The sequence below is a fragment of the Barbatula barbatula genome (assembly GCF_947034865.1).
Source record: "Barbatula barbatula genome assembly, chromosome: 7".
Taxonomy (NCBI): Eukaryota; Metazoa; Chordata; class Actinopteri; order Cypriniformes; family Nemacheilidae; genus Barbatula; species Barbatula barbatula.
Window position 1 is genome coordinate 3611380 of NC_136770.1, and position 60948 is coordinate 3672327.

Sequence of the window (60948 nt, forward strand, 5' to 3'; positions counted from 1 at the left end):
TCTGAGTCATAAACACGTTAATAATAAAAATGAGCAACCCATGCTAGAAACAATAAGACTTCTAAGCCATGAACCAACCTACCAGCTATGTGATATTTCACAACATTGAAATATTACAAACAGCACCTTTAAATATTGCAGAGGATTGATAGAAATGCACAACAATGTGTTCAGAGGTGTATAAAGACCTCATATAATGAAGCGTTATGTTTTTATTATCTTAGAATGAGCTATTTCTGTCTACACACACCGCCGGGTCCCCTTATGTAATTCACCATGTTAGCTCTAATGTCAAACTGCTCTTAAGGGTGCGTTTTGTTAATACGTTATCTCCTTCGGCAAAGAAGCGAAAACGTGACAACATATTTGTTCTGTGTCAGCCACCATAGTGCTTTGAAAGGGAGGGTGAGCCTTTGGTTGCGCCGTTCACAACCTCATCGCTAGATGCTGCTAAAATCTCCACACTGCTCCTTTAAATGTATGCTAAATATTATGTGTAAATACATTTTTAAAAGGAATTATTGTTCATTTAAGCGAGACTCGGTTATGTCATCTTTAATGCTTTCTGATATTGGGAGGTTTGATGCTCTAACTCTCCTTTGCCTTCATTTGCATGGTAACAGCAGCTTTTAGATTATGGGTAGTGGTAAAGTTCTTCCGGATGTTCAGCGAATATGATTTCTTAACAATGTTAAACCTAATCTTGATTTATATTAATAAGATAATAAATGAGTTAAACTGTCAATTATTTTCATGTGAATTGTTTGAGTCAATCTGAATGGGATTTTTAAACCTGTTGGTTAACAATAAAAGCAAATGCAGGTTTCAGAATTAACACGGGAAAACCCAAGAGATTTAATGCATCGGTGCAGGCACGCACGCACACACTCAGATAACACAGACCTGTCACTCACCCGTGATGCAGATATGGAGATATCAGCGGTCACTGGTGGAGATGGGAAAGGCCAGAGGCGTGACCAGAAGCAAGATTGTTTGATGAAATCATGAAAGGGATTCAAAGAGAAGCAGGAACCTTCTTCATTTTGATCCCATAACGTTTGAAACATGAAGATAAACGCAGCCATCCTATAGCACATTTATTATAAATTTTGCTCCATTTTATTCAATAATGTAAACAAGATATTAATATCATTTTATGCTGTTCACGATTACTTGAAAATACAGATTTTCCCAGATATCGTAAAACAGCAAATGTGCATTCACCTTGAAATAATTCATTTGACATTCGTTTTTGAGGGGGACAGATATCATGCCTTGAATGAGCACTTGCTTTTTTCAATGGACAATCTGGATTCAAATTATTTTTATAGACGTGACAATGGAGGGCACATCCATAAAGTAAAGATACACAATGACAATTGCGTCTCCTCCCACAGGGATTGCATTTTTATGCATGTGATCATCTTCAGCATCGGCCCTCTTGCTCTGCTCATCTCACTGTGCATTTGGGGCAGCTGAGGGTCCAGACGGCACGCGACTGAGAGCCGTCCGCGTGTCTATGTCTCATCCTACTGGACTGAGACTGGACGTCTAGACGACATTAGTGTCCTGCATCGCCAGGGGTGATGGCTTTATGCAAATACAGTAGTGTCAGGAAAACACGCTCATCCAGGGCTCTGGTCATGTGACTCGCTGTCACGGTTAGGGACAATAAATGATTCCTTTCAGTGCTTTTGTGTCAGTCTGTTACCATGGGAAAAAGATGATGTGTATGTTTGTACGTACGTACGTATGTATGTATGAATGTGTGTGTGCGTACAGAGGGCAATTAAAAATAGATGACGAATTTTACATTTTAGATTCGTTTTTATATGTAATTTTTATCAATAAAAACATTTAATACACAAGATGACCTCATTGTTCATGGGGTTAAAGGGCAAAATCTTTGCCCTTTAACCCCAGAAGGCCTTCTGTTCTTATTGGGCAGGACGACTGACCGTTTGAGGTGTCTCAGAATGGAGCTCTTCATATCGAATATAATAGCGGCTGGTTTTATGACTATGGGGTTTTCTATTTTAATTTCCACTCCTTGTTCTCTTAGGCTTTGGTGTATAACACAAGAAGCACATGATGCTCTTGTCATGTGGCAGGATGTCCAGGAATGCACATATAACCTTTGACCTTTGGCATCTAAGAAAGCTTCCCTGGCTGGTGCCTGAAGGCAAAGTGAAAAAAAAAAATGAGAACGGTTCAATGGGTTCATTTTAAAATAGCCAAGGCTTGACCACGCTGTTCATATCTCTCTATAATAATCCTGTAACCATTCTGCATTATTAGTATGGTTCACATTGTTTTTATGGGGATGGTTCACACAAAAATACAAATTCATAATCTATTCACCATTGGGTCATTCAGAAGCTGTCTACATAAAAGAAGATATTTTGTGAAATGTTTGGGTGGTTTTGTGTCTACACAAAGAAAGTCAGTGGGGTCAATGTTGTTTCGTCACCACTGTTCTTCAAAATATCTTCTTTTGTGTTCTGCAGAAGAAAGACATTCATAGAGGAATGACATTAGAGTGACTAAATGAAAGACTTTTCATTTTTAAACCATCCCCAAAAAGTCTCTCAAATGTATTGTGTACCCATTAAAGCAACACTTTACCAACAACTATCTTCCTTATACAAAACATTCAACTCTGTCTGCTTGTATTGTAGCGCCGTCGGGTTTCTCACCTGCCGTACGACACTTCCCGTTTCTTTGTCCCATTTATATTTCTGAGGTCAAATATGCAAAATCTCTCCGATTTTCAACATCCAGCCTTGAATGCGAAACATCCGAGCGCGTCACCTTTCAGCCCTGTCAAGTGCGGCATTCTCTTATCGTGTTTACCTCCGGAGTTTAAAACAAAGAGAAAACCTTGCCCAAAATACGACGAGACCTATCGACCCTCCCTCTGCATTATAGTCTCAGCTCGCATTTAGCGTCATTGTAAACACGGCGGATCGGCTGGGGTTGAGGGGCATTAGAATTGTTAGCCCTCTTCTATAGCCCCTGTTTATATACAACACGTTTTCTACGGTGAAACAGAATCGGTCGCGACCCTCCAGGTGTCCTATCTTGAAATGCGTTTCTCCCAGATCCTTGTGTCCCACTTCAGGCTCTCTAGCGGTGACCGCTCGTGACCCCTCGCCGCCTGCTGAATGAGTGGAAATGGTCGTACCAATAAAGACCTCGGGCACTAATAGGCTAACCTCTGCTTTCTTTGTGGCACACCTACAAAACAGACCGCGGCCCGGCATACAAACCCGCACCTATTCAAATCTAATAGCAGCTTTTCAGAGCATTTTCTCAGCACTCTTCTTTCCTGCTCTCTCCTTCGCCTTGTAACCCAAAGTGCTGCACTAATACTGTCCAGCTGCTGTAATGCGTCTGAATTCAGATATCTTGCCAGGATTATTGGCAGGATCCATTTGCCTCGCTGTGAGTGCCACTCGAGACGCACACATCCATTTGGCCATTGTCCTTCCGTGTGAATGCTCTTCGGTGGCCGATAATTATTCCCGTGCTTTTGACATGGCGATCCGCAGGCAGTCCTTATTCACTGGATAATTTGCCTGTCCTTCTCGTTCATAGGGAAGGTACAAATTATCCCTCTTCCACAGACCCCGCTCCTTTCTCACCCTCTGGCACGCTGCCACCAGGGAGGCAGAGGAGGAACGAGATGAGGAAGAGCCAAATGGATCCACGCTCCTTTTCGGCCTGTTCTTCGTGCCGAAAAGGCCAGCATGCATGCTAGTGACACATCTATTTAAAGCTCATTTTTACATTCCGGGAGATTCAAAACAATGTCATAAGCTTTGCTTGAGCCCCAAACCAGCATAAACCACCATCTTTTCTTATATCGTCACTTTCATGTCCTCTGTTCTCTCTATATGCAAATATGTTTTCATGCACCGATTCGAATTTAATCCAATGGCTTCATTCTGTTCTGTTCACCGCGTCTAATGGAGGAGGGTCAGGTCGGTGCGGAAGATGTATGCAGATATGTGCCGGCCTCATATATATTGAGATATATTCTTCATACGTGGCACTAGCAAGGTAAGGGCACTCCTCCACCCACCGACAGCCCCATCCATCAGAGCGTCCTGCTCCGCTGCTTTGCATTCGCCACCGGGATTGATGGGATACCCTTCCCAGATTACCACCAAATTGCAGGAATATGGGAGGCGTGATATTATTTAAAACTACTGATTATAACTGTAGCCATTACACGTGGACACCTGATCACGCCGTCACCTCGTGACTTTCTGATGGAAAAGCAGAAACGGGCACATGTTAGATTTCATTTGGAAGATAAGAAAGAAATATCACAGATGAGTTCTCTTTAATGTGTCGTGGACATCAATAAGATTAAATGGAGAGCAAATAGAAACATTTGCTTTTGGTGTCTCAGATATTTCTCTCACGAGAATAAGCTAGAAATATCACAAATGTCTCCGGTAGAGTTTCAGAAGGATCTCGACAGTGTCTCAAACTGAGTTTAGATCTGTCAAGTCTCCAATCAAAAGTGAATATTATTGAAGATCTCAATATGATCTCAAACATTTCTCATCAAATATACCCAAATCTTTATGTATTTTAATAGTTGTCTCATTTGCTTTTAAATTTTTAAAAAAACGAGAACTCCATCATCTTCTGAGCTATAAAAGAGCAACAGCTGAGCGATAAAGAATTTCTGCGGGAAGACAGAACAAGCAAATATTAGTGATAAAATTTATTTTTGTCCCGTAGCCATCTGTGAAATTTGATTATAAAGTCAACTTCACCCAATACAACAAGTGAAGATAAAAAGATGTTAACCAATCTTGCCCTACTACTTTCCTTCTCGCATCTTAAACGTGGATAAAGTTATGTATTTGATCAATAACACCTTTAAGTGCATTAAAAGTTTGCATTCATTGAGAATCAAACCTACAGCTCTGGTGTTGCAAGAACCACGCTCTACCGGTCGAGCTACATGAACAGCTACTTCCTTTCCTTTGGTTAAGGTGGAAGAGCGACGATTCTCCAAATGTCAAGATCATCAGAGTCCTTGAGTCCCATATGGAATTAATCTCAGGTCAGGCAATCCTCAAACAGGCACGGAGAACACCGAAGTTCATTACCACAAGCCCCCAGGAACGACCTGATTTCAATCCACCCCTGCAAGTTCAATTGGCCTACATGGGTGCACTGCGATGGCACTTGATTATACTACTATGCTTAGTTTATTTAATGCCCAAAACAGAAGATAATTTAAAAAATCTAGGTCAACTAATCAAGGCATTTTACCCTCTCCCCACCTCCATCCACTTTTATTTGCCTTTCTGTATTATCTCTCTTATTTTACGCAGCTGTTGCCGTGAAGTGGTGCGTTTGACACACTTAGCACCGGTAAGTCAAAGAGGCGTTTTCAGTCTTTGATTAGCATAGCCGTGAGCGAGAAGTCCCTTTAGAAACAGACATCACGCGGCAGGCCACAGCTGTACCATCTTACGACCGCAGAGGAACCCTGAGGGCTTTACTGTAAATGCCCCAAAATTACAGTGCAGTGAGAGGGGAATTTAGATTAGCTTATATTCGGTTATGTATCTATCAGATGGGGTTACTGTGCATGGATGTGGTTCAACATCAACATAGATAAACCATAGTACGGTCACTGGTTTTATTTTTGTTAACATTTGTAAAGGAGAGCATTGATTATCGTACAGTATGTGCTATGCACATTACATACCACTGTCATTCCTCTTCGAAGCGAGGTATTTACAGGAATGACAACTGCATTTAACCACGTTAAAAGACGCTTTTATCCAAAGTGACACACGGTTCATTGAGGGTAAAAAAAATTCAGTGCGTGTATTGCCGGGGAATCGAATACCAAACTTTTTGCGATATCAAAACAATGCTCTTACCATGAACTGATTCCGAACAATTACATTGTTAATGTTGTTAAAGGAATTATTAGGTGAGAATGCAACATGTGTCGCTTACTGCCAAACCAGACCCAACATTACATTTTGTCTCATTGGGATACGGGTTCTACTTTTGCAGCTGAACACCAGGTAGCCCCGCCCACAATATAAACTTATTGGTCAGAAACCCCACTCCGCATGTACTACCGCGAAAGAAAATTAGAGACCATTCCAAATGTTCATTTAATTAGCATTTCCAGATTTCTTGGCGATGCCGGTCAAGTGTCTCAGCAATGTGTAAGACTGACAGCAAGAAAAGACACATGAAAACTGTCATTTTGTTATCACAATTCTTTACTACTATATGAGGTCTGAAACATCAGAGCATCTTTTCAGTTATTTTGACCCGTTTCTCCAGTTTCCTTTTTTGCAAATAAATGCAATTATTGTAGAAACAATATTTTTGATTTAAAATGTGGGAAAAATATTGCGTACATTCGATGGCAAAACAAAGCACATTAAATTCATCCACTGTTGCTTCATTCCAAATAATCAGCATCACTAATTCAATATACATCACTGAATCACAAGACTCACATTCAGCCTGTTTATTAATCCTCTTTAGAAAAGAACAGTGAAATACATCGAGACGTGTGTGTCTTGCAATAAGAACTGACCACCCCACCTCCATTAAATGTTTTTTACCAGCGAAGTTCAAAATTTGCCCTGGGTCATGTAGTCAGGAGCGCTGCGTGTCCTCTCACGAGGCTAAACAAAACCAAAGAGAGCATTTTAAAGTTTAATGACGACAGCGCTGTCTTCAACACCCCCCTCACAGCACTGAGCCCTTTGTTCCCTCAAACATTCTCCAATCAATAACGTAGGCCGTCGCAGACATCTTTATTCCACGCAAGCTTAGAGATAGCAAAAGCCCCCTTTCTTCTGCTCAGCATGTAGCGGAGCGCAGAAACGTTTTACTTTCTTCTGCAAATCTCGTCTCATTCACACAAGAGTCTGCCGAGGCTCTGACTCCCATAACGTGAAACTTTCTGTTTGGACATCAGATTACGAGACCGTCAGTGTCCTGTAACATCAAACTTTCTGAATAAGCAAGGTGTCAAAAATGATAACCTTACTGTCTAGTTAAGTCTTGGTGGTACGAAGGTTTAGTGTGTTAGATGAGAACACATAGTGATCCTTTATACAATAACTATATTTATACACACAAAATCTTATTTGCAGATGGCAATTGCTCATATGCTTGAGAATTAAACAATGAAACGAACAACCACCGGAAAATACATATGAGTAAGTGTCCTACACTGTAAAAAAATACATTTTCTGGGATTTTTATAGTGTATGGTGTGACAGCAAAATTGTAGAAAACAAACTTTTGTTTGTTTTATAAGATAAAATAGCATAAGAGATTTATCTTCCTCCCTTCTCATTTTATTCTGTCACATTTACTGTTTATTTGTCAACTACATTGACGACTACAAGGAACAGGCACCAAAAATGAACAAACATAAATATTTACAGGGTTTAACAAACTTTTACTACCTTTTTTGGGGGAGATCTCTTACACTTTTCAAAATGTTACAAAATATATAGATAAAATTTTTTTATGCTATATAAATAAGTACATTTCAGTATTTACATTGATTTTATTTTTAAAACCCAAAATTGCATTTGATAAGCTAATGCAACATGAACTAACATGGATTGACAATCAACAAATGTCTTTCCAGAACATCAACAAAAAAGCGAGTTAATAATAAACGCTTTAAACATGCATTTTAAATATACATTTAATAAATATGTTGCTCATTGTCGGTTCATGTTAGCTAATCCATAAACTAATGTGACCGAAGTTTATTGTAAAGTGCATTTGCTTTGTTTCTTCACTGTATGCTTTAAAAAGGAAAATGTGACGTGTCTATACAGTTCGGTGGATACATCTCTACCGACATGAAAACCAAACCAATGCCCTCGGTTACGATACACTTTTCAATATTAGACCCTGTGTATCAAAGTGGAGATTTGCAGCAGAGATGGCCTCATTGTGGATTCCTCCGGATGGGCTCCCACAGACGGGCCCTCTGTGTCTTTGTGTCTGGTTCGCTGGATGAATAGGGGCTTAGACATGGCCTGAAGCCCTGCACCTTTTCTCCGCATTGATGGGGAATACATTATTCATCTGCTTTAAGGGTCATCAGACGGGAGTAAGCTCCGACCATGCCGCGCTCTCCGGGCCACGGACACAATGGGCCCTCCATCTACCACGCCACTGGTTCATTCACTCATTCATGCACGGCCTTTCTCTCTTCACCCCATCGGCCTGGACGAGATGAAAGTGGACTTTCCCATTATTGATTATTCGATCGAGGTCTCCGGCCTTGGAATTATCCAAGTCCGAGTGAGCTTGCGGTTAATGAGAATTTAGTGAAGGGTTGCCAAACGATGGTTTTGAGTTTTGGTAGCAATTTCGAAAGCTCGGCTTCATTTTGGGTCACACAATGAATCTTTGATTTCTGATGATCAATAGCAGAATGCATTATAGTGAGAAGACATGATGTAAAATCAACTTTCCAAATAAATGGTTTGCATGATTCATATGTGCACATCATTCCAAAGACCAATATTCATAATCTTTCATCGAAACGTAATAATCTGGGAGACGGTTGTATTGTGTAATGTTGCTATTTTATAGCTCAGTTACCTTAATGGTCTTCTCTGTTATGATCAATTGATCCATCGACCCTTTTTCTATTTTCAGAAGAAATCCAGAAATTAGACCTACAAAAGTTGATTTTCAGATAAATTGTCTTATAAATGTTTGACTTTACTATAAAATCACATTAGTGCAGACGTTACTGTTTTGGCTGAACGCAATTCAGGGAATCTATGAGATCTCATCCGAAACTCTAGATGAGACACGTGGGATGTTTTTCTCCAGAGAATTTCTTAAAAAGTACTTAATACTTTCCATAATCTCATTGCTACCTGGAGGAAGAAATCGATATAAAGATCGCTTGGTGGTTTTATAATTCCTAATGTTGTGTTATCATTGACTATTATGGTTCAATCATAAATTCAATCTTAAATAAATAAATAATGCTATCCGTCAAATGAACCTTCGATTGAGTTATATATACAGTTTTGTATATTGTGAAACCCATACGTATGGTGCACCGACACAATATTGTCTGAAGGTTGAGCTCTGCATTGAAATTCCCTTCCCAACCTACTCATCCTTCAGTACATTTGCTCTATTTTTCTTCTTCATGACTAACGGGCAATCCTCAGAAGCTCTAAAAAAAGACGGCAAAATATGAATCTGTGTGGCAGCTGTAAGTGGCTGGTGGCAAAGTGAAAGATGAATCAGTACCTTTAGCTCAGGTGAGAGAAGAACTGAATTACATAATAGCGGCAGGATTACTCATTGTGCGGAAACCAAACTACTCCCTGAAAGCTTTTGAGATGTCAATGTGTAGCTCCTGAATCCCGAGGATGGCTTCTGATGGTCAAAACCTTGCCGTGCGCTGCATTACACATAAGCCATATACGTTGTAAACATCTACGACTCGAGCTTAACCCAAATGTGTGACATAGATTCTTTACATGATGTTGTGGTTTCCATGTGAACGTATTCGATTTGACTTCAGCATCTTCCTTGAATTTAAGAATGATGGGTATGATTTGTGTCTTTGTGTTTCACCCGACAGAGCAACAGAAGAAGAGAAACGTCTACAGTACGTGCTGAATTGATTTGTGCACTCACACCGTGTTCTCTCTTTATTAAAGCTCAAGATCAAAGGCTCTCATTAGCGTTAGCCCCTCTCAGCATTGTCAGCCTCCAAGGATAGCAACAAAGATCTGTTTCAGACTCGGGTTGGGCAGAAGAAAGATGTGGTTATTCCTGTGGTAAGTTAACATCAAACAATGGGGGGCTCGGGTGGAGAAAGATGAAAGAAATCGGTGCACATCACCCAAGACTATATCTGCACAACACACATCTGCACAGTACAAAACTCACAACAAGCTTCTATAAGCTACGCTAGAGATTTCTATTTATTTGTTCGAGCATTTCTGACAGTCTTTTAAATTAGACTTTTTGTTGTTTGCATGATTTAAAGGAGAAGTAAACCTGTAGGACTTTAATCTGCAGACCACAAAAGAAGATATTTGGACAAATGAACAGAACAGCACAGTTAACAACATTCTTCAAAATATCTTCTTTTGTGTTCCGTGGAATAAAGAAAGTCATACTGGTTTGAAATGACAAGAGGTGACATCCTTGAAAAGGAAATACTGGTTTGAAATGACAAGGGGATGACATCCTTGAAAAGGATGACAGAATTTTCATTTTGAGGGTGAACTACTCCTTTAAGTCTTTTTTTAGTCTGGCGACTGGTTGGACTAAAATTGTATTTGGAACTTTTCAAGGACTCTTGTTCTTTAATAAAAGATGGCGAAACGTTGTTAGAAACTTTAGCCAATTTGTAAATTAAATCAAAATACTAAAACCTCATTTGCTCAGTTTAATTAAAATTTAATTGAATTATGACTTTAATGATCATCACAGCTCAACGAGTCTAAAAGTGAATGACTTATTGTAAGAGTAATGTGTTTGACTCATTAAAGGGACAGGTTACTACAACAAGAAAATTCTGTCATCATTTACTCACCCCGAATTGTTACAAATCTGTATAAATGTCTTTGTTCTGCTGAACACAAAAGGAGATATTTTGAAAAATGTTTGAAAGCAAACCGTTTGGACTATTATTGTATGTTTGCCTATAGTCAATGGTGGCCAAGACCTGTTTGGTTACAAGCTTTCTTTCAAATATCAAAATATAAAGACATTTATACAACATTTGAAACAACTCGAGGGTAAATAAATGATGACAGATTTTGTTTTGGTGAACTGTTCCTTTAAGAGACAAATATGTTTGTGTCTGGCGACTCGTCGGACTGAAATGGTCTTTTGGAACTTCAGGGACTCGTATTCTGATGAAAATACTTTGTCTGAAACTTTAGCCAATTAGTAAATTAAATCAAAATTGTACCACTTTACTAAAATCTCATTTGCTCAATTAAATTACAATTTAATGGAATTATGTATTTAATTATCATCACAGCTCAACAAGTATAATATATAAGTGAATCCGTTATTATAACAGTATATGTTTTACTCAAAATATTTCTTTTGAAATGTGTGCTAGAAGAACTACATATCACATATGTCTACCAATAGATTATATAAATGAAAACTTATTATTATTTTTATTATTTCATGAAGAGATGAAAGTGTGTGATGGGATTTTATTGTATTTTTTTTATTGTATCAGCAAATACCGAAATAAGCTTGTCACCCTTTACCCGTTAAACCACCTTATTTCCTTTGCATATATCATCCACTTTCCTCTTCTTATGCATTATTGAGAGACAGACGCTTTCGATGAGCTGCAATAGATTTTCATAACATGGACATCAGTGTTAATACCATCTCAACCTACCATCTCAACCTCCATTTGGTGCTGGGGCGGCTAATTTGATTTGATATCATTTTAATAAAGTTTTACAGTGATTTGAGAGATTGTTTCAGGTGTAATTTCACAGGTTTTACAGGAATTTATAAGAGAGCTTTGATAGCAACGGATGGCTCTCCAAGTGTTCTGAATACATTAGCCAGAGAACAGAAGATCCATTTCACAAATTAAACTGCTAATATTGGCTTATTTTCATTTTATGAAGTAAAAGATCAAGTATATTTTAAAGTATACTTTATATAAGCACTATTTTATTCTCATTACATTACAAAGTGACTTAAAAAGAGAGCATATTTCAATACTTCTTGAGATCAAATTGGCCCATTTTTTAGTTAAGTCTTTATAAAATCACTGTTAACTTTCAGCACACATCTAGTTTAAAATATATTTTCTCTGAGAAGTGCATAAAGTATATTTGTAATGAGTACATAAAAAGAAGAATTATACTTTCAAAGTTTAGTATACTAAAAGGACTTTTAATTAAACTTTTTTTGCTGATCTTTATAGACAAGACATATATCAATTATATTGGCACAGATACAATAAATATATTGCGAGGTCAATGGCGGGCAAAACTGTTTGGTCGACCAATGGAAGAAAGTCAGACTTAAGCATTCCTTGGCTAAAAAATATATTTTTCCAGCTTGTAACATTAGCGATAAACTCTCATGCTAAAAAAGTCATAAAAATGTGTGACTGCATTGTTTAGCAAGTTGGTAATTATGCGCAGCGGTAATTAACAGGACATTAGCATTTGGGGAGCTGTGAGATCCAGCTGAGCCGAGTTGAGCTCTTACTATGAGCCTTGGTTTGTTTTTCATTAGTGTAAGACTGGACACGGCAGGGTTACGGAGTTGAAAAAACCCAGAATCCCTGCAGACACATCAATGGCGTGTTAGCTTCCTCTTCAAACTGTGGTGGACGGCCCCGGTGTCCTATTAAGAAAGTCAATACAGTGATTTCAACAACGGCAATCTGTTGTTTATTTTTTTTAATCTCAGATTAAACTACTATGTCAATTATTTCAGATTCAGCTTTCAAAGCCAGTAATTTAAAAAGAAAATGAAAATGCTGTCAACATTTACTCATCCTCTTGTCATTTCTTTGTTGTGCAGAACACAGAAGGAGATATTTTGAAGGATGCTGGTAACCGAACAAAAGGCGGTACCCATTGTTTTGTATAGACGCAGAATCAATGCAAGTCAATGGGTACCCCTGTGATGAAAGAATTGAACAATCACTTGAATGAAGCCAAAAGATTGCAGTAGGTCTTTTATATTGATAACTGTACAAAGATCATCTAGCCATATATACCACAAAACAATCTTTAAAAAGTTTGTGCACACATCTACAATGTGTACAAAAATCTACAGATCTACAGACTAGATTCAATGAACATCTACTCACATGTGTAGAGAAATTCCATCCTCCACTCATTGCTTCATATGACCTTTTCAATTTTTTGGATGAATGAATCCCTAAAGAAACGGAATCAACTGTTTAACCCATGTGTGGTGTTCATGTTGTTGTTATTCAGCCAATAGTGGACCCACAACAGTTTTTAAATCAATACAGCCATTAAAATATGTAAAAGCACTTTACAGCTGTACTTCACAATTACAAGGCACTTACCTGAAAGTGACATTATTAAAAATGTGCTAATATTTTTGATATAATTAGGAAAAACACATAAATAGGAATGTTTGAGATGGAAAAACATAAATAAAAAAAGTCCCACAGACCCAAGGGATAAAAGTGCAAAACAAGACACAGAATCGCCAAATTGTGTGTCAAAATTACTGTCTATTTAGTATATCCATATTCATTATCTGTTTAAAACAACAGTTCAACATTAACACATTTCCGCACATTACACGTTTGTTTACGTTTCTGAGCGATTGTGTGCACTAAATGAAGCTATTTTCTCGCCCATCTACGCTCTTCTTTGTTTTCTTAATCCACGTTTGAGGTCAAGAGTCACGATGTAGAACAATTACCTAGGTCACAGTTCGTCAGTTTACAAGAACTGAGTGAAAACAGAGCGGGGAATAATTATTCACGCTGTTGTTTTAGTAAAAGGCGACGCTTGGCAAATAAAGCACATGCTTTGTTTATTTTGAATTTTGAAGAACGAGTAGAACGGGGGAGGGAGTGCGTTCGGTTCATCGCTGTACTATCGATTAATTATGGAAATGGTGTGTGCATCGCTAATTTCTTGGAGATGCTGAGCAGAAGCCTGGCATGTCAAGAAGTCAAAGGTTTTCCAAGAGCATCAAGCAGGTCCACTGAGATGTCCCTCTGAGTTCAGATGTCCTGCAGGCACGAATCAATGACCAGATGAGCTTAAACTGTGATTATTAGAGCTTCCATGGGAGCACTTTGCCGAAAAAAATACATAGCAGAAATATTCAGATGAGCAGATGTATGAAGTTGCTTTTGTAAGCGGAATCTGAACGGCCGTGACACAGTTTGCTCCATCCATACAAGTATTATGTCACTCATCCAGCAAACACAAGTAGTTCAATCCCCTTAAATGGGTCCCTTGTGGGTAAAATGATCATTTGTGACTACATCCTCACTCTGCTTAAATTAATTGCAGTAGATAAAGCAATTTAGGAAACCCCAAGGAATCCCAAAGTGAACCATATTACTCTTAAAGAATATCATTATTGTCATTTTTTCAAAGTCCTGCATATATTGGGTACAACTAGAGCCATATAAAAGGAAAAAAATACTTATATTTTATCGATGATCTTTTATCTGTAAATCTATGAATTGGAATCTGGCACCGACCGTGCCGCTCAATTGGGAAAGCATTGTGTTGGCAACACAAAGGTCATGGGTTTGATTCCCAACACACATACTGATAAAAAATGTATATCGTGAATGCACTACAAGTCGCTGTGAGTAAAATCATCTGCCAAAATCCATAAATGTAAAACAACAGGAGGTGTTTGCGTGTAGCTACTGGAGATGATGTGTGTCAAGAGAACTGGAGGTTGGTGGGATATCAGGGTTATGTCAGTGGTGGATTATTGGGGGTTTACCTGTATAAACATTTTCTTGTTCTAATTCAACTTCTCCTTCTGATACCTCATAGACGGAGGGGAATGTAAGAAACGCATGTGCTTTAAGAGTCAGAATACGATGAACCACACCGTGCTTATTCTACAACGGGTCAAGATTGTTTTTCAGAGATTGGGGATTTAAACTGAGGTTCAAATCAGCAGTGACCCTACTTGCATTTCTAATGCATGTTTGTTGTCATATTGACATCATCATTTGGCCAAATGTTGCCGAGCCCAACTGCTGGGCTACAAATTAACCAATGGGTGGTTTTTAGAATAATGTTGGGTCAAATCTGATCATTTTCTCTGTAAATATAACCCAATGGTTGGGTTTGTCCCTTTTTTACCCACTGAGTTAAATATAGACCCAGTTTCTTTAGTGTTCACAAAGTTATCAGAGCGAAGTATACTTAAAGTTCATTTTTACTTAAGTAAAGTTCGGTATTCTTTATTATACTTTATGTAGTAAGTATACTAATATCAATGCACTAGAAGTATACTTGAAAGTGTACTATGTGAATACTGCTTGGGATTAAATTGGCCCACTTTTTAACAGTGGTACATTTTTGATTACAACAAATTAACAATTACGTTTTCATTTGTACTACAACTATATTACAAGTAAACTCATTGGTATACTGATAGTTTACTAGTTCAATACCTTTAGCTATAATGTACAAGTTTAGGCAAAATATAGGCTACTCAAGTAAACTTAAGAGTAAATTTTTATTTAAGTATATTTCTGAGAAGTACATTTCTAAGAAGTAAATAAGAAGTAGTCTGAAAGTAGTATACTAATAGCACACTTGAATAAAAAATTTTTGATAAGGGCTGTCGGCTGCAGAGAATCTTGAATCATTGATTTGGTTTGTTTTTAAGCAGTGCTCTGGATTGATTTCAATAGTTTTAAGATGATTTATTTTCAAGAAAAGAAAAGGAAGAACACAGAGCAACTGACAGCGCTAAACAGAAACTTATAGGAAACTCCATTGAATTCTACGCCAGAACAGGGGTCAGAGGTCAACGCATCCGCACACCATTGGATCATTAACAAAAACGTCTTAAAAAGGCTTCTTCTCCGGCTGAATTTAAGAAACAGAGCAGAAATAAATAATATCTGATGGAGGAAGAGGCAGACGGTATCAACTTCTGCCCGACTGTTTATTTGAACTCCCCAAGAGCACTGAACGCTTTTTTATTAAATGCAAAGCTATGCATGATTATTGCCTCGATATCACAGATTTCATAATGAAAATGTTCAGAGAGCAACATTTTCCAATGAAATCTGCAAAAAAGAAAAAGCTTCCAGGGTGTTTGTTCAAGGTTATGAAAGAACAAGTGCTTCTAATGGCACAGGGGGAAGGTGTCACCCCGTCACGAAGAACCAAATCCAAATTGAGTGTAACGTGGTGGCTGGCTAGGTGTAAACATTTTCACTCTAGTAAATATTTCTCAGGAACGGATCATTCTTGATATTTAATACAGTTTTGACATGAGTTCGACATTGTGGGATTTCGAGGAACCAGGATAAAGTTCATTCACATCTTTGTTTGGACAAAACCTGTGGTTGAGCTTAAGACGTAGTTCAGATCTAAAAAAAACTCGCCAAACACAAAGGCATTGCTGTATATCATCACTGAGTAAATAATGTTTTTCATATGTCTTTAAACTGAAAGCTGTCATTAGAAAGGAACCTTGGTTTGGTTGAGTTTGATTGAAGACGGTGTTTACAGTGCCAGACAGCATGTGCTCCTGTTCCAGATCTCTCCTCCTGAAGTTCAAATGTCGCCCACTTTGAAATCTGGTCGCTATTATTGAACATTCCCCCCAAATGTTCCGCTTTATTGCATTTAGGGAATAAAGTAAAGCACCCTGTTTATCCAAGACCATTTTCCACCCCTCTTTTGACCCTTTAGAATGAATCCAGCCTCATGTTGCACGTGAAACGATGTACATTTAACTTTTACCTAAAGCAAATTACAGTGCATTTGAGCAGTGGAGTTTATGGATATGTCGAGAATACTAGCTGCCGATTCTTGAAATTGGGCACATCGGGTCATGCTTGTTCTTGGTTTGCAGTGCACTTCACTTTTATTTTCAAGTGTAAAATCTCACAGTAAAACAAGCCAACTGTGAACGTCCAGAGTCTCCCTGATGTGTTTGTTTAGCCTGATGGCCTCTTCCTCTGGAGAGAAGTGGATCACTTCGCAGTCTACACTAACATCAATGATCCATTTAATCCTGTCTCACAGCTAAACCAACACACTTCTGGTTTACACTTCAGCAACCAACGCACAGATAGACATTTCACTTTGGGCATAAAGTTACATCAGAGCAGTTCCTATGAAGGACAAGAATCCGACAAGCAGGAGACTTTAAAAACAATGTATCTAAAATTAAAGCTCAACATTACTCACTGTCGTGTCGTTCCAAACTTGTATGACTTTGTTCTGTGAAAACACCAAAAATGACATTTGTAAGAATCTTTAAGTTGAACATCAGAATTGCCGTTCAGTTACAAACGTTACTGTTGGTTTATAGTATATAAATGACATACAATCAGAATCGAAATCAGCTTTATTGTCAGGCCACACTGTAACAAAAAAAAACAAAAGTTTTTTACACACATCTGTCGGCAAATTTGGCATTTTTACCATATTTAGAAACCACAAAAAATGTTTTAATTAAACAATACAACTTTATCAGTGAATAGTGAATGTACAGTTTGTCTTGGCGTACTGGTGCTTCGCAATGACGGTAAAAAAATTGAATAAAGAAAATGCATAAAACATTGTTAATAAAATATTAATAAAGCGATGCAAATTTTAGCATCAATATAAAAGAAAACTAGAAAAGATACAAAATAAAAGTCAAATATTTATTTGAATATTGCTATGATAGGGCTGAACACAAAATGTTTTTTTACACTTTGGTGTAAAATCATCTTTTACATGTACATTTTATAAAAGGTGTATCCAACCTAACTAAAAGTTGACCACTCCTGTCGAAAAGAAAGCCGAATTGTTCCAAAAAATAAAAAAGCTTAAACTACACATAATAACAAGAACATATGAAACCACACACATCAAATAAGAAGCCACAATTATTTACCTAAGCGGGTCCAGACCACTTCAGAGGTCTCGCTGCTCTCTATATCAACCAAAACTGGCTTTTGGCTCTAAAGAGTTTCCAGAAGCGCTGGCCTGCTCCTGTTGGCTGAGATCCAGCATGCTTTGCTCTGGGGAGGCCAGTGTAGATTACAGAGGAGTATCGAAGCGTGAACATGCGGACGACACGCATCTGTGCTTGCGTGTTTCGTGTGCATATGTACATAACTCACCATATGCAATTTTGCCGCGATGTCATTGGGCCGTGACTAGTGACAAATAATACATGTAGGGACACGTGGGGAAAATGAGACTATCTGAAGGTTAGATTGAAACAGCTGCGTGCATGACATATATATCATGTGTAATGGTGATGTAAATCTGCACATCATATATTTTTGCTTTTATAATATACCATAATGCGCTATGAAAGACAGGTGTGTGTGTGTGTGTCTTAGCAGCAAATTTTGAGATGTGGACATATCCAGAGTAAATGCAGACAGACATTATATTGAAGTCTCAAAGGATTGTCTGAGTGAGTGTGTGTTGGCCAAAGGACAGTTCTTGCAGGAAGACCTATCAACTTCTCAACACGTACTGTAAAACATCTAATATTTCTCATTTCCCAGAAGAACCCGGTGTTGTAAAATAGTCATAAAAGGGAGATGAAGCTATCACTGCACACACACAGACACGCTCTCTCTCTCTCTGTCTCTCTCTCTCTGTCTCTCTCTCTCTGTCTCTCTCTCTCTCTCTCTCTCTCTCTCTCTCTCTCTCTCTCACACACACACACACTTGGATAAGCAGTTTGTGATTGCGGCTGTCAGTGGACAAAGGTGTCAACAGCACTATCAATCATTTCCAGAAGTCTCTCTGGCCATGTAGCCTTTCTGTGCTCCGGTTATCTTTTTATTACTTGCCAATTATGTTTTATCAGTGTTGGTAAACCCTGTTTCTTTTCTTCTAATCTTTCACTCGGAGCTGACCACAATGTCTTCTGAGGGCAAGAGGAGAGGCAAGAAAAACCTTAACAACAAGCAAAGTAATCATGTTACCTGTTATTTTTCTTTAATATTGTTTTTGAAGGAAATACAGTGAAGTGAATGTGACCTATTTGAAAGCTTTTTCAGTCGACTTATGTTTCTGAAATGGAGCATGTTTTAAAAGACATTTGTGTTGCCTGTAAGCATTTTGTGACCATGGGCTGTAGAATTGGCCAAAACGCATCATATTAATAGATTTGAATCATGTGTCATGTGATACTGCAGCTCTATGAGAGAAACAGATCAAAACTAAAGTAAATGTGAAATTTATTATATTCTAAGTTACACTTAATGTTTTTTTGTGTCATAAATGTCATTCTGTTGGATGGTGGTTTTCTATTTTATATAAATTCATCCGAACAAGGTTACTTATGAAAGAAAAATCACAAGTGGGATCACTTTAACATCTCAAATATTTCTTATCGACATCAGTGAGATTAAATAAAGAGCAAATGGAAACTTTGCTCATCTTCGTCTCAGATATTTCTCAAAATTCATCAAAAGTCAATAATATTGAAGATCTCAATATGAAATCAAACCTTTCTCATCAAATGTACCCAAATCTTCATTCGTTTAACACTTCCATACACTGGATTTCAACAATTACAGTCTCAGTTGTGTCTATTTTTATTTCTCACAAGCACTTTCAGGAGAAACATCTGAGACTAAGGCGATGTTTAAAAACACGACGGAGAACTGAATCAAACGTATAAAATTGACACGTCAATTTTTTTACACGTCGCTATACATAGTTGATGGCAATGGAAGTACTGTTAATAGACACGCACACACTTAACACACAAAATCAATGACAGCCGCAGTTATTGAATTTGGCCACCACAGCCAGTGAAACCCCCATCGTATACCCGGTCCTTGCGGGTCAGAGAAGCAGGGATAGAGAAAGCGACTAAAACATTTGGTGCAAGGGGGTGGGGACAAAGACCTTGGCCTTGTGGCGTGACCCCGGTGTGGGGCCCCCCGTCTGGGTCCTTTGCCTCTGTCTGACACCTCCCCCTCCTGAGTGTCTGTGAAAGCTCGATCCCTCATTATAATCGGAGTGTCAATAGAGGCTGGGGGTGAGGGGTGCGGAAGACCTACCAAGACACGGCCCAAGTCCGACAGCTATTGATCAATGGCTCGACACACATGCAGAAATTTTAAATGGCTAGGTAAATGCGTGCGGGTGCCCTGGGGGAGGGAGACCCTTGATGCGCTCACACCGAGTGAAAGGAATTCTGGATCGATTGAGGTTGGTTTGTGTCCTGCTGGGCAGTTGAGAAAAGGTTGCTTTAAAAATAAAAATAAAATGTATGTAACAACGTATCACGGTAAAGTTTTCATCAGTTTTCCAGAACTGTAAAAATAGGTCACAAGCAATTGTGGGAGAGCGTGAATAAAACTGAAAGCCACAGCAGGAGGACGGGAAAAGGGCTGGTTCATAGTTCATGATCCCCGAGCGTTCACACACACTCTCTCACCCTTCCCCTCTGGCCCGTCTGGTCCCAAAGGTCACGGCATGTCTGGAAAAAGTGGAATTTTAATACTTAATTTTTTTAAAGGTCGCACTTCACAAACATACAAGTTCATCAGATGACCACATACAACTCTACAGGCAAACATTGCGATGGTGCAGCGAGCAAAATAAAAGATAAAATGTGTGTATCTGTGTAATGTGACAACAGGTGAGATACTCAGATGGATAAGAGTCAATGCACAGCACGCTATTTAAATATATATAACATTGCAAAGATTTTGTGAGATCACTATTAGACAGAGAGAAGTTTTATGCGCTTTAAACCTATTGACCCATTGATTTCACCATTGACAGAAGGGGGAGGTTGGGGTCTACCAGCTGGCCGTCTTGAAGGGTAACTACTGTCATACAACTAAACTACATTCACAATTTAACATTTGCATGTATACAAATTTTACTATTAAATAATTTAAGAACACCTTCATTCATTTATTTTGCATCATGTTTACGCAAAAACAATAACTTTTCGCATTATATAAACAAAACATTTAATGTGAACCCATTCAAAACCATCCCCTCAATGCTGGGATGTTGGGGATTGTTGCCAAGGCATTGCTACGTGGTTGTTTGCATGATATATCAAATATGTTGAAAGATTCATATTCATCTATTATCATCAGCCATTTATAAACTACAGCAAAATTCATGCTTGTTTAATAACAAGGCCACTAACAAGTGTACACACCACACAATTATCTCTCTAATCTCCTCTAGCGGTTAACACTACGTACTGCGGTATGGCTGGTGGTTTGTCCTCTATTTTATGTTTATTGTCAATCCTCTGCACGCTAATAAAAGTGTGTCTCCATCCCAACCACCAGCTGCCACAAAGATGGAACTGTACAAACAGCACAGACCCAGCTGAATCCCGCAGACCAATTAATCACCTGAAGCGTCCGGACCCTTTTGTTTACACGGGTGCATGCGTGTAAAGGACGTCTAAATGTGTGCATGTTTGGGCAAATGCGTGTGTGGGACCTAGCCACCCTGTGATTTGAGATGTTTGGGGTCTTATCGCCTTGCATCGCCCAAACGACTCTTTAAAAACCAAAACAGTTTCATTCTTTCAGCGATTGATCTCGCCTCCCCGACCGGGATTCTCCCAGATTAGATTAGACACAAATAGGAATAACCGTAAACCAGGACCCCTCAGACTGTGAAAGCTATCAAAGGCATATTTTCACTGTCTAATCCTTCTTTAGCCCCCTCGGCTCTCGCCCCACACACCCCTTTTTTTGTCTGTCCTATCAAACGGCTCCCGGTGCAGTCTGGGATTATTGGTGCTGTGATGAATTATGCATGAATGCCCGAATCGACTCTCACCCATTCACGACAAAGCTGTGTGTGTGTGCGGACGGGCTTGTGTATTTGGGGCGAGGGGGTCACGGAGAAAGAGGGTCAACCTAAACATGGGCCGGGCGAGACAAACAGAGGGTATCTGGTCTCAGGTGGAGTTCAAAAAAAGAAGCAGATAAGAAAAAAGGATGAACTTTGCCTCTGTTATGGATAGGGTTGTAAAGCTGGCGCCCTACAGTCTCACCAGAACTGTACATTGACACCAGAGCTAGTGGTCAATGATAAAATAGCCCCCTTTTTTTTACAAAGACAGATATCAAGACCTGCTTTTATGGTGTCTAAGATGAACGTAAGGTGACTTAGCTTTTGTTTTATTGTAATAGGTCCAGAGAAACTAATTCAAATTTACATGTTCAGGCAACTGTTGAATGTCCTTCGGTACGATTCGATAATCCATAAGACTTATCTATACGATTCGATAATCCATAAAAGTTTTCAATACAAATTGTGAGCAACATTGGTTTCGTAAGGTCATATAATTGTCAAAATGATATTGTCAAAATCACTGCACTTGGCAAACTTTGGGTATTTTTGGTCAGGAGTCTTTCCTGAATAAAAATAATGAATTCACCTAAAACATACAAGAAATCGCAGTGTTTACAGAATTTTTTTAAGACTCGACATAGTCTTATCAGAGAAGGAAACAAGTCTGTAGAGATATTGATACTTAAACTGAGTGCCGGTTAACAATCTTGTAGTGAGCGCACGGCTTCAGTCTTTATTTACCAAAAAGATAAGAGACGAGAATAAAAAAACTGAAGTTACGCGATATAAGAGAAGAGATGCAGAAGAAAGTTACGAGACAAATAAGAGAAGAGATGAAGAAGAGAAGATACGAGACAACTTGGAGGTGAGATGAAAAAGAGACGAGGCCAAAGGGGGAAGGGTACTGTTGAGGCCCTTCTCAGACAGTCATGAGGGCCTCCTGGATGTTTCCTTTCTGCTGGACGGCCTCAACAAAGGTGCTCAGTCATGTGAAACTTAATCTTGAGCCCCCCCCAAAAATCACCTTTGACCTTTCTCTGCCTTCACCCAAGGAGAAGGGGCCAGAATCGGAGGCATTGGGGAGAGGTCACGTCCCCTAAGACTCTCCCCGGGCACACGTGTGTGGACATATGTGTGTGTCTGGTGTTTGTGAGAGAGTAGGACTGCCGCTTTCAACAATTTTTTTTCCCGTCCAAGACAAAACACAGATCCCAGTCTAATCCAGCGGCCCTCGATCCGTGTCCACGGAAATCTAGAAGCCCCTCGGCCAAGCTATAATTGTGTGTGGAAAATGTCAAAAAAATGTTTTAGAAGGGTTAAAAAAATCTACTTTTAAAGGTATAGTTGTAAAAATAGTGTGTGTGACTTTTTTAACTTCTGTGAAACACAAAAGATGATATTTTGAGAAAATGGTTTTGTGGTTTTGCGTTCATATAATGAACGTCCATGGGGTTCAATGTTGTTTGATCATCAAAATATCTTCTTTTGTGTTCTGCAGAAGAAAGAAACTCAAACAGGTTTCGGATAAAAAAATGTAAATAAAAAATAAACTGCCCCATTGGGAATATTTAACTTAAAAGTTTCTTGGGGGGCTAAAAATGGTTGTTTGATGAAGCATCCTTGTCGTTGGCCTAAAATGTTTCCAAAATTAAGTATCTCAGCATAATTTAGCAGAATACCATTTGGACGAATAAGTAAAAGGATTACGTCTGAAAATGGACCCTTTATGCATTACAAAACTTGTCAGGTTTGTTGAAGGTGTCTCAAATGACAGCGATTCTTTTGTGAGGGAAATGGACAGATTCTGTCTGAAAGCATGAGAATATATTCTTTAGGGAGGGAGAGAGAGCGAGACGGAGAGCAGAGGTCAGGGTCTGCTATGGGAAAAGTATGCACACTCCACATGGTCTGTTTGGGCGCAGGATCCCTGTAACCCGCCATTGTTCACCCTTTGACATTGAACTTGGAAGAGGGGAACAGAAAGCAAACGCGGTTCTTAAGCCCCATAAACACACACACACAAACTAGCCACAATCTATCTAGTGCCCATCCCCGAGTCTTAAGGGCTTTTAGCTCAACTGTCAACAGTTTAAAAAGCTGGATCCTTTTTCTAAAGCTGGACTTTAATCTCCTCCAGGTCAGTAAACACACAGAGCTAAGGCAGAGAGAAAGAGAGAAAGAGAGAGAAAGAGAGAGAAAGAGAGACAGAGCAATTACTTTGTCACGTTGGTGTCAGTCTACAATGCAAAAATGAGAGAAGAAAAAGACTGTTAAAGTTATAACACAGACACCCAATGACCAGACAAAGCCCGAGACAACAGATAAAGCAACCAACTTCCGTCGTCTTTGTCTGGATTCTACAAAGCAAACACACCTGGTGTTAAACCTTTATGTGTACACATACAGACACACATGTGGCCAGCGGGAGAAACTTTTCAATGGTTTTCAGGGATTTTTCAATGTAAAACTAAACTCTGTTAAATGCAGTATGTGCTCTTTAAAGTACCAACAAACAACTGAGTTATGTAGTGTTTATTCAAACAATGTTTCGCTAGATCAGTGCTCAGAAATGATGGTCCATTTTTTTGACAAATTGAACATTATAACAAAAAAAGTTTGCTTAATTTGATAAAGGCTTTCATATGGTTTAATCCAATGAAATCAAAGTTAAACAGAAAGACGAAATATTAATATCAGTCTTTGCTTTGTGTACAATAGGTCATAAACATGAAGACTAAAACATGACTTTTTATTTATTTATTTGTTGCATTTCCTGCACTTATTTTGGAGAACAATTTGCAGAATTAATTTATGTTGTACAATTTCAACCTGATTATTGTTATTAATAATAATAATAATAGTAATGTCATTTGTAATAAAATATTGAACCTTCAGAAATATTATTATTGCGGATTATAATAATAATACGTTTTATTATTATTGTTATTGTTGTTATTATTATACTACTACTACTAAGGTAATCAGCTAAATTATTATATAGGGTTCCTATACTTTTACTGTAGTTAAACCATGGTTCATATTCCAAAAGCTAAACAAAGCAAAACAAGACAAACTCTGCAGGTGTATTTAAAAATGCATTTTAAATGTATTTATTGACTCTTGATTCATTGCATATGACATCCATTCTTTCAAAGACGACTGGAATGTTTCAGGTTGTGTTGGGGGGGGGTGACAGCTGAAACAGAGAGAAACCCACCAACTATGAAACGTTACTGCATATCCAAAGGCCAGACATCATAAAAGCACCTGTTTCTCATCACCGTGACAGGATCGCGACAACAGACCATTGTCTAGCCTTTTATCCTTGAAACCCCCACATAGCTTTTTCTTTAGAAACTCATTTTCAAGATCCATACATTAAAATGATTCACACTTTATTATCCTGCCAAACTAAGGAGAAAAAACCGGTGGCAGCATGTCAGGCTCAACTACAGGTATTTTCGTACCTTTAAAGTGAACAGTCTGGAATTCTAGCCTCTATATAAATACTATCTGGACAACGTTTGATGAACAATTCAATCCGGATTCTCTCTAAACACTGACGTGGGAAACTAAAGCGTGTCACGATAGCTTTTCGTGTCAGCCCAATAAAATGTCTAATGTATTTCTACAATCTCATCATAATGCGTCTTGAACACGTGTTTATGGCAAGAAGGAAAATAAAACAATAAATTCACATAACATTCAGTATTTACATAGTACATTGTAATCCACCAAGAAATTAAGGTGAGTAAAAAAAGAACTTTAAATAAATTTTCTGTTAAAAACACCAAAGTATTACAAAAAGAAGCCCAAAACTGTGAATTATTAACTCTTTAAGAAAAGAAAGTACTAATAAACCTCATGGCTGTTTAAGAAGCGAGTTTGGAGTATTTTCACTGAGAAATAAACATCACGTCTCGATTTAAAATCTAGCTCCTAAATGAACAGTCTTAATGTTAGTATTATTTTTATTTCATTTTTTTCAGATCAAAAATTCTAATCTAACTCTATTTACGTGTTGACACCTCAGCAAGCTGGTAAAATGAGACGTTCCTCTTGTAAACCGACAAAAATCGAACAGTGCATGTTATTTTTTGTGTGCCGTTGGAGAGCAGTTTAGTTTTATACTCAACCACCTGCCCGTAGATTAGCAGGACAGATACAGAGTTTTAGGCTGAGTGTCAAGTGCTATTCAAAAACTACACTATGGGGCAACGTAGAGAATAAAAAGTCTGAATGTCAACTCGACGGGCACAAAATGTGTGAACGTGGCTAAGTGCTTTACTAACAGACAGGGGTATATACAGTACACAGCTTTAGAAACTGAAGAGCGGTGTGTAAAAGGACGAGTCGTGGACATGAACCACATTTTTCAAGCAAGTTAACGGTAAAGTGTTCAGACTCTTATTCAAGAATGTGTGAATGTCCTGAAATCCAATCCTCCATCAAAACTGGCCTCGCTAAACTATTTCTATTTCTAGCTTCATATGAAATTCAAAGGATTTTCAATCCTGATAACTCTTTAAAAGCTTATTCAGGGACTATAAGATTTGTTAGACGTTTGTGAATGACCCTGTCAAGAAATAGACATATTTACACAATTAATACGCTTTTAGTTCCATGCACCAAATAGAAAATGTATCAGTATATCAGTTTACAATATATTGGTTTTTATCTACCGAGTAAAACGCGATTTTAGGGATACTTTCTAAAAACCTTCATAGAAAACCCATAGAAACGTTAAAACCCTAATTCAAAAGAAAAACAAATTTACCTTTCGGTAATGATACCGAAACACAAGAGAAAATCTCATTAAGCAAAACGGCATGAACATGCCAACAAAACAACGTACTTAAGGAACGCAATAGGTTATACTAGTAAAAGATATAAGAACGTATACTGGATTCCTGCATTTAGTGACTAGGTACTTGATGCAAGAACCTAATTATGCATTGAACAATATCCCCAGGCTTATGGCAAAAAAAACACAAATGCACCCAAGGCACTCTTTTTCACAAGCAACAATAAAAATTCACGTTTTTAGTATTTTAGTATAATGTCACTGTTTAAACTTTCGCTGGTAACCCTAAAGTTCATTAAGTCCCCTAATGAACAGTGTAAACCCCAGTGTGAATGTATAGGTAGTCATAAGAATACAAGCTTAAATGACAAAAACAAACGATGTATGATATGCAAAAATAATTGTTTGCAGCATGAAATGTCTTGTTTGACAAAAGACAGTACCAACACAGCTAACGCTTATCAAGCTAACACACTAAAACATGCCAACCAGTAAGAAAAAGTACAAAACGTTAAGTTATTGCACATTAGAGAGGCTCAGAGTCTTTTAGTGGACACCGTGCCTTAAATAATCCTGTGGTAATTTTACTCCGTCTTAATTTCGATGCTCAAGGGTCGGTCGTTGTGCCATTTTTTCATGTGCTTCTCCAGAGTGCTGTACACGCTAAAAGGCATGTGGCATATCTCGCAATTATAAACGTCTTTGCCCGTCTGTCCGTGCGTTTTCATGTGCCGTGTTAGCTTACTGCTCTGAGCGCAGGCGTAGCTGCAAAGCTCACACTTGTACGGTCTCTCGCCCGTATGGCTGCGCCGATGCACTGTTAAGTTACTGCAGTTCTTGAAGACCTTGCCACAAAACTCACAAGTGTCACTACGGCGGCCGTCCTTGGAGCTAGGGCGACTGGTGGAAAGATGGGGCGTACTGGCCCTGCTCCCAGTGCCGCTGCGTCCCGAGGCCGTCCCTCCGTCAAGATCACCGGGGGGAGTGGAGAACCTGAGACTACCATTCTCAGAGGAATGCTCTGAAGAGGTAGCGAAAGGCGATTGTCTTGAGTCCCCGAGGTTGAGGAGGGGATCCTTGAGCTGGCGTGACGCGGCATATCCCGCCAGCCACTGAGAGTACACGTTTTCAGAATTGGGGAGTGTAGGGGTGGGTAGATCAAGGTCTTTTTCCACCTTGATGCGTTTGGAGAGAGGGCTGTCAGAAACAGGACTTCCACCCAGACGTTTTTGTGAAAGATCATCATTTGGGTAGGAGGCCGTTCCGTTCACCATGGGTGCGTACGGTCCGTTGGTTTTGGACTCTTTTGAGAAGTTATCGCCACCTGCCTCAGCAGTCAATCGGTGGTCACGTTTGTATACGTTTAGAGGATCCCTATAAACCTGAATGCCCTCCCCTCCACCTTTGCTGTGCCGCTGTCGATTGTTCTCATGGTGACGTGCACCTTCCAGACTCAAGGTGAAGTTGATATCATTCCTCTCTCCTGTCTCACTCTCATTCTCCTCTTCTTCCTCCTCCTCCTCCTCCTCCTCCTCCTCCTCCTCCTCTTCTTCCTCCTCTTCTTCCTCTTCCTCCTCCTCATCTTCCAACTCCTGTCCATCTACAGGAACACCATTATTCTCACTTTTGAATTTAGCCACCACAGATTTCAAAGCATCTGTGGCACTGCTCAGTGAATCACTTGTGCCTGGTTCGGGTGAGCTGGCAGTTGAAAGGCCGTCATCGGATCTGGAGGTAGTGGAGGATGACTTATGTCGATGAGTCTTCATGTGACGCTTCAACTTGCTGGCCTGCGTGCAAGCGTGGTTGCAGAGGTGGCACTTGTAAGGCTTCTCGCCGGTATGACTGCGCCTGTGAACGATTAAGTTGCTCTGGAACTTAAAGGACTTCCCGCAGAACTCGCAAGACTTTGCCTTCGCGGCTGGCACGGCTGGCGTCTGTTGGGTGGGTGTTGAATGGGGTCCAGATGGAGAATGGACAGCCCCTGGTTGGAATGGTTGAAGCAGCCGTTGAATAGGGCTGGGATGGTTGGGTGACATGGGCGGAGAGGATCCGGCAGAGTTCCCCGCCAGTTCCCGTAGACGTCTTGAGAAGTCCATAGATGGGGAGTCCAAAGGTACCGAATTGAGACGCAGTACTCTGTCAAAGGCGCTTGGGTGGTGGGTGCCCAAAGCCAGATCATCTGGGCTCATGTGATGCCGTGGCGGGGGACTAAAAAGCGGGGGCGTCCTGGGATATCGGCCTTCTCTAGGAACTGACGAGCTGTCCCTATTGGCTATCCTCATCAAGCTATAGGGACTACTGTCTGCAAGGTGGGCTGCATGTAAAGGTGGTTGTGAGGCACAGTCCCCACCCATGCCTGGGGCTGAGGCCACACGAGGGGTTAACGGGCTTCCGGGTTCACTCTCCAAGTATATTCGGAAACCATGTGTTTTTTGGGCATGCTGCAGCAGGAACCAGGCGGTGGTGAAGGGCTGCTTACAAGTTGTGCAAGTGTAGCTGCTGGGCTCATCTTTTTCTAAAAGACAAAAGGAGAAAGAGAAAAATTCAGCCTCTAAAGAAAAATGCCACTAAAGGCCATTCTGCCGCTTTAACTTAATTTAACTCAACAGTTCAACGCATCATTTATTCAAAACTGTCTTGCTTTATTCATACAGTCGTTTCTTGGCTTAACATTTTCACCTAACAAGTCACAACTCTATTTGCTAAACCTATAAGTGAGTGCGTCCGAGTTCAACAAGAACCGCAGTTAAACAGTCCAACATTCCAGCTACATATGGAAACGGCCTTGGCTGTCTTCGAGGTGTCTTACACAAAGTCCGAAGCGAGCAAAAAAACCTGTACCCAATCAAAACACTTTTACTGCACAAGAGATTCGAGGGGGAAGGCTGGTAAATTATGGATCATTACAATCTGCAAAAATTACAGTTAATTGCTACCACCTGTGTGGGGTTTGACCTCTGCGGGAGATTTCTCCATCATAAAAAGCCTGCCTATTCTCATTCTTACTCCAATTATATCCCATACCACTTCCGTATGAATCCTGAGAGTACGTGTATATGCTATTTGAGGAGTTAAAAATGAAAAGATATATTGTCAATTATTACAGGTCATTTTGTCTTTATTACTCTTATCATGTGAAGACAGTAGAAATAGAAAATACACTATAAGTGTACAACTATTATTTTTCACAACCTCACAAATCACAATCGTTCCACGTTGATGACATTTAAAACTCCCACCTCACCAACAGCAGTCATTACGTGGTGGCCTTGTCTTGGAGGGCAACTTAATGATTGTCAGTTGCGTTTAGAGGAACAAGGCCACAACCACACAGTCTTTAGTGAAATGCTGAAGGGAGCTATGGCAGAACAATGTGTACACATTCTACGGAAAGAATGGGGAAAAACATTTTGTCCACTTGAAACATGAGCAAAATATCCATTCAATGGAAGCATCTAACCCTATTTTGGATGTGCATGTTGTTTTATTTCAATATCACTGTTCCATAAATACTTAAAACATAAATTTTTGTTTTTATTACTCTTCTTAGTCCCATTTTGTTGAAGTGAAGTGAGCACTGACACTGTTGTTTAACCCACACGTAAAGCATAAAGTGCTGTTCAAGACATTTTTGTTGCCCTACAAATCTCGCACACTTTCAAATGTACTATTTTCAATTCAGTCTTCTCTATCTAAGAAACGAGACTTGTTCCTTGCTAACTCTCAGTGTACTGTAATGCAATAAACTCTTTGGCTTTAGTTGATTAATATTTTGATTAATTAAGGTTTGACGCCTGTGTGGGACCCATTGACCATAATAAAGCAAGTACCTAAAACTATAAGATCTGTCATGTGTGAAGAATTATCCTTGAGCTTTGTCTTTCAGACCACAGAAAAGAACACAGTTGTTATGGCAAACTCTGCTCTGTTGGGTTACTGTAGGTTATGCCCGAATCTCAAAAGCATTGTGCGCAAGTCACCGCACATCCATTGGGGCATGTTAATATACAGTCCTTAACCCAAACGCACACTTAGATAAGAGTCAAAGCGAAACCAAAAACTTGAACTTTGTACTTAAAGGACCCAAGGCAGAATTTCTGACACATTTGTGATTTGCCGTTTGAGACCAGCAAAAAATTCCAAAATATAATTGCATTTCACTCAAGCATCCATATCTTTATGGCAGAATCTATTTAAATCCAGACCATCAATTATTGTCATTAAATCAATGTGATGAAATGCCAAAGGTTGATACTCTGGGGACAATTTATGGAAAAAAACATATTCAGTCCCGAGAAAGAACTGGTTTTGCCGACTTTCCAAGTTTAGCGTTGGCCCAAAGTCCAATGTAGACAAACGCTGGACACCCAACCTTCCCCCACCGAACATTGAAAGCATCTGAGAGGGGTGAGGAGGGCAGACATCTTGGATTGGGGCCTCTTGCAAAGTGCCAAGCAATGGGTCAGGAGTCACCTTAGCAACGCACATTAAAGAAGGAGGAGACAAAAGGAGTTCACCAGACAGTGAGGTGAAGGGGTGATGGTTAGAGACGGGGGGATGGGGGGGGTGACAGTCTGAGGGGAGACAGAGGTGACCAATGGGAAACATGAACTAGATGCCCTTGCTCAGGGCCGAAGTGGAAGCTCTGTTCGCACACAACACTGTCCCACAGACAGAACAAACATCTAACATAGAAAAGCAAAGAAAAGGGTGAGGGGAGGTTGTGCTTGTTTGACTCAGACTAAGCAAAAATCCCTAGCAAAACAGTTATTCTACAATCAACTTCAACCAACTTTGGATGAGCCATGTTCAACACATTTGTGACATCATCAAGGAGTAAAACGTGCGGATCAATTGGTAGATTATTGTGTTAGCAGTGCAAAGGTCATGGCTTTGATTCCCAAGAAACATAGTAGGAAACATACAATACTGATTTACAAATATAAGTGAATGAAGCCTATTAAAATTTTTGTGCATTGTTACATAACTTTCATGACAATTAAGCACATTTACCCTAATTACTATAATGCAAAAAGTATACATGGGATGCTGACAAATAAATCGCACTTGTGTCCTATGGTGTGACAGCAAAAGTAAAAAATGAAGTTTACACTATTTAAATTATTTATACTTATAATATAAAATAGTATAAAAGAGATTTGTCATTATTGTTCGTTTTTTGCTAAATTGTTGCCATGTCACACCATAGGACATATGTACGGTTAATTTGACAACGACCCACATATACTTTTTCCGGTACAATAATGAGAATCGAAGTGAACATTTTGTTCTTCTAACCTTAGAGACTCCTATTACAATATTGTACAGTACAATACAATATATTTACCTTTAATGTCAACACCCTTAAGGGGACACTTCACCCCAAAATAATTTATTTAACATCATGTCTTTAAAAAGTAGAATACTGTGGAAGTTATTTTGAGAAATCTTACAGTGTTTTTTTTGTTCATACAATGGAAGTCAATGGGCGGGGGTTACAAACATCCATCGAAACCTCTTTATCTCTATAATACAGGTCCTCATTACTTAGAACAGTTAGAACCTCAAAAGACTTCCTGAAACTCCATCAACAACTGATTCATAGTGTACAATGAGGGCACAAGTATCTAAAGCTGACCACCCGGCCAACATTTCAACACAGCTCAACAAAGATTATTTCAAGTCTCCCTGTCTATATTTCTTTCTTTCTCCGTGTCCCGCTTAATGAGAGGACTACAGGCTTAAACGGGCATGTGATAGTCAGACTAGTGAGGGACTCATTCAGGAAGCCCCCTCAGGCAGAGTTCTGGTACTGGGACCGGTACAAAAAGACCAGTGTTCCCAATTCACTTAACAGCCACGGTCTCAATATTTAAGGCTTCCCATCTGGCACGTCGTGGCCACGAGTGATGCAGTAAATCAAGACGGAAAGAACGTAATCTATTTGCTTTAATTTGACTGTCCGATGGCCTTTATAGAGTAAACTCGTACGGTTAAGGGGCCGATGTGTTACCATTAATTATCACCTACATCAAGTATTATAAGTAATCTGCAATTTTAGGTTTCAAACAGAGATGGCGATAGAGAGAAAACCTGCAGCAACGTTTGTATAACCAAATTTGAGATGAGCCACGGTGTGTGATGTTTTAAAAGAAACAGACCCTAGAAAAGTCAAAAACAGGTGTTCATAAAATTTTAAAAAGGTTTTTTCCACCCAACATAAGCACACTATAGCTCACTATAAAAGGCGACGTAGAAAGAAACCCAAACAGAACATTTACCATCAGAAGCTTCTACAAGATGGATGCGACAATCACTTGGCTGAGACGGGCCACACTCACCCCAATTCTTCATTTGGGTGACATCAGGCCAGATTCCACCACTCCGCTTTGCTACTTAATTGGATACATATGTTCTAATCTGCATCACGGCATGTTAGCAGATGGGAGAGTTCTGCAAGCCGCCTCCGTTTTACCATCAATGAGGAGAAATACAGCCAGTGAAGTATGAAAAGAATATTAGTCGAGCTCCCAACAGTCCTTATATAATCAGGCATGAAGTTGGAGTATACGCAAAAAACACAATGCAGCCCAACACCTAATGTTGGGTGTTTAATAAAAAGCTGTGGTACAGAGAGATGAACTCTGGACTAATGGGTTTGCATTGTGGCCGTGCTACCAAGCGAGCAACAATGTCCAATTACGGCTAGTTAGGACATTAACTCGAAAAAAAACTCAAGTATTTATTTCTCATTTGATATATGAATTGCATTTTTTTATGTAAAATATCAAACATTTGATAAAAAGTCATGCCTAACAAATAAATCAGAATTGCAATATGCATTAATCTTTTACGAAACTGCTTTATAATGAAATCAAAAATTATGAATTTATAAGTGCTGAAGCACAACTTTGCAGGTTGGTGCTGTCCTTCAACTAAATGATGTGGGACAATCTCTCTATCATGAGTTTATACTTTAATACAAAATATACACAATTATAAAATTATATATATAAACACAATACTATATATACATAATGTATACATACTCAACCGCAACAGCATAGATCACATCAAACAACAGATAGATCAACAATTTAAACAACCAAAGCCCTGGAATTTCAAACAGAGCTGGAATTTCACCTATGAACTCTTGCCAAAAATCTGTCTAGAGGCCTCACAACCCTCATACTGTACATACCTTCAAGATACTGTAGGGTCAGGGGTCAGAGAGAGGGTTATTTCCACCACACCATCAAGCAACCACGCTGTTGTTTACATGTGCATTTTAACCCACTTGAAGGAACAATTCACACAAAATAAAAAAATGTCACAATTGCATTTCATAAACCAAACCCAAATTTTCATTGTGGGGTGACCTGTTCCTTTAAGACAGAGGTTTCTTATGGATATCTTTAAGTTCAAATACAAGTTCTTTGAGGTAGGTCCCTGAATGAGCTACGGAGATACGGCCTCAATAGCACAAAAGCTTCCTTATTCACCACAAAGCAGGAGGCACATATTTCAGTTTTAAAACACTTGTGCTCTTAACTAAAGAAGTGTGACTGGGTAAAAAAGAGGCTGATAGAAAGAAATAACAAGCATGAGGAGAGCTCGAGCCCTCTGGTGACAACAGGATTTATACTTTGCAAGCTGTAGAACAGCACAGAGACTTGTAAGCCATCTTTGGCTCCACGCTAGAGGGGTTTAGACATTCCAGGGAGGTGCTGGCAAGACCGTGCACATGCATGGCCCCGCTGAGGTCAAGGGTCACGACTGGAGCCGAGCGGAAGAGTATTTGATAGAGCGGCACAGGAGACATGCAACAGCCTGTTGGCCACTCCTCACGGTCAGGGCGCCTTGAAGTATTTTTAATAGAACAAATTGCGACTATACTGTACTTCAGAACCTAGCTTATGTGTAACTTTTTTTAAACAAAAATCAGTGTACATGAAGTACATACCAAATTAGCGTGATTCACAATGGTAAGCTTAAAATAATGACTTAAGTTGATAATAAATTGAGCTGATTTTGCAAGAAATTATAGGCCTGGATTCCCAAACACGGCTTAGCACAAGCCAGGAATTAAGATGTCGCATTTATAAAAATGTCTAAGAAGAATACATTTTTGGTGTGCATCTCGAGACAAAACAATGGCACTGATATATTGTAAGATATTTCTGTTGAGTTATATTCAGTTAACATAGGTCACACATTCATTTTAGTCTGGGACTAGCCTTATTAAGCCTTGTCTGTGAAACTGGGCCCTAGTTTGACATATTTCACATCAACACTGGAAAGTACGCAAAGTAACCTGCAATTTTAAATTCAAACAGAGGATGTGAAAACACGACAACATCTTAGTCCTGTGAGAGCCACCGTAGTGCTTCGCCATTGCTTTCGAAGCACTACGGTGGCTCTCACAGGACTAAGATGTTGTCAGTGAGTGAGCCGCTGGTTTCGCAACCTCACCACTATAGGCCTATGCCGCGAAATTTCATACACTGGTCCTTAAATATTGTAATCTACAAAATACAAATTATACATCCAGTTTGGTGATTATACTTAAATATATTCACATCGAGACATGGAAGTGTTAATATATGCTAGAGGCGTTCCTAAGGGGACATGTCAGGGGTAGCTATGTAGGTGCTAATGTAAGTAGTTGTTAGCATTCTGCTATGTATTTGTTTAACACCCAAAGTCACGGGTTTGTTCAAATGGCATAACAGAAGAATTCAGAAAGAGTACACATTAGTTAACATGATTTCAGTCCTTTGGACTTTCAAGTTCATCAAGACCATTTTTAACATTCTCTGAAATCCTCAGATGTGCAAAAATGTGACTGCCAATGTTCAAACATCTTTGACACCTATTCAGTGTTTAGAAACTTGACCTTCAACCTGCATGCCAATCAATTATTAATTGCACATGAAGACATGGCGTAAACCACGTCTTAAAAGCACCAAAAAACAACTAAGTAAATCTGCTTATGACATTGTGTTGTTGGAGCGCATATCTTAGACAAAAATACAACAAGACCCCTTCAACCCTCCATTCTCAAATATTGGTTTACACTCTTGATTCTCAAAATGAACATCCCAAATGTGATTTTTGAAGCCCCTCTGTCCCATACATGTGAAGACTTCTGCCTCTGTATACATGAGAGACAAATCCTGTAGAGGCTCTATTCCACACTGAGGGCATCTGTCCTCTCAGTGTGACGGGCCTCTGGGTTTATATGTGTCTTTGTTTATGTGACAGTGTCTCAGTGTGTGTCCGTCTACCATAGTTCACTCTGACAGGCGAGGAGGGCAGGGGTTCACCGAGCGGGGCAGGGGATGCAGGAGATGACCCATTCTCATCCAGACGATAATGCCATGACAAGAGCAAAGAGAGGCGAGGGGGATCAGAGTTTAGATTTTGGTTACTAAATTCATCCGCTCTTGTCACCTTACGGCTTCAATCTGATTGGCTGGCGTGACGCAACTTGAGGAAAACTTTCAACTGAACCTGTCCGAATACGGACACATAAAAACAAACATGACATGCCCAGTCAAATACACCTATCTACATGTCTAGCACATCATAAACACATTTATAGATGCCGTTAAATCGTCTGACAGATTTTCCTCTCACCGAATGCACACATTTCCGCCTGTCTCATTGTTTCAACCTTCTCATCAAATCCTCTTCCTCGCCATAAACGTTGGTAGACGCGCTTTCACATGCAAACTCAACATGCCACTTAAACTGTCATGGGCCTTTATGTCCGGTCGGTAAGACGTTGAATGGAAGCTTTGTGGAGGTTTCATGCCCGCATTCTACAAGTGCTCAATTTGTTACAGCCGCAATGTCACCACCACGCTGTTTTGCTCAAATGCAAGGGAGGCAAACAAACTACAGACAGAGGGATGAGAGGAAAAGAAAAGGAGACTACCGGTTCCGATACCAGATTATAAGAGAGGTGTAGGACAAGAACGAATGACAGAAGCAAACAATCAATGGGACGAGGAGATGGGGATACTGCTGCTAATAAAGGAGGAAATATGACGGGTAGGTAAGTGCTGAAGCAAATTAACCTCGTTTAATTGGACCGCTGCGTTTTCTGAGCGTAAGGACTGTTCAACATCACTGACAGCTGACGGGGTGAAATGCTAGAGGCCCGTGATGGGACATCTGCTCTTTGGCTAGACACTTCTGGACCGTGTCTTATGTTTATCTGTGAAATAAATTATAATTTGTTTATATTGGAAAGTGATGCTGAATTAGAAAAAGCAAGCTTAAAATGGTACATTTAAAAGACTTTGTAAAGGAATAGTACATGCACAGAAATCGAAATTTATCAAAACTAATGTACTTATACATTTGTATTCAGTTCCATGGGTTCACCCAAAAAATGAAAAAATGTATTCACCTTCATGGCATTCTAAATCTGTATGCCTTTCTTTCTTACGCAAAACACAAAAGAAGATATTTTGAAGAACGTTGGTAACCGAACAACACCGGAGCCCATTGACTTCCATTGTATAACCACTGACACGTTACTCAAATGATCTTCTTTTGAGTTTCACAGAGGACATATAGGATATACAGGATGACTTAAGATTGATTAATTCTAACAGCTTTTTCCTTTTTGTGTGACCTATTCCTTTAAGGCTTTATGCATACGGTGAGATTTTTGCGACAAAAGTAATTATATTTCTTCATGTCTGTCACATAGTAATAACAAGTAAAGGTCAAACTATTTCCCGGCCGGAGTTGTTATTTCCTGAGCTCTCTAGAAAGGGGGCAAAAAACCTCAATGGACAAGGAGAGCACATTCAAGAGACCTCCATCTTCATGTTGACCGTTCGGCCAGTTGAACCCTCGCCTTCGCACAAAATAAATCACAGATGAAGTAAACAGAGACGTGGAAGAACTAAAACCATTCATGGAGGAAGGTGGTGAATGTATATCTCATAGACGTTCAGAGGGGATATTGATAGGCAGATTACGGCTCCAGCATTCACTTACCAAACAAAGGTAAAGCGCTCCATCTGGAAGAGGTGGCCCACTAGGAAGGGTCGCAGACACGTATTTGCACATATAGTGAAACGGGATACGAGCAGGAAATAATATCAACGGAAAACAGACAAACACTTGCTTACGCATACACACGGGCATACCCAACAGAATTAAACACAAAGACGCTCAAGCGCGCACTGGGAAACCACGACACACAGAGACCCCTGCTGTGCGTGAGAGCCCCCTCAGAAAATCTGCATAAATACATATGCAAATGCAAGGGTCATTTGATAGACAAGTGTAAAGTATGCAAACGAATATATTTGATATTTTCACAAACGTGTGTTATATTCACACACTGACATGTGACCGTGTCCTTTTTCACATAATTCGGTACAAAATAAAATGGACCGATTTTTCTCACATTCAACCAGATTTGATATATATCAACTATCATAATCTTGCATGTTTTGTGCGTTCCACACAGGCACACAAGTGAAGACAAGGCCAGCTAACCGGTTTGAACTAGTCCAGCAGCGCCTCTTTCTGCCTTCAGGCCAAAAAAACAAAAACCCAAACAAACCCAGTGCCATTTGATATATAGGGGACAGGTATGTGTGCACGTATGTGTGTGTGTGTGTCTAGTCAGATATAAAAGACCTGGAGCTCAGCCAAGTTGATCTTGAAATGGACAGCCGCCGTCAGGGTGCGAGGACGGCCCTCCCCCTCCACCAGTGTTTTCGGCCTGACCCTTTTTTTACACATGGCGGCCAGCGTTGCTGTCGCTCAGTCCTTCCTATCTGACGTTCGATTGCAAGAAATTTTTGTGTCAACATTTACTCACCCTCATGTCTTTTAAAAGGTTTTTTTAAGGCACTCCAGTGAAAACACACAATGAAGGTAAATGGCAAGATCTTTGTAGAAAAACAACTTTTGGTTGTGGTCTGGTGGTGTTGTATGGCTTTACAAGACTTGGAATGTAGTTGATAAGGAAAATAGACAATACATAAATGGAATTCGATGGGTCACTATCCCCTTTCATTATTAAGAAGAGAGCAGCGTAAATAAACAAAACAGGAACTAAATCTCCTTTTTTGTCTTTATCATGAGAAAGAAAGTCATATGGATTTTGAAACCCATGACGGGCCAGCAAATGAGAATTCGTTTTTGGTTGAACAACTTTCCCTCAACTTCATTTCCAAAAATTATTCACCAAATCCCTCCTTTCGTCTCTCAGGTTTCCTTCCCAGTTTTGGTCGCTTTCTCTCGTGGCGGTTCCTCACTCCGTCCCTCTATAGCTCCTCGGCGATCGAGACATAGATCATTCCGGCGTCTTCCCCCCTTCTCTATTCAGGATAAACAAAGTGCCTCAAGTTCAAGCCCCACCCCGGGACCCTTAAACAAAGCCATCTATCATGCTGTCTGGCCCGACCTGTTTGGCCACAGTCAGGGCCGCCTCAGCCTCCGAGCCCCCCGCCCTGAGCACAATCCTCCCATTGTGTCCCCGTCGGCCTCCCCGCAGGCCTCTTCTCACACCCCATGACATAGACACAGGGTTAAGTCAGACTCCGGAGGAGGGCCAGCACCTGTGACGGGCCAGATAAAGGTACCGCCAGCTGCATTGCATCTTGCGTAAATAAAAAAACTTTTTGATTTTGAAATGGACCGGGTGTATGTAAAGACTCTCGGCACGCCGCAGGACGACAATCCGACGGGATTAAGAGTGATGGAATGAACGTCACATCACCTGTTTTTGCTGTCATCTTCAAACAGAAATGCAAAAGAAATTATGCAGAACACAAAAAAGCGGATACTTGGCCGGCGGTCTCATTAAATATAATGTGCAATCTCTATAAATAATAGAGTAACCTTCCAATGCCTGTACATCAAAGGGATCGTATTGATTTCGCTGTCGAACCCAATATAACTTGACATCACGAAGTTAAGGAAGTACAGAACACGTTGTTTTTGCAACGTAGCTGCAGTAATGTTCTCTGGACTGGAGAGGAAGTTTTGAGTTACAGTATGTTTTTATTGGAAATGAAAGTAGTTTTCATACCAAACTAAATCAGTACTATTGTGGCTGTGTTGGATCAAGAGCAAACCTGTCTGCTAATCTAAACAGCACACAGAGAACTACACACCGACAAACTAAATGTACATTTACAACACATCGACCCTTATCACACAACCTCGATTCAACATCCAACTAACAGGTGCACAGAAAGGTTTTATAGGTGCTATGTGTCATTTTTGCAGGATCTATTGAATATGTCTTCAGAGGTGTATAAAGACCATACATAACGAAGCGTTATGTTTTTTATTACATGTGAATGAGCTATTTCTATCTACATACGCTGGGGGTCCCTTTACATGGAATTCGCCATGTTGTTTCTACAGTAGCCCTAAACGGATAAACTGCTCCAACGAGCGTGTTTTGTAAATACTTTATCTCCTTCGGCAAAGAAGCGAAAACATAACGACATCTTTGTCCTAAGTTACCCACCGTTGTGCGTTCAAAAGGGAGGGGTTGCAATTTACAACCTCACCACTAGATGCCGCTAAATGTAAAACACCAGACATTTAACATGTTGTTTCCCATGTCATGAAATGAAAATTAGGCTCAAAATATGTTATGGAGGCATAGCTCAATTCTACGTATTCATCCTGTGATTCTCGCCTTCTTCGCTTGCCGCATATCAACTGAATGAACTCATAATGGACTAATCAAAAATGCAAAATAATTGGCAATTACCTAGAGGGACTAATGGTCATTAGAATTTACAACAAGGTAATGAACTAAAGTCTGCATGTAGCATGCATATTCATAAAGCAATCAAGGCTTTGAAGATTCAAATGAGCCACAGAATATTATCAGCCAGATTCAGAGAGAGAGAGAGGGAGAGAGAGAGAGAGAGAGAGATCACTGAAGATAAATGCATAAACATTTTGTTAGATTCCACTTCAGTGAGTCTAGTGCAATAAAAACGGGTTAATAAATACTCGGGTTCAAAGAACTGAATGAATGAATCTGCCTCTTGACTGAACAATTCGTATTGTTCTTCATGCTGTCACATATAACAAAATGCATATTTTCCTCCATTTGATATTAATAGCCATTTAAGGCACTGTTTGACACTCAAATTCAGGCCGAAAGCACATCTAACCCAGTGTACATGACTGACCAAAGGGCATCTGTATTCAAAATATAAATTCGGAGTGAAATAAAATGTAGGAACAAAAATAGAAAGAAAGATACTTTCGAGGATCCATGACCGTGAGGGGCCTCCCGAGTCCTTATCTCATTCTACAGAGGACAGATAAAACATACCAGCTGCGGAACCCACACACGAACATACATCATACAAACAGTTCAACATATTATAACAAGACTTTTGTTTTGGAAATGCCCAGAATCAGCATAGGTGACCTAACAAGGGTCAGCAAGGAAGGTACTGCTTTATAAATGATGCTCACAGCATCACATCGACAATAAAAACACCCACAAGGGTTCAGTCCTTTCTTACAATCCAATTTTAACGATAAATGGTATAGTTTTTATATAACTGACAATACATCACACTGCAGTTTTGTATTTCCCAGGTAAACGATAAACACAGAGCATCTCTAGGGAAAATGTGTCCACAGCTCAGCTCAGCTGGCCGGCCGTACAAACACGGTCATACACAAACACACACGGACACAATATCATATGCTACTGACAGATCCGATTATTGTACAGCTCGACGCTGAAAGAGGTTTCTGCTATGACACAGTGAGTACATAACACAATTGTTCTTCTGCCATGTGTGCCTACAGTGTAACCTTTTTACATTTACCTTTATGCATTTGGCAGACGCTTTTATCCAAAGCGACTTTGCATTATACTATACATTATCGTATCTATGCGCAATCCCCTGGGAAGCTTTTTCCTAATAATAATAATATTTATAAGTAAAATGTGAATTTTACCTTGTAGAACTTCAATTAAGTTCACTGCTGAGAATTACATTCATTTTCAAAGATACAGATTTTACAGGCAGTCTCTCAATTTATAGGAGGTCGAAAAACTGCCTAATGGACGGTTTCAGCAGCAAGAACATAAACAAACATTGTGTGGCCCAAATTTAACATCTGGTAGACCGCTGTGAAGAATCAATAACTGTTGAGTAGTTTTAGTTTCATTTAATGAAATGAGTATGTGACCCTGGACACAAAACCAGTCTTAAGGATACATTTTTAGATTTTTACTAAATCTGAAAGCTGTATAAAGTTTCTACAGATGTATGGGTTGTTATAATATGACAATACATGGCAGAGATACAACCGTTTAAAAATCTGAGAGTGCGAAAAAATCAGAATATTGAGAAAATCGCCTTTGAAGTTATTAGTCAAAGTCCCTCTAGCAGGCCATCCACTCATAAAAATTTTGTTTTTATATATTTAGTGTAGGAAATGTAGAAAATATCTTCATGGAACATGATCTTAACTTAATATCCTTATGATTTAGAAAAATCTATAATTTGGACACTTACAATGTATTTTTGGCTTTTACCTCAAATGTTCCTGTGCTACTCAAGACTGGTTTTGTGATCCAGGGTCACATATAAAATCAAATGTTTAAATTAACATTAATAGAAATGGAATCTAAAATAAATGGTTATATTATAAATCAAGCGTAAAGCGTTAGTTCTGGCAGGTCACGTGAGTCAAGCCCGAATTAGCTGATCCTCATCTACCTATAGAAATATAACGTTATCACAGCTTCCGTTTAAAATTCATTCAGCTAACAGCAGCATATCGCGTTGCTCAGGAGCAAATTACCCTCCTCCATCCCCAGCTCCACTTCACATTTACAATCAGCGCTCAACTTCTGGTATTTCTTTTCATAAGTCTCAATTACATTCTATAATGTAAGTGTTACACTTAAATGTCAAACTAATGACATCTCTTGTTCTGTTCTGTCTACCCTATGGGCGGTTATCGCTGTGCTCCCTGCTCTTATTCATGCTGACTGCATGGATGGGCAGGGAATTATTTGACCAGAACAGAACCATACCGCCAATCCAAACTGTATGCTAATTGTCAATAATTTCTGGCGGTAGTGAACCTGACAGAACTGAACACACACCGCCAATATAATAATTGTGAACTTTTTTTTGTAAATGTAACAATACAAAATATAGTATGTTACACTGTACACTTTGCTCAAGTACAAAGATTAACTTTACCACATACACACAACACACTTTCTGGCATGCTCTGTACCAATGTCCTTCCATATGCCCAATGAAAGGGAAGCCTTTGACAGCGTCTGCCAAGTCAAACTGTCGTGTTGCAATAAGGCAGTAAACTACACACCCACAAACGCTCAACCTTACCACAAACCATGGTCTTTACACAAACCAGATTGAAAATATCATCTGCACTCAGCACCAAACTGTACATCTGAGTAACATTTTATTTCAATTTCTGACTTTGTCTAACATGTCTCGTCTGAAACTTAATGTATTGTAAGATCGAAAGGGAACTCAAAGTTTCTAAAATAAAAGTATGCGCTTGTAAAGGTTCTCTGTGACAATGCACTATAAGGGGATCCCCAAACTCCCCGCCTCTCCCTGTTCCACGAGCTCTACCCCAGCTAATGATCCAAAACTCTCCCCGCGTAGAAAAAAGTGGACCAGCGCCAAAGACGTCAAAACTAAATTAAGCCAAAAAAACATCCGCCACTGGACAGCACAACAGCAAGAGCCCACAATTCATCACGTGAAGTACTTACACACAGTGAACGTTTAACGTAAATATGACATGTACGGCAAAATATAACCGTTAACTGTCGTTCTGTCTGATATCTTCAAAGCTCTGCTTTCTGTGTTTATAAAACGAAGGGCCGGTTTTAAAAACTCTGGGATCAGGAGACGGACAGATGCTTACAAAACAGACGCACAATCGCGTATATCAGCCTCTGGGAAAATGGCTTCACATGGATGTACTGAAGAAAATAACCCCAGAGAGAGAGACAGAGAGAGATAGCAGATAAGGGGGTTGGGTAAGGGTTATTGCCCAGGCTGATCGTCTGGTCTGCTTGGGGGCATTCAGACTTGAATGAAATAGGGGTCTGATGGGGTGTTGTTTGGGGGGGTATTAAAAGCGGCTGTGTCCACATGCATATCTTACATTGTTTATCATGCAAATTTCCTAGAGCGTGAACCATTAACGGATTCACCATTTACAGCCGATACAGAATTCCATCTGTTGTGACGGACATCTGCTTGCACGATTGGACCCTAGACTACATGTAACAGTGAAGGCGTGTGACCTGTCTGGTCACACACATAACATCCTCAGGTCATCCTCAGACGTGATGTAGATGGACTGCATAGATGGATGGAGACAAGTGCACATAAAAAAGCTCCGATGTCACCTTAAAAGAACCGTTCAACCCAAAACAAAAATTCTGTCATTATTTACACCCACGGTTGTTCAAAACCTAAAAACCTATATACATTTTCTTGTTGTTCTGAACGCAAAGAAATATATTTGGAAGAATGTTCCAGTTCTGGGGCAGTATTGACTACTATAGTGGGAAGAAAATCTACTATGGTAGTCAATGGTGCCCCAAACTGATTGGTTTCCCAGATTCTTTAAAATATCTTCATTTGTGTTCAACAGAACAAAGAACTTTCTATAGTTATCGAACAACTTAAGGGTGAGTAAATGATGGCAGCATTTACATTTTTGGCTGAACTGTCCCTTTAAGACAATGCTTGGGCTAAATTATCGGCTAAATAAAGACACGTGCCAACTTCTTAAACATGTGAATCCATTCAAAAGAGTTTGCTTGGTTCAACACCAGCTCAAAAGTATTATCAAAGTGAAAGATAATAAAGCAAAAGTCCTAAAAAACTGTGCAATAAACTGTAAATGTATAACTGCAACACGGTAAACTTCTTTATTTATGGGGAAGCGATTTTTGTTAGGTCTGCATTTGGCAGATGCTGTTATCAACATTTACTTGTATGTTAAAACCACAACACTGGCATTGCCAGTGCCGTGCTTTACCAAATGAGATACAACCTTGTGAAAACCACACTGAACGTAGTAACATCTGCTAAACCCAAATCTTTGGCTGAAAACCCTGAGCTATCAGGCGCAGGAAGGGAGCAGAGGAGAAATGTGATATACGTGCATTCAATCAGAAGTTTCCAGAACTCCAACGTTTCTGTGCGCCAACATAAACATCAGTTACTCTACCTGTCACAGTCTCCTGCTTGGGCCGTAATCCATGGGGTGTGAAGGCTAAACGCTCCCCTTCGTGGGGCGAGACCTGAACCGCCACCTCCACTGGGACACAGGCTTGCCACGGGGGCGAAGGCGGCGCGTCCGAACCTTTGTCCATGCATAGGCGGCCCTCACACTGCCTGCGTTTGTGCTCGATGAACAGCAGTATGTCAGCCAAAGGAAACCTGGAGTGACACTGGCCACAGGTGAGAAGGTCCTGATCGCCTTTGGGGGTAGATGGTTCCGATCCTGGATGGCTTTCCTCGTCCTCTAGGATATCTGCCGTCAGAGGCTCGGCTATAGGGATGAAACATAAAAATGTGTGAGATATGATAGAGTAACCAGCTTTAACATCCATATTGAAAGTTGATAATGACTTGACAAGTGATAATTATATCCATACCATAAGTGATAATTATATTAATTTCCATATAAATGAAAGTTGCGCTGAAATTTGCTGTACTAGAGGTATTAAATGTGTCAAATGGGTTTGGTGTCATATGGACGATTTAGAAGATTTTATACAGTCATTTTATTACTTTCTGAAGCTACAATGCAGCATAAAAACATTATTTTCTAAATAGAAGACTCTCAAAGTTGGTCTGTCCGGAGAGAAAAAAACAGTCAATCGAAATAAGACGTAGAGAACATGAGAAACAAAAGATGAAGATGACATTGGTTGCCCAGAAATGGTAAAGAGGAGGGGGTTGTTCACTGTAGTTGCATGACCCTGTTCATTAGCTTGCCAATCTCACGTCTTAATGAAACCAACACCTCTGAGAATCAAAAAATAGATTCTAATTTGACTTCAAGATGATTGGAACCCATTTTGTTAAAAGTGCTCGAACGCTCTGAACCGAGGTGAGCTATTGAGGGGAGTAAGTGGGGTAGTTCCCAGATGGGCGGCCGGGACGTCTGAAAGACCAATCGAAACCACATAAAGCGCCCGAACTGGGATGAGGGAGACCGTTGCCCTCGCTGGCGGGTTAACCCTAATTGTGTGTCAGGTCGTGTGGGATGAAGGTGGGGTGACAAGACATGTGTTTCAGTTATTACATATTGTAATCGTTTCAATTTTAAGGCTTTGAAGGCAATGCTCAAGACTGAAATGGAACAAAGCCTCACATCATGTGTTAAACAAACAAGTGTAATCCAAACCTCCTGAGGGTGAAAATCAACACCAAAGTTAAATCATTTAGAATCCTCATTTGAGACTTGTTCAAATTTACTATTTTACGTACACATTATAAATGAACAACACAAATACCGAGCTTTAAGTGACTGAACTTTGGAGTAGGCTACTTTCACTCTATGCCCACACATCTTATTCAGCTAATCTAAGTGACAAAAAGTGTACATAAATGAAAATGGCCTGTAAGTAAACAGATGTGTGGGTAGATAAAAAAAGAGAAAAGGTGGGGCCGAACAAGACCAAGTTCAAGTTCACAGTTGAACAGCCCTTAGTTTGTTAATTTTCTGCCCCCTAGCGGCTAAACTGTGAAGCACACGTAGCCGTGATGTCGCTTCCAGACGAGGATTTAAAGATTTTCAAAACCCTTGGATTTCTAGAGAAAACTTTAAAGTAAACATTTGCACACGGGCTCGCTGTTGATGTTATCTTCTGTGACGGACCATACGGTTTTTAGGTTTTGACAGCAGGAATAAGGACTTGAGCCGTGGGAAAAACACGCACGGGGATTTAAACAGCATTAATACGCTAAGAAAAACCAAGTTAAAGCTAATCGGACATATATATATATATATATATATATATATATATATATATATATATATATATATATATATCAATAAAACAACAACGTTGCACTTATAAACAATAACAATAGAAACATCGATTTCGTCAGAAAGCTGGAGGGAGATATTCGGGAAATCGAAATGCAAAGACTTCATCTTTATACGTGCCTTTTCAAAACATCCAATGTTTATGTATGCTCACAAACTACGTTTAAAACACTTAAACACGTATGCACACAAATAAACATAACACATGTCTTTCATACACGCAAGCATAACCAGCCTTCGTGCGTAAAGCTTTGCGCTCTTTAAACGCGCTCTTCGTTCCATCAACCGAGAGACGCGTCTTTCTAAACACAATAAAACTGATTCACGTTAACTTAAAAAAAAGTGAAAGTGATAAAGATAGTCAAAGAAAATACTCGTTTGAACTTACGAGAAAAGTCCCGTTTGCTTAAGTGCTGAGGTCTGCCCTGCTTGCGGCGAGACATGTTGGACACGCTCCCGGTTGGCTTCACATTAGGAAGATCCAGAGTCGTGGAGATTCCAGAGGAAAAGATCTTCGGCGATGCATCGGGTATCCCAAACAAATTAGAGATAACAGTACAGGAGAGAGCCGTGTAGTGGCAGGACGCGTGGGCTGCTGGGCTTCATTGCCTCTTCGAGAGAAGTGTGGAAGAGAAAGTAAGCGAAGCCCCCTGCGCAGTTGTAGGTTCAAGTGCGGACGTGACGTGTAGCGAACTTGAACGTCCAGAGGTAGATGATGGACATGGACCTACAAAACACCAGCAGGAGGAGGATTCGTGGAAGGCTGAGTGGGGGGGGGGTGATAAAAACCAATGATGGGTTGCATGTGAACCACAGACCCGAGCAGCCAATGGGAGATAGAGAGAGAGAGAGAGAGAGAGAGAGAGACGGCGATAATCTACAACTCATTGGGACTTCCTCGAATTACAAAAGAGCCCAGTGGACAGTACAAATTTTATATGTCCAACACTGAAAACAATTGTATAAAATATGATTATGACAATAGTAAAATATACATATATTTAAAACACTAGCCTATAATATATTTTTAATAATTATGGAAACTAGAGAGAGAGGAATATACTTTTTTGGCTACTCAAAGTATTTATTTGATATAATAATACAACTTTTTGTGACAGCTTCTGAACGAAAGCGGCTGTGAGGTGCGCATTTTGCTGCACACAAGTGCGCCCTCTAGTGTTTAATGACGGAAATATTTATCAATGAACTGTGCAGCACACTTCACTGTAGTTGATGCTTCAGTCTGATTGAATTCTTCGTGTATATACATTCGCGAGGAACTATTATAAATAAAAATTGAAAAATACGTTGATTGATGTTTTATAAATTTTTAAAGAGTAAAAAATACCCAGGTATTCACTTAGTAATTTCTGAAAGGCTAACTTACTTTTTTACTTTACAAGAAAAATACTTTTATTGTGTTAACATAATTATCATTTTTATTTTGGTTTGGATTTAGTTGTTTTCGTTTACACTGTATCTGAGAAGTATATTCCTCAATGAACTGAAAATGTGCTGCTCATATTTCTCAATATTTTAAATATTTTACATTAAATCACTAACAACAAGAATCATTATCTGCTGACCACTAGGAGCGCTTGTCGTTGATTTCTTGACGCTGCAGCGCCATCGTGCGTCAAGAAAGGGTACTGTACGTCAGACTGGGATGGGCAGAGAAGCGCTGCTCCGTTCTCCGAGAAGAACAGACGGATGTAATTTATGAAACAAATACACTGGGATAAACAGGGTAAGTCATGACGTGTATTTTTTTTACACATTGATCTCACTACATGTTATTCATTGTAAGGGCAGATACTGAGTAACGATAGCCATCATGTGAACCCTAAAGACGACACTGGTCGGCCTTTTATCTACTGGATGTCTCTAACACCGTCTGATGCGTAACAAAACACTAGCATACATATTTTACAATATATATATATTTATACGTGCGTCTGTTTGTAAATCACAGTCGATGCGTCGTATTTGTGTAAATAAATAGCCTTCGCACGTCACGTTTATCGATTACGCTATATATAAGAACTCGGTAATATGCGATGGGTGTATTGTGACCGGTGTCTGCTAGAATAAACATTAGATCTGTCATTACTGGTGCACAAGGCATAAAGAGGCCATTGCTTGAAGGTAGCGGCGGGGACTGATGCTGAAGAGCGCTTCTCTCTCATGATGCTTGTGAATGATGATGCGCATAAAGCCATTTTTTCATTTGATTTAAAGAGATAGTTCACCCAAAAATGAAAGTTCTGTCATCATTTACTCACCTTCGAGGTTGTTCAAAACGGTATACATTTCTTTGTTTTGATGAACAGAGAGAAAGATATTTGAAAGAATGCTTATGACATATTTTGCGCCCACATAGACTACCGTAGTAGGACAAAATACAAGCAATACAAGTCAAAAATGCCCCAGAACTGTTTGCTGTCATTCTTCAAAATATCTTCTTTGTGTTCAACAGAACAAAAAAGTCATTTTTCTTACTATGGGAGTCAATGGGGGGCAAGCTCTGTTTGGTAATAAGCATTCTTCCAAATATTTTTCTCTGCGATCATCAGAACAAAGCGATTTATACATTTACATTTAGTCATTTGGCAGACGCTTTTATCCAAAGCGTCTTACAAAGAGTTCGGGGAGCAATAAGCGATATGTCACACATGTTATACATATATCTCGATGGTGAGTAAATGATGACAAAATGTTCATTTTTGGGTGAAGTATCCCTTTAATACACTACTACTACCTGTACAGTGAATCGCATAAAAACATGTCATAGTCTCCTTAAATAAAAAAATCTCTGTTTGAGATTCATCACTAGATTTTTCATCACTAATAGAAGTTGGAAGTTTTTTATGCTTGTAAAACATCTATTCTGACCTCTGAACAGAATGACCTAAGGATCTTAGAAAAGAGGTGGATTGTTCAAGTCAAGATGAGTTTGACATCCTGGTTCTTAGTGAGTGGCGTGGGAACAAGGCACCGGCTTCCCCGGGAAATGATCTTCGTGGGACGGGATGACTGTGAGCTTATGCTACAGGTGATTCCATCACTGTTAAATTACTAATGCACGGACAAGAGAATACATCTGTCACGAAGTCTACACGCAATGCTCCATGAACCCCTGTAGTCATTCTTTATAAACAGTTTAAACTATACAACTAATTCATCATTATTTCACAACTTTTAAATAATAATATTCACTCTTAAAAATAAAGGTGCCCCCAATGCCATAGAAGAACCTTTAACATCCAAAGAACAAAAGGTTCTTAGGAGCGAAGAAAGGTTCTTCAGATTATTAAAAGAGGTGGTTCTGTAAAGAACCGTTGACTGAATGGTCCTTTGTGGGACCAAAAATGGTTCTTCTGTGGCATTGCTTTGAAGAACCTTTCAAGCACCTTGAGTTTTTGGAAGTCAGATACAGGCATTTTCAATCGGCACGTATATATATAAGTTATATAGGATATATAGCATAAAAAAACATTCAGACCCTTGCTACATTGTGAGAGAAGACAAATAAATATTCTTAAACCCTTTTACATTGTAAAGTGAAATAGTGCAGAAAGCTTGACCTCCAGAAGCTGAAAAAATGCCACCACTCACTGACCATTTGCTGAAGGGGCACATTTTGCATCCTATTTTTGGAAAGAGTCTTGTAGGTTTTTTTTTCAGAAAATTCACTGGCAGTGCCCACGGCCAACCTTCATTTAGACCCCAGCAACCATAAATCCGTCGTTGCGTATTATTAAGGCTCACAATAAAAAGCTGAAACTTCTCTTTATATTGACAGTCTCGCAGTGTAGACAAACAGCATGCCGTCGTTAATTATGAAGAATCGACAGATGAACATAAAGTTAAAGACCTGGGCAGCCTGAACGGGGTAAGAAGTGTCTACAACATATATTCTTTTAACCATAAAAATGTTATATGAAGTGTCCACTGGTGTGATAAACAATAAGGTGACAGCTGACCCCCTTTCTCCACTGCAGACATTTGTGAATGATGTTCGTATACAGGAACAGCAGTACATTACTTTGAAAATGGGTGACAAGCTGAGGTTTGGCTATGATATCCTTTCAGATGCAAAGAAAGAGTTCCAGTTCATTTCATGCAATCACAAAGTAGCTTTCATTTGAAAAGAAATGAACAAATTACAGCAATCATTTAATTTACTATGATATTTAGATCGGTTAATATATGCTAGTAGAAAGCATGCAATCTTTTGTTATACATATGTATGGGTTGTTCACTCCTTAACCCAGCCTACATACCAACCTATTTACAGTTGTGCGTGGAAAGCTACATGTACCAGAGGAGGCACTGAAGGTAATACAAATACGATGCTGTGTCAAAGTCAGAACAAAGCGATTTGTTCGATCAGTAATAATCATATCTGTATTTTCTTTTACATATTTACCCGACAGCACGAAAAGTTCACCAGTCAGCTTCACCTGACGCAGAAGCTTGATCATTCACGAGAAGCCACCAAGAGCCCAGAATTTAAAGGAGCAGAGGGAGAAAAAGTAACCAAACCTATTGAACCACCCCTGAATGCAGAAGAGAAAGTGCCAGGTGGGTAGAGGACAGTTTGTGTTAACAGAAAACTAACAGACAGAATAAACGTACTGTACATCTTTTAGCAGCAGACATAGCCGTGCTCCAAAGAGGAACCCCTTTGTATGGACAGCCATCTTGGTGGGGTGATGGTGACGCAGATGATGAGAATTCTGTAAATCAGGGCACAGGGGTTCCTGACCAAAAACAAGCCAAGTCTGAAGCAGGTAAGATACTTATTACCCAATTATAATAAAAAGAGGCCCTAAACAGTAAACAATAGATATGTATGTCAATGCAAAACAGTAACAATAAATGTTCAACCACACCTTACCTACAGCACCAATCAGAGCATAATAGACAAAAATGACCTTGGAATCATCAAAATGTAACGACAATGACTCCAAACCATGTAGTTTTGAGAAAATTTCTTGAATCACGTGTTTGAAGATGCCACTTGGTTTGATACTTTGAAGAAATGAAAACATTTGAAATATGGGTTAGGCTTAAAGCCAAATGTTAATTCATGTACCCACAGGCCATAAGGACAATGCATCAAAGCAGCGGATGGTTCTGGAAAACCCACCTCAGATTTTGGGATCCCAAGAGCCGAGCTACTTTGAGATCCCGAGTCAGGAGACTCCACCAGTGGGGTGTGGCACTGGAAATAACATACTTAGCAACACAGAGGCAGCGGTCACAGCTTCTGCAATCCCAACCTCAGAGGGCGGAACACATGGACACGCCTCCTTCACTATCGATTTTGCCATTGGGACTTCAGGGAAAGGTAAAGACAAGGCTGCGAAAGGTTTCCTGGACAATCGACAGCTGCCGAAAAGAGGGGCTGGGGAGGAGCTGTGTGCCTTGCAGGCCGCCATGGTGGCAGCGGAGGTGAAGGTGGCAGACTGGCTGGCGCAGAACGAGCTGCCACTGGCCCGCTCGGAATCCGTAGCGGAGGATGAAGGAGAAAGCGCGAAAAGTGATGTGCCGGTTCAGCTGAAAAGCCTTAGAGGTAGCATGAAGTATAAATAATATGTGCTGTTGGGTGGATTTGTGTAATGTTGCTTATAGAGACATGATGTAATGCCTTCTGGAAAGTATTAGCTGTAATCACAAGTCAACAGTCATGTGCCTTGCTTCAGTCTTCACTCTTTCACTCAGGCAGCAAGCATGAAGATGGCACTCAGAGCGACTCAGAAAACGCTTTAGGAGAACAGCTCAGCAGCCGAAGTGCATTCCTGCAGGAGCACTACAGAGGAAGGCAGAGTGGGCCAAGGACACAAGGGCTTTTCTGCGGGAGGGAAGATTTCTTCCAGCAAAAACCATCATCTGCAACTAAAAAGATGGCACCAGTAGGGGGTGAGGCTGGCAAAAATGTAAACCGTTCATCGCCGCAGAAAACCAAAACAGCCAGAGAGCAAAGTTTAGGGTCTCAGGAGACTTCTAACAGAGGACAGACTGATGACCAAAGCGACAGAGGGACTTACACCATTGAACTTGAAAATGGCAATGCAGAGGAGGAAGAGGCCAGAAGAATGATTGATAAGGTAGACGTGCAGTCACACAAATATTACAAATTTGCTTTAATGGTTAAAGATGGAACCAGCTGATGATATATAGTGTTGAATATGTTCCATTTTAGGTGTTTGGGGTGGAGGATAATCAAGCCTTGACACAACTGCGTTTCCCAAAGCATCAGCGAGAAAGAGGCACCATCTGTCCAAGATCCGAAGCCATGGAAACAACACAAGCTGGTTATGGTGGTGCAGAGGTATAACAGCAATATTTTCAATTTATCTCACTATTCCGAAGCTATTTAAGGCAGTCAGCATTGAATACAAAAGAGTCAAAACTTTCAGAAACAAAACTTCTGTTCCCATTTATTTATGCATTTGTCATCATCTTTTCTATAGGAGTTACCGGATGACTTGGTTGTAGTTGGCGGTCCAAGGTGGATCTCACAGTGGGCTAGTCTAGCTGCAAGTCATATACGAACAGATCCCGAAGGATCTGGGTCAGAACCTTTTACTTCTGCAGATGACACATCAGGATACTCAGAACGTAAGCGTAGGACCCTTCCACAGCTTCCTTCTGAAGACTCTGTGGGTCCAGTGGCACCTGAGGGCTCGAAAATCCAAATCAGGCAGACAGTCTCTTCATCTGAGAAACAGGACTTAGAACTTCAAGAGAAAGCAGACCAGCTTAATAGAACATCCAAAACTGGACGAAAAGTATTAGGAACGACTTTAGGTAACACAGATGTTGATCGCTCTAAAGCGAGCAAGAAGGCTTCGTCCAAAACTCATGAGCCGGGACGTAAAGTTGGTCAACAAGGAGCACAACCTAGACAGACTGGAGCTGGTGAAAAAAACCAAGATGATGGTAAACGAAAAAAAGGTGTGGAGGACAGGGAAAAGACAGGGAAGCCACTATTGAGACAGGAGAGCTTTACAGTCGAAAGACCAAGTGCTAATGTTCCTCTGGAGCTCATACCCTGCATTGATGGGCCTGGCACCTCAATGCAACCTAGAGAAATGGGTGTCATCGCTGAGGGAATCGATGCTGCCACCATGTTGAAAGACTCGGAGGCCGTAGCCTCATTTTTAGAAACAACTTTATCAGACCTTGCAGATCCACTCAGCTACTCCCTGGAGGGCTCTGTCTCACCTGAATCTGACATCGATACGACAAGCACTGTCAGCCAAGCTGGGGGAGAGGGTGGACGAAAGACAGCCCAGAAGAAACGTTCATCTGGAGGTCAAGGCCGTGACACTAACAATAAGAACACTGGCACAACTGAAAAGAAAGGCAAAGTGCAGCCCTCTGGCTCCAAGACTTGGACCTCTCTCGACCTCACAGATGATGATGTGAGCTCTTCTCTCCCGCATGACACAGCATCTACTACGCGACCACACAGCCGTGGTCAAAACATCAGCCCTAGAGCAGAGCCCACAGGCTGCAAAACTAGAGGAGCGAAGACACCAGCAGCTCCGTCACCGGCAACCTCTAAACCAACCACCCTTCCCCGGCCCAGACCCACACGGGCTTCCCTCCTTCGCCGTGCAAGACTTGGCGACGCTTCTGACACTGATCCTGCCGATGCTGACCGTATGTCTGTGGCATCCGAGGCTTCAACGGCGAGTTCTGCATCGAGACCTTCAGCTGGCCGCAGGACGCTCTCTCGGATTGAAGCACTCGCGCAACCACGAAGGCCAAGAGTGTGTTCTCCTTCAGCTCGGAGTGATTCAGAGGCTACGTCAGGCAGGATGAGGGGCTTCACCCCACGTCCAGCTCATGAGAGCGGACTGCGCCTGGGCCTCCGATCAACAGCAACCTCTTCTTCTGTGGTGGTTCCCAGAGCCAGGGCAAATAGTGCTTCCAAACTGCCTGATAAGTGTGCTGTTCAAAGTACACCAGCAGGTAAGACCTTTGGACAGAGGTGGATTCGGATTTCAGAAAAGCAGTTTATCCAAAAACAAAAATGATGTTTACTTTTATGACTAAAACCAGACAAACCTTGTGTTGCTGTACATATTCCTTGTAGCGAGTGGAAGGTGGCGCCGTGTACCTATTGAGTATGCTTCTACCTCCGAAGATGAGTACGGCTCGAACCGTCACCCCACTCAGAACACCCGACCACGTCCATTGGCTCCAAGGGTGACTCAGCTTGGCGGCTCGGCCCCTGCAACACCCAGCCTGGGAGGTTTCTCAATGCTGCGACACCAGTCTTGCAGAGAACAGGATGATTACATGAGAGACTGGACCGCTCACAGCGAAGAGATCGCCAGGTAACACCTGAGACCTGAAGTCCCATCAGCATCATCATCACAAATCAAACTATTGAAAATTATTAAATAGATAACCTACTTAAATTAGAGATCCATCAATACTACATTTCTCCATCGAAACCGATTATTCAGATTGAACCGATGCAGATACCCATACCGATTATGAAGATTAAATTAATATTTCGTAACTTTCTGAATTCTTAATTCATTTAGTGACGAATAATATTGAATCAAAAATCATATGAACGATGGATGAGAACAAATGCTCTTTACCCATGCAGTCATTAATCTGCGCTGTGAGCGTAAAAGCTATTTTAGCTCCCAGACACACAATATTTATAGGCTTACACTCATAACATAATCACATATGCTTTTCAATGCATCATCTTCATATACATGTTCAATAAGTTCAGGTCACTTTGTTCCTGACAGTGTGAACGGGGGTTTATACAGTTGACAGTCACAGAAAAATCTGAACATTTATCTTCAGCACATAAGCCGTATTCTGTCTACCTTTCCAGAATCAGCCAAGACCTGGCAAAGGATCTGGCCATGTTGGCGCGTGAGATTCACGATGTTGCCGGTGAGATTGACTCCGTGAGTCCTTCCTCCGCTCCCCAAGCTTCAGTAAGAAATCCGCCTGACATTTACATCATCACCACATCTATGGGCAGATATGGAGCAATGACTTTTTCTCTGCCTGTAGAGCTTAATATCATATATCGACAAGCGTGTTAAATAACATACTTCATCAAAAGCGTGCTGACCTTAAAGTTATGAAGAGTAATTTGATGCTGTTGTTTTGAGGGCAGAGGATAACAGAACGGAAAGCTCAAATAGTTTTGAAGATTGTTGTGAAGCTAATAATTGATTTCACAATGGTAACATATCTGTCATTTTAATTTAACGTTAACCTTTAAATGACGAGTAGCTTGCTACAGTTTCAAAGTGAGGTTATCAAGAGTCACGTGTTAAAATATGGACATGGTTTCTTAAAAATGATTTCTAAAAAGTGTCTCTCTCAGGTTGATGGCTGTGTGTTCGAGGACGTCCTTGGCAGTGCTCCAGAAATCAGTGGCAGAGGTGTAGAATTAAGACCTTGTGGGATTATCAGCAGTCAGGATCCACGATCCATCCGCCGTCGAACCTGGAGCCGAGATGAGGTATCTTTAGTTTGGGGTATCATACAGACAATGTTTTCAAAGGCTAGAGATTAGTTTTCAAAGGCTAGAGATTAGTGTCACATTAGTATTACATCTACCTCAAAATTGCAATTCCAGCGTTATTGACGTGACATAATGCTCAGAGAATGTATTTGTTACAAAAATATTGAACCATCTTGTTTATATTTTATTATACCCTTGTTGATAGAGTCTAAACAGTCTATGAACACATTTTCTTTTGTTAATAGCATTCCTTATGGATGTGACAAAAGAGGACACGGTTTTTGAGAGACGACAAATTTTGAAGCATTTCTTTGAATTATGCATGAAACTGAAGCAATATTACCCAAATGATTAGAGAAGGGATGCCTCTTTACAGAACATTAAATAGTTACTTTGTTTTCATTTTCATGTGTCCATTTATGAGGAATGTGTACCGATATGGATGTAACAATCCTTAAAATGGCACTCACCTGACTGGACTATGAAAAATCATGCACTTAAAATAAAACAAATGCTTTAAAATCTTAAGGAGAGAACTTGCATGGGTTTTTGAACCAGCAAATGTTGATATCTGTGCTGTTAGCATAGTAAAAACCGTTGGTAAAAACTTTATATTTCAGGGTAAGGTTGCCAGATTTTCACATAATTGCCCATTTATAGCTGAGACCTTTGATAAAGGGATGTGTAAAACATCTAATTTATACAGTTATTAACAGTAGAAGTTAGAAGTTGACTGACATATAACATTACTTTTAACATAACTGCAGCGTTTAGCATAATATATAATATTTAATGTGTTGTTTTCAATGTTAAAAGTGAACCGTTTTAAATTTGTGACATGAAAGCACAAAACTGTCAACATTTACTCACCCTCATTAGCCTACAAACCTGTATGACTTTTAATTTGTAAAACATAATAAAAGTAATCAATGTGACCCTAAACTAAAAGGTAACGTGATTTGAGCGACGGGTAATGTGACACTAAAATGGCGTTTTATGGTATAGAATAATTTTTGGTCTTTTTAAAAAATCTTGATCATTTTCATTATTTTAACGATTACAGTATTTATGCAATTGGGTTGATCTGATCTACAGCATTGATGGTTTATAAATCAAATGCTACAGATGAATCAAATATTAACTCATCATTTAGCCTATGTCATATTTAAAATGACTCTAAAATGGTATTGAAAAAAAAGAGTTTTAGCCATATTTTTGTTGCATATGCAGGTGACCAGCAGGTGTCGCCATTGTGTTTCATGTGTTTCTCCATCACTGCTACTGTTGGAATAAAACTTTTATGGCCGCTTTTGTTTAACCAGAGGGCTGTATTCACTTTTGTCAGGCGCGGGTTGCATTGTTCTCTGAACGCAAACTCTGACATTAAAAGCATAACAAAAAGTGCCACATTTGCTTATTCTGCATCCACAGGACGTGCTGGACAGTTTGTTGCTGGCATCGGTTTCTCAGCACTCAGCAAAAATCAGACAAGCTGTGGAAAAGACAGGCAACAAAATAAGGTTTATTTTAAACATTGCTCTTTCTGTATTAATCATGAAACTTCATTTTGCACATTTTGTTAGAGTTTGGCTCATTCCTGCAGGATTTTATTCAAGGACAAAGACCGAAAGTGGGAAGAGATCGAGAGAAAACTGCAGGCAGAGAATGAGGTGCCTCTCCTCAAAACTTCCAACCAGGTTAGAAATGCATTTTTGACTTCATTTTGAACTAGTAAACAGAATTTTTTCTAAAAGATCTGAAGGCAGACCACATGATCCTCACTAAATCAAGACTGCATTGTTAAAAGATATCACTTCTGTCTCTTCTATGGCTGTTAAGTTCTTCTTGTGCTTTTGGTATCGGAGTTCATACATCACAGGCCTTTCAACTGAACACCTCTCCATTCTATTAGATTGATCTTTTGACTCATGGTGTGCCACCGCGTAGATTAAGCCTGAGACGCAGCACCTCTGTTCAGAGACAGAGCGGTAAATCTAGCTCTGTACCTCATGCTGGCCTCACATGAACTCTTAGAAAGTTGTTGAGCGGTGGAAAGCACACACGACCAACATGAAAGCTGGGAGGAAAAACAAGTGAACAGCCTTGTTTTCACGTGAATCCCTCAAGGTTACAGAATATAAAACATTCAGAAGCGGATTGTATTTATAATAAATTATATGAAGCCGGACGTATTTGTGTATTGCAGTGATTTAAGCAAGTGTAAGGGACGTTGCACGATAGACGTATAATGGTAAATGTTTTCATGTCGTACATTTTAAGCAAATGCAAAAATTCATGCTTCTTTTAAAAAGTGTAGGACCACTTGACTGAAACGTTTTCATGACCTTAAAAACCATTTGATCTGAAGGCATATGTCTGAATGTTTGAAACTTGCTATGAGGATAAAAATTCAATCTTGCCAATTTATTAATTTCTCTGATTAGAAAGCAACGTTTTATTGTAAGAATCTTTTTTTTTGAAGTGGATGACTTGGACCAGTTAATGAACATAAAGCGGTCAAATACAATCCCAGAATAGAGAGGAACTTGAAAACTGTTTAAAGGCATCCCATCTGTCATACCAATCTGCTTGGTAAAATGCTAAGAGAACGTTAAAAGGCTTTCTAAAAATGCTAATATATACCATAATTCTTTTTAAGTCAGAACAAAATTGCCAAGTTACATCTGTAGTATTCTGTAATTTTTATGAATTTATTATTATTGTAAAATGTGATGTCCACAGTGTTTAAAAAATGTTTCTTACGTAACATGTTTAAGATTCCACTTAGACATCAAAGATTCACTTTACATCAAAGTTCTGTTCGCTTATGTCAGAGCAGAAAGGTTTTCTATGTTGTCATCATTTTATCACCCTCAGGAGATCTCCTCCATACTTCAGAACCTGAAGAGAGTGGAGCGACACTTGCTAGGTAAACGAAACTTTACTCTGTTTTTACTCCCTACTTTTCGATTCTGCTCTATTTATTTGTCTTGATGTCACCTCACAAAACAGTATAGATAGAATAGATGTATACAAGAAGAATGATTTAGTTTAAGATCTAAAAAAGATCAATTACTAACAAGCTCATTTCTTTCCTTAGTGATTGATGTTATGGTAGATCCCGATGGTACTTTGGATGCTCTGAGCAGTCTGGGTTTGACCAGCCCTCTGTCAGCTGAGAACAGAATAAGTCCTGGCACACTGGATCCATCCGTCAGCCAGGCCGGGGAGGGATCAGCCGGTACCCCCACGCTGCCCTTTGCTTATTCAGAGGTCGCAGAACGAGATCTCGGCCTGCAGGAGAAGAGCAAAGAGCAGCACACTGCCAATCGAAACTAACCGTTTTGCACAGAGATCCTGCGCCGGATGAAAACGTCATCTGGACTATTATTTGAATATTGTGAGGTATGCTGTAAAACTTCCTATATGACGCCCCATTTAAGAGTTTGCTTCGTAAATTATATATATATATATATATATATACATTTACACACACACATATATATATATATATATATATATATATATATATATATACATCCATGGACATATTTTAGATAAAGAAATATTTTGAAATATCAATCAACTGATAATCGAACAAAATAAATTGTGAGTCGTGAGTGTCCGCAGCTATAATCGCCAGTTCTGTACATATGCACAGGAAGATGTTAAACAACGGCAGATGAAAGGAAGGGTGATGTGAGCTCATACTCTGTGTTGAGCCAAATTTTTCAATACAGGTTTTACTTTAGAAACAGGGTCCAAAATAACACTGGCCAGACTGCCAGGTGCATTTAAAGATTGTTTTTACTTTCCAGTTGGCTGATCATAATTGGTTAGACGCTAAACACATGGTTCATATCAAACCTGCCATTAGGGGGCGGTGTGGCTCAGCCGCATCAAATGCCGCTCCTTCTCTCGCCTCTGAGCTTTCAAGTGCACAAGTCACGGGTTAATCGTGAAAGCAGTAGCAAAAGAAGATTTGAAACTGCAGTGACAAGTTTGAGAGGTTGTAGATGCCTATTTGTGGTTGCACTTTAAATCTAAATCTAGGAAAACGTGTAAATATGTGGTATGCATTTGTATCTGCCGATGTATTTTGTAAATTTGTGACTATTTTTCTGAAACTTCAAATTCAGAAGACAGATTTGTGAGTTTGGTCTACGAGTGCAAATCTCAACATTCAACTAAAGTTTTTTATTTGACAAGTTTTCACATTGGGGCTGTGTGCGACAATTTAGAGTACAGGTACAAATACGTACTTTACAAGTTCACAAATTAAAGTCTACATGCTCTCAAATTTTGCAACTGATTTACCTTTATATTTTAACAACTTTTGCCTAAATTTATATAATGTTTATCTAGGATGTGTAAACAAATCCAGAATTGTGTAATATTCCTTGAAATGAAACCACCAAAGCTTAAATACAAATTTAAAATGGGCTCTTAATTTATTTTGTGTTTCTCTGACAGCATTATTCATAGGTAAGTTTTTAGGTAAAATTTTCGTTTCATTCTGTGAACTACACTTTTTCTATTTTCATGTATTTGCAGAAAATGAAATCTGGAGAAACAGGCAAAAATAACAGAAAAGATGCTCTGTATTTTTTCAGACCTCGAATACCGAAAAAAGACACTGTATTTTAACGAAAAGTTAAAAAATTATGATTTATTATGTGATAACGTTGATTTTTATCAATAGTCTTGTCATGCGGTCAGTCTTTCACATTGCTGTTGGCTGACTTTATGTCACTGAGGTTTGAGTTTCTTAAAATTCAACAGACACTGGACTGGAAAGGCCACAACAAATCTTGAAATGCTTATTAAATTAACATTTGAAATAGGTCTCTTATTTTTTCCACGAAGATTAGTTTAAGTTTCCTCCCAGTCATTATTTCAAGTGCATCTAAGCAGCTACCTTCCCCTGTGACAACTCTTCCGGCATCCTTCCTCCTCATCTGTTCAAATTG

General features: G+C 39.7%; 2 protein-coding genes across 2 annotated transcripts; one reads left to right on the forward strand and one right to left on the reverse strand.

Moving 5' to 3' along the window:
- Positions 1-24649: 24649 nt before the first annotated feature.
- Positions 24650-47151, reverse strand: bcl11ab (BCL11 transcription factor A b). Its single transcript, XM_079461320.1, has 3 exons — positions 46847-47151; positions 44629-44952; positions 24650-28882 (listed from the first exon to the last, which is right to left on the reverse strand). Exons 1-3 carry the CDS (start codon positions 46899-46901, stop codon positions 26949-26951), a joined length of 2313 nt encoding a protein of 770 aa, XP_079317446.1. The 5' UTR covers positions 46902-47151; the 3' UTR covers positions 24650-26948.
- A 2254-nt stretch (positions 47152-49405) lies between these two features.
- Positions 49406-59317, forward strand: cep170ab (centrosomal protein 170Ab; the record flags this gene model as incomplete). Its single annotated transcript, XM_079460166.1, has 17 exons — positions 49406-49510; positions 50261-50350; positions 50460-50563; positions 50733-50796; positions 50895-51042; positions 51114-51251; positions 51563-52036; positions 52186-52571; positions 52667-52795; positions 52938-54444; positions 54569-54812; positions 55334-55439; positions 55838-55975; positions 57410-57498; positions 57582-57675; positions 58856-58907; positions 59079-59317. The coding sequence occupies 17 exons, from the start codon at positions 49406-49408 to the stop codon at positions 59315-59317; spliced, it is 4107 nt and encodes a 1368-aa protein (XP_079316292.1).
- Positions 59318-60948: the final 1631 nt, after the last annotated feature.

Excerpts from the sequence above, each read along its gene's own strand:
- bcl11ab (XM_079461320.1), bottom strand. The coding sequence starts at position 46,901 with ATGTCTCGCCGCAAGCAGGGCAGACCTCAGCACTTAAGCAAACGGGAC. Across the intron at positions 44,953-46,846 it reads AAGCAAACGGGACTTTTCTC|CCGAGCCTCTGACGGCAGAT; the intron begins GTAAGTTCAAAC and ends TCATCCCTATAG. Across the intron at positions 28,883-44,628 it reads CAAGCAGGAGACTGTGACAG|AAAAAGATGAGCCCAGCAGC; the intron begins GTAGAGTAACTG and ends TTTGTCTTTTAG.